Raw genomic sequence first — 72,089 nt, 5'->3', positions numbered from 1 at the left:
ATCAAGGAAGGGAATGAGTATACATACATACATATACACATACATGTGTATACATGTGTATATATGTATACACACTATACATATGTATATACATATAAACAAAAATATATAAAATAATAAAAGTAATTTTGAGGGGCAGTTGTTAGCTGCTGAAGGGGAGGGATTAGGAGAGGCTTAGCTTTGAAGGAAACTAGGGATACAAGTAATATCTACCCAAGCTATGATTTAGATATAATCATAGAGGTAGAGGAGCTGTGAAAGAAAGTCTGTGAAAGAAAGATGAGCATCACAGTCCCCACCTACCATTTAGAAGAACAGAATCAGGTATTTTAGCCACCTTTGCTCCAGCTTCAGAGTTGGAGTTTCCTGGTCAGACTAGGCTTAGTGAATTACTGTGAGGTATAGGACCAAGTGGAGAAACAGAGAAGTAAGGCTCTAAAAAGTTTGACATAGATTGGTTGGAATGTTCTGTTTTCTTTTGCTTTGTCTTGTCTTCTTTAGTATTTCTGTCTATAATCTTTATATTAGGAAGCATGTGGCAGAATGGAAGGACTGAATTTGGAGTCAGAAGATTTATGTTCAAATCCTATTATTTGTTACTTACTAGAAACAAAAATAGGTTGTCTTGTTATAATCACAGAAGGGTCTCTCTCTTAGATCCTTGCCAGAGCCCTATGTAACAGGTTGATCCTTCACTTGGAAGATGGTTATCTACCTAAGAGTAAGTGTGGCTTCATAAAGGGGTAAGGAATGGTTGATGTAGTGTTTACTGCCCAACAACTGCCAGGAAAATTCTAGGAACAGAACAGAGGTTTGTACACAACATTCATCCATCTGAATAGTATCATTCATGAAGGTTTGTGGAAGATCATTGCAAAATTTGGTTGTCTGGAGAAGTTCATCAGTTATTGTATAGTTTTGTGATGGTATGTTTGCATGGATTCATGATAATGGACGATGCTCTCACACTTTCCTATTTACCAGTGGCATGAAACAGGGCTATGTGTTTGCTCTTATGCTTTTTATAATGATGTTTTCAGCAATGTTGTCTGACACCTTCAACAAGGACGAAAGTGGCATTAAGGTCAGCTAATCACACCTGACAGTAAATTGTTTAACTTGAAAAGGCTAGTCAACACTTTTAGTCAAGACTAAAGTGGAGGAAGAGTTGGTGTGTGACTTTTTCTTCACAGATGGTCCTAACACTCAAGGCAGCCTCTGAGGCTGAGATGCAAAAATATGGATAAATTCTCTACTGCTTCTGCTAATTTTGGCCTGACAATTAACACCAAAAGAAACAAACAAAAAAGACAAACCCCAAACTCAGAGGTTCTCTAACAGTCAGCACTGAACTATCCATATGTGGAATCATTAGTTATAGCAAATGGAGAAGTTTTGAATGCTGTGGTTAAGTTCACTTACCTTGGCAGTATAATTTCCAGAGATGTACACATAGGTGAAGGGGTTGTTGCACACATTGCCAGAGCTAGTTCAGTGTTTGAGAGCTTCTGAAGGAGAGTGTGGGAAAGAAGAGGTATTAGGTTGCCTACCAAACTGAAAATTTACAGACCTGTTGTGCTGATTCCATTGTTGTATATCTGTAAAACCTAAACAGTATACCAGTGCCATGCCAGGAAACTGAATCACTTCCATTTGAATTGTCTTAGGAAGATTCTGAGGATCACCTGGCAAGATAAGGTACTGGACACTGAAGTCCTTTCTCAAGTTGAACTACCAAGTATTCAAATTCTACTGCAGAGAGTGCAATTCCGATGGGCTGACCACATTGTTCAAATGTCAAATGTACACTTGCCTAAAAGACAGTTTTATGGAGAACTCACACAAGGCTCACATGGAGGTCAGAAGAAGTGGCACAAGAACATTCTCAAGGTCTCTCTGAAGAACTTTAAAATTGATTGTGAGACATGGGAGATGCTGGTAAAGGACTCCCTAGTGTGATGTGCCCACATCAAAGAAGGCACTGTGCTTCATGAGCAAAGCAGAATTGTGGTAGCTCAAAAGACATGTGAGATGTACAAATTTATGGACATTTCCACTCCAAACGTTCATATGGACTACTTTGTGCCTGGTCTGTGGTAGAACCTTCTGAACTCTTTTTGGTCTGATTATCCATGGTCAGACAAACTGTACCTTGACCCCAACATGGTGATATCATTTTGGTCCAATTTGAGCACAAAGTACAACAACTAATGGACCAACTACTTGTGTGATGTTGGGAAACTCACTTAACTTCCTGCAATTTTAGTTTCTTCATCTGTGAAATGGGAAGTTATAGTATATGGCCTCTGAAGATACTTTCACCTTTAATTCTATGATCTTCTGATCAATATAGTTCAGCAGCTCTCTATCACCTCTAGGATCAAATAATATAAAATATAAATAAAAATTCTGTTTTGAATTCAAAGCCCTTCATAACCTGCCCCCTCTTACCTTTCTAGTCTTCTCACGTCCCACTCTCCCTCTTCCCCATTATACTCTGGGATCTGGTGACACTGGCCTCCTCTCTGTTCCTTGTATAAGACATTTTATCTCCTGACTCTAAGCATTTTCATTGCTTGTGCTCCATGCCTGGAATACTTTCCTTTCTCATTTGTGCCTCCTAGCTTCCCTTGCATCTTTCAAATCCAAATTAAAACCCTATCTATCTTCTATATGAAGGCTTTCCTAATCCCCCTTAATGCTAGTGCTTTCCCTTTGTTGATTATTTTCCTTTTATCCTGTATATAGCTTGTTGATACACGGTTATTTGCCTGTTGTCTCACCCATTAGACTGTCATCTTTTTGAAGGCAAGGACTGTCTGTCCTTTTATTGAATCCCCAGAGTTAGGCAAAGCACCTGGCACATTCAAAATTCAGTGATGTCTGTATCTTCATGACCCCATTCGTGTTTTCTTGGCAGAGATATTGATGTGGTTTGCAATTTCCTTATTCAGCTCATTTTTCAGATGAGGAAACTGAGGCAAACAGAGTTAAGTGTCTTGCCCAGAGTCACATAGCTAGTAAGTGTTTGAGGCCATACTTGAACTCAGGAAGATGAGTCTTCCTGACTCCACACTGGTTATTCTATCGATAGCACTACCTAGCTGTCCCACCTGGTACATAGTACCTGCTTAACCAATGCTTACTGACTTAACTTCATCTACTTCTGGAAGGACAGTAAGTCATGAAATTGTATGTAAAAACTGTTTTCCTTAATGTTCTGTGTGGGCTTTGGGTGGACCCTAAACTGACTGTATGGAGCCAGGACACAGAGTATCATAGAAACATAGCTCTAGAACTGGAAGGAAAACTTTGCAGCTAGCTAGTACAATCCCTTAGTTTTATTGATGAGAGAATTGAGGACCAAAGAAGTCGTGACTTGCTAAAGTTCGTTCATGTAGGAGGGAACACAGGCAGGATTTGAACTCCATTCCCATGCTCCTAATTTTAGCACACTTGCCACTGAACCCTGCTCCTCACACTGAATAGGGCTTCTCACATCTAACAGGGGGATGGATCTGAGCAGTGCTTCTTTGTCCTACAGATTTAACCTCCCAGGGACCTTTCTAAAGTTCTTTCACTCCTGAGCTCAATATTCTATCCCTATCCAAGATTGCCCAGCAGTAGGTACCTGGGACAGACTCTGATGAAAGGCACAAAGGACTGTCCCACAGAGATAAAACTTACCCAGTGGACTTCAGAAAAGGAATAGAAAGGAAAATGAAGGGATTTTTTTTCTTTGCCTATTTTCCCTCCAGTAATAGGTTCAGATTTGCCTGTATTTTTAACTTCCTCAAAAGACAAGAGCACCCTACACATCCCAAGTTTCTCTTACTCTTACTATCACATTGAAGGTGACAGCAAATCAGTAGTGACACTAGGTTATGAGTTTTCCACTAATTCCATCTATCTTGTCATTAAGGCCTCTGTACAAATAAATTGAACAGAGAAAACCAGTTCTGAGAAACAGCTCAGATTGCTGAGTTTTTAAATTCTCTTACTCAGGCCTTATTTCAGACTGCCTACATTTCTTTCCCAAACCTCTCTGTCACCCCCTCAAATAATAGATACCATTTTCAACTTCAACTCCTTTAGAGCACTCCATGCTCAGCTGGAGCAAAAAGTTAATGAGGATAAAGTCCTGGAGCATTTGAAAGGAGTCTGCAGAATACAATATCTTCTTCGATGCTCCCTGCTGCTGCATTCAAGAGGAAGGATCCTGTGGTTTAGTGAATCTGGGAATGACAGAAAGGTTGCAGTGAGATTTATTTACCTGCTGAGTTAGAAGGACTAAGGACATAAATGACTCTGCCTTTAACCCTTCCATTCAAAATAAGCACATCTGTCTCTGAATATATTACTGGGATGGTGTTGGAGAGGGAAGATACTAAGGGGGAACTACAGAGGCTTCTTTAAGATAAAAGTGATGTCTTGCTCCTCTGAATACCTATAACATGTATTTTCTAGCCCATCCTGGGTACTGCCTGGTGTTTAAGTTGTTTTTTCCCTGTTCTGCTGAATTAATTTGCAAGTTCTTGATAGCAGTAATTGGGTTTTATTTTTTTAAAATAATAATGTATTAATGATAACAGCAATGATACCTCACATTTATAAAAAGCAATATTGGTTAGAAGACCCTTTACATATACTATCTGAAGGCTCAGTAGGAATGAAATGACATGTAAACTGTTTCATAAAATATCACCATATAAGAGGCAACATGTCATAGTAGATAGAGAGTCAGACTTAAAACTAGAAAGAACTGGTTCAGGTCCTTCATCTGAAATATAATGGCTGCTATCTCTATACCATGCCCTTAGCAACTGGCTGCTGACTACAAGTCTCTTTGATTTGCAAACCTGGAATTAACTCTATGTTGCTTGGCTTTTATAGGTGAGTTGTGGCCTTATCTTGATTGGGACCAGTCTCCTCCAAGTCACTTCTCTACTATCTCTATACTGAGCTGCAGCATGGTCTTCCTCATATTTCCTTTTCAGCTTCTCCTTATGTGTTATTTCCTACTTTATAAGATTCATAAAGGCAAAAACTCTTGTTTTCTTATATTTGTATACCCATCCTTTCACATAGTGCTCACTAAAGACTCTCTTACTGTCTCTGTCTCTGTCTCTCTCCCCCTTCTCTGTCTCTGTCTCTTGGCTCTAGGCAACTCTCCAAGACTATAAGCTGCAGAAAAAGTGCTGAGCAGCATTGGTAGAGAATTTCCTTATTCAGGACTTCCCTATACAAGGACTGTTTCTTGTCTTTGTCACTACAATGGGCACTATGATTTGCTCATAGTAGGTGCTCAGTCATGATTTCTTGATGTTAATAAACATGATAATGGCAAAGCATTATTGATGGGGTGACAAGAATGTTAGATTGATTCAGGAGATCTGGGTGCAAATCCTACCTCTGATGTTATTAGCTGTGTGACCTTGTGTAGTCAGTTTCATTTTCTACAAATGAAGTTAGTAATTTTTGCAGTATTTCTTGCACAGGGTAGTTTGAGAAAGGAGGCTTGTAAACCTAAAGGTATTAAAGAAATATGAGTTGTGATGGTGGCAATGATGGTGGTGTTGCTGATGTTATTGATGATGATAATGACAACCTTGAGGACAATGAACTTCCAAACCAGGCATAATTTCATCCTAATCATTTGATCTCAAGTGTCTGAAACCTATATTTCAGTTTCAGACCCTGATACAAAAGTCATAGCTAAGTGAAAAAGTAATCTGATCCCTTTTGGCTAGCAAAGGTACTTTCAGGATTAGTAACTTTGGAAACCAAATGGCATCTCTAAGGTCCCCAAATAAATGGATCCAGTGGAAGACAGGAGACCTCTGGTTCCAGCCCTCTACTGAAGTTACAATATAACCGTGACACCTTCCTTCTTCAAGTCTGTTTCCTCCACCGTGAAATGAGAGGGTTAGACTAGATGATCTCTAAGGTTCTTTCTATTTCTCTTTACAATTTCTATGAAATATCAAAAACTTAGGTGATTCTTCAATACAGGTTCAATTGTATGTGAAGTCCAGGGGACAAATAAAGTGCAGCCTCAAAAATGCTCTTTGAAGACTGAAAAGAAAATCAGACAAATGACTTCCTTGTTCAAAAAAGGATCATTAATCAGCATTTCAAAGGAGACTGATAATAGTTTATTTCATTATAATTTACTCTGAATTTCAAGACCCAGTTGATCAAGAGGATAAGTGTGCAATCCAATACTGACAGATTCACTTCCCATTCTACCATGTTCTCTCTTTTTTTCTAAATACCAGGGACTGAGATTATTTACTTGAGACAAGCAAAGAAAGAGCTAGGATCTATCTTTTGATATATTCAAGAATATTTTTGTTACCTCTTGCTTGTCTGGATGGAATCCTACTCTTGCCTTCAGCTTATCCACTCTGACTGACCCTAGTTTAAGATCTCCAACTTCTAACTAGATTTCCTAATGTCATTTCAAAATCAACAGATTAATAATGGAACTTATTATACTCCCTTGTCAAACCAATTCTTATCAATCCGACTTCCTTATCTTCATCCAAAGATGCCTACCTCCCACAGTTACAGATGGGCAGAAAGAAGGACATTAATACTCTCCTCATACAATTAAACAATCATATTGACAGCCATTTATCAAGTTCCTACTATATGCCTTGTATCATGTTGATAGCTGGGGATACAGAGACAAAAAATTGGAGTGACTAAATTCTGCTATTCTATGAGAATAGACACAAGAACAAAAGAACCAAATTGAGGCAAAGGTGCAGTTTTGTTTTTGTTTTTGTTTTGTTTCTTGGCAAGCTTTGACAACTTTGTTTCTTGGACTCATATTGCCTTGATGTCTTCTATTTGCTTCCTTTTCTTTGCTCTCAATAAAAAAAAAATACCACCCTTGTTTTAAATGACTTCAAAACGGGCTGGTCTGAATGAACTCTATCCTTGCGTACTAAAAGACCTGGTAGACATAATAACTGAATTGCTGTTAAGGATCTTTGAAAAATTGTGGTGAATGAGAAGTGCTGCAGGACAAAAGGGAAAATGTCCCAATTTTCCAAAGCAAAAGGAAGGAAGTACATGATTCATTCTTTATGCTGGTGAGTATGACATCCATTCTCAGCAAATGTCTTGAAATAATTATTAAAAGGACAGCTTATGAGCACCTAGAAAAGGAATTGATGATCACTAGAAACTATAATGGGTTCATTAGTAACAAATTATGTATGGCAGGTGAGTCATTTTCTTGCTTTCTTTTTTGACAGTGACTAGATTGATAGACATAATGTGCCTGCATTTCAGCAAGGCATTTGACAAGGTCATTCATGACATCCTTGTAGACAAGATAAAGAAATGTGAAGTGGATGACAGTAGAGTTAGGTGGTTTTAGAAGTGGTTGAGTCACCACAGAAGAAGCGTACTGATGTCAGCCTAAAAGGAGATGTCTAATAGAATGCATAGAATTCTGGCATTGAGTTGTTTTTGTTCAATGTTGTTATAAAAACAACTTGGATGAATTTATAGATGGCATATTTATCAAATTTACAAATGACAGCTAATTTAAAAGATACAAAAATAAACTCAGTACAGTGGGAAAATTTTGCTGAAGTAGCCAAGATGAAATTTCTAGGGATAATTGTAAGGTCCTGTTTGGAAAAAAAAAAGATTGAACAAATAGAGGCTGAAGGAGGTATGATTTGACAGTTCCTATAAAAATGATCTAGGGGCTTTAGTGGACAGGAAGCCTATAACAATCAGCAATGTGATATAGCAGCTGGGGGAAAAAAACTCCAGGGTGATTTTAGGCTGTATTAATATAATTACATTGACTGCAACAGGGAGCTGATAGCCCACTGGTTTCTGCCCCTCATCACACCACATCTAGTGCTTTTGTTAAAGTCTCAGAATCACATTTTAGTAAGGTCATTGGCAAGTTTGAATATATCTTGAGTTTGAGCAAAATAAGGAGGAAACTGGAAATCATGCCATGCAACAATCAGTTGAAGAAACAAGGAGTGTGACATGGAACATGCATACTGTCTATAAATATATGAAATGCTGCCATGTGAAAGAGAGATTTGGCATGTTCTCTTTGGCCCCAGAGGGCAGAATTAGGAACAATGAGAGGAATTTGCAGAGAAGCAGCATTATGTTTAGTATCAAGAAAAATCTTCTATCAATTAAAACTGTCCAAAATGGAATGCATTGTTTTGTAAATAAATATTTCCTATCACTAGAGATCTTCAAGGAGTAGCTTCCAATTCAAAGCAATTCAATCCAATCTAAGCTTTTATGAAGTATCTATTCTATACAAGGCACAGTGCTAGGTGCTGGGGGTTACACATGTTGGGCTATGAGCTACCACACCAAGCCAGGCAGTCAAAACAGAATGACTAGATATGTAGATGGTGGGAGCAGAAATAGGGACATTTGGATGAGGGCTATGTTTGGGGTGGGGGTGTTGAGGTATATTATGGCTATTTTGATCTTGAAATGCCTAGATAATATCCACTTGGAGATATGCAACAGGCATTTGGTGTAAAATTGGAGTTCAGGAAAGAGATTAGGTCTGGATAGATATAGAAATCATCTGTAAAGAGAAAATAATTGAATACATGGCAGCTGATTACCAAGAAATAGGATAATATAGAGAGAGAAGATAAGAGGACCTAACATATATACAGGGGTATACTCACACTTAAGGGATAGGAATTAGATAATGATCTAAAAGATATGACTGAGAAGTCTTTAGATAGGTAGGAACAGAACTAGAAGAATATTTGCCATGAAATCAAAGGGTGAAGAAATTATCCAGATGGAAGTGATGTCAGCAATGTAAAACAAACAAACAAAACTAAAGATGGATAAAGAATGAGAAAAAGGTGATTTCATTTAGCAATTAATAGATCATTTGGTAATCTATGAATCAAAAACCAATTTTTAAAGATTGACCTATCTATCAAGAACTGTTTATCCTTGGAGAAAATAGTTTCATATAAGTCATCATGCTGGAAATTAAATTGTAAGAGTTTGAGATGTTAATAGGAGGAAAAGTAGAGACAAAGATTAGAAGGTCTTTTCTAGTGTCCAGAGACAATGTGGTTTCCATATGGTTTTTATTTCTTCTATTAGGTTTTCATATTTTGAGAACCTTTCATTCAATGTAGCTTGGAAGTTATGGATATTTTGGATTAAATATATTAAAAAATTATTCTTAATTTTATGAGTTATTACTATATCCAGGTATAATATAATATGACAAAAGTGGCTACTATGTGCCAAGAATTGTGCTGTGTTGAAAATACAACTAAGAAAAAGACTGTCTCTCTTCTCATGGAGTTTACAATCTAATGAGGGAAGACAACACACAAAAGAAGGCAAAAAAGTTGGGGTATAAGGGGAAGATGGTACCTCCTAGGAGAGAGTAATGATAGTGGAGTCAAAACCAAATAGTATAAGTGGTGGGAAAGGAAGAACTAACTGAACTTCTGGGCATTCTTTAAAGAGAAGCTTTGGGAGGAGTTTTTTGCTCTGTTTTCTAGTCCTCCAATGAGAAGGACAGAGGTAACTAAAAGTACTAGTGAGATGTGAATACCAAAGCTGAAGCAATTTCTGAAATCCATCAAAATAAAGGATAAGAAGAATGTAATAATGATGACAACAATAATAATTTGCCACCTTCCTTTCACATGTAGGCCTCACTTGAAGAGTAGTAGTGATTCTTCCAAATAAAGACTAATCACATGTTTATATATCTTTTGGAAATTATTGCCACTAGTATCACTATACATGCATGGTTTTATTTATGTTATCATCATTATAAATAATCTTATTTTAAGGACTTCAGATAGAAATAGCACAAGGACAAATTGCTGTATTGCAGTTATTCATTTTTTGTTTCATGTTCTGGAGACTATTGTGTAGGTGGATAAATGATATTGGCATTTAAACTAATTTTCCATAGGTTCACTGAAAGCAACTCTGGGTCAACTCTAGTAGCAGACAGGAAGGTGGGGATGATCTTTCTCTTGTTTTCTATATTTTGAAAGTCATTCATTACATGTAGTTTTGAAGACCGAATAATTGGCATGACTATGTTTATTAAAAACGTTTCTCCTAGATTTTTATGGATAATTATTATGTTAGGAAGATCATGAGCAATAGTTCTCTACCTGTGATAATGGTTCCATATCAGTATAATTTACTTGTTGAATTCTCAAGGTCTATATCTTGAACTCTTTATTTGAAATACAGGAATTTGCCAGCTGGTAGTTTATAAAAGGTGGTGAGCTTCTGATGTATAATTCTACCTACCAGGTTGTGGCTCTCTGCTCACTAAATCTTTGTAGTCTGCAGTGATATGTTGCACTGTTTCCTTCCATAATCAGTGTTGTTCAGTAAGTCCAGGCTCCTTAAGGATAAAGTAACTGTAAATTCAGGTGGTGGTGACATAATTTGGAAATGTCATCATAAAACCCTCCTTTTCTATGAACAAATGTACATAATTCAGTCATTTGTTCTATACTTCCTTATCCATATATTTTCGTCTGAGTTCATGTGGATGTCTTCATGGAGGATGTATTTAATTCTACTCTTGGAGCTTGGCCATTTCAAAAGCACCATCTAGAAATAAACCACTTTTGGTTACATTAAACAAATCCAATGGTGCATACATATATTATTAATCTTTACTATTTCTAGTGAAATGATGTCTGTGTATTCCAACAGCTTTTCTATATGTCTTTGACCTGTTTATCAGGTACTCAAAGAATATCCATCAATTCTCTTTCCCCTTTTTGATGAGTTTTGATGAGTTTTGATTCATTAGGCAATAGTCCCTATGTTTCACTATTGAGCAGGATTTTTGGAAGATACTTTCTAAATCTATTATGGTACATTTTATAGTTCTGAATGTGTGCATTAAGACAGCTTCAACTTGCTTAAACATATTCTTCCCACTCAGCTTTGATTTCAAGATGCTAGTAAGTCTCAACATTTTGCTTACAGTCTTCTCCATGGACATTTTTATGCTTATTGTGTTTATTTCTGTAAGATACCAAGAAATTTAATGGTAGTAAATTCATTCATAGATTCAATGTGACCTGTGGTTTCAAGTTTTTAGCATTGTGTTTATATTTCCTTGGCATATATTAACAATTTGACAGTTATCAAGTTCAAGTAATAATTTGATAGAGGATTACACAAAATAAAAGGACTATGTCTTTTTTTAGGGGAATCATGTAGTTTGATGTTATCCATGTTTTTTTTTTTAATTAGATTCCTTTTTTATTTGCAGGTCATACTTAATTCCATTTAGGAGATATGATAATGGATTTAAGGTAGGGGTTGAACCATAAAAGGATCCCTGAGAGATACCATGTTTTCTGTCAATTATTTTTAATGTTTGTGAGTTTATAGTATGTGTTAGAAAGTATAAAGTTTTCTTTTTTCTTTTTTTTTTTTTTTGCGGGGCAATGAGGGTTAAGTGACTTGCCCAGCTAGTAAGTGTCAAGTGTCTAAGGCTGGATTTGAACTCCTGAATCCAGGGTCAGTGCTTTATCCACTATGCCACCTAGCTGCCCCCAAAGTAAATAGTTTTCCATTTGGACACCAAATATTCTAGTGTCTTTATTATATCTATTTTACATATTTATAATATATAAGCCATCAGTTTTAAATTGAATCAAAGGCTTTCTTATAACCAAAATAGTATAAGTTTTATGATACTTTTAGCCAACTTCTTAAAAAATTACCTAATCATTAATTAATAAGTTTTCATTTATGCCCATAAGACTTTTTTGACATTCCTTCACCCAGTGTATTGTTTTATTATGAATATTTATAGGTTAGTTTCAGTGAGACACATTGTGAATATTTTGTATAGAGTACATAAACAAGTGATCTGTATTTCATGGTGTCACTGGTGTTCTCTTTTAGTAATAGATATTTCATGCATTCTATTAAGAAATGTAGCATCAGACTTACATGTTAGAGGAAACTGGTAAAATGACTTGGTAGGAATATATTGACCACTGTGAAGAGTCAGCCAGTAATTATAGGTCCTATGAGGTACTGGTGCTTTCCATTTTGCAGAGAAGACAGAATTTCAGTGACCTTGCTTGGTGTAACTACTTTGTCATTCTTTTTTTTTTTTTAACAACACATGCCATTTCTTTTTTCTGAATTTGCTCCATCTCTTTCTCTCTCTCTCTGTCTCTGATGTGTGTGTTTGTGTGTGTGCGTGTGTGTGCGTGTTTGTGTGTGTTGGGTTGCTTATGACCGTATCAGGCAACTACGTAGTGTACTGGATAGAATGCTGGGTCTGGAGTCAGGAATATCTGAGTTAAAATCTTTCCTCAGACACTTATTAACTGTATGACACGGGCAAGTCACTTAACCCTACTTGCCTCAGTTTCTTCAACTATAAAATGAGCTGAAGATGGAAATGGCAAACCACTCCAGAATCTTTGCCAAGAAAATGGGGTCATGAAGAGTCAGAAAAGACTAAAATGAGCAAACAACATGTTTTCTATACCTTCCTCCTTCAAAGGTTTTCTTTCACTTCTTATTTTTTGCTTCTCCAGCCTGTGAAGTAAAAGTTTTAATTGATGTTGAATTCTTTGCTTTGTTCTTGGTACTCCTCAGGCTCCTTGTATTGCTTTAAACATTTGGCTATTATTTATAAATTAAGATAATACATAGTTTCTGAAATGCTTTTGTTTTCAATATTTCTTTCTACAGCTCTCTTATTTTGTTGCTTATCACTGAGCAATAATGTACTCAAGTTTTCTATTGTGTGCACAAGTTAGGTATTGATTTAATTTTCCACATTATTTCTGTAAATTTTCAAGGTAGCTCTCCCAAAATATCTTTACTTTGGTATGTTTGATTCTTGCCCTTAGGGTTGTTTCTTAATAATATACTTTTTCTCCTATGGTTCTCACTGTGGCCATGGTCATTGCAAGTACTTCATGTTATGAAATGTATTTGTGCATTCTGTCAAGTACTGTGAAAGACATGTTTGTTCATGCTGGTAATAGCATATATCAACTTTTTTCAATTACTCTGTTTTGGCTCTCTATTTGGACTTATGTCAGCAAACTCAAAAAAGTATTTTTGAAATTCCAGTCTTTGTGCCCTTGTGCTTTTCAAATTACTTGAAACACAAGTGCTATTTTAGTTATCTGTTTCAGTAGGTATAATTTCTGAATGTCATTTCCTTGCTCAAAAATATTTAAGTGGCTTTTCATATCCTACCAGATAAAATACAAACAACTTACTTGGCCTGCTATTCTATTCAGCCTGAAAGATGAAGGAAAATTTGAATCTTCAGTGTTGGCATATGCAAAAGAAATGATTAATGTGAGAATCTGTAATGATGAAACGATATTAATCAAGACCAGGAAGGCTCCTTCATCTGGCTAAATTATCTTACATATGGCAAATATTGTCATGTGGGGCAAGGTCCAGAATTGTTTACATGATCCTCTTTGTGTAGTCAAGAGAGTACTAGAATTGGTCTATAGTAGCAGGTGACATCACCAAAGAAGTTATTTCCTTATATCTTGAATAATATACAGGCAGAATGGGATCATAGAAGCAACCTGCTCTCCTTGCATTTGCCAGATGCCTTCTCATTATTCCCAACTTTCTGGCAAACAATGCTGCCCCAAACTCCACAGATATGACTGCTAAATTAAGAACTTTCCATGGTGAAGCTTGGTTTTGTTAGAACCTTAAGTCTTATATTGTTAAAGAGAAATATTAAGAACACTCATCAATTTTCTTTGTAATTTTATTCTTACATTTCCTATACCAGAAATGTCACAGACACAGACTGGGTTTGTCTGCCAAATCTGTTCAGTGCAAGTGTTCTCTTTACTGTGTAATCTTTTTGAAAATAGTCAATTGGATGCTTGACAGGTTGAAGCAGGGGGATGAGGGTAGGCAGAGTGTGTGTGTGTGTGTGTGTGTGTGTGTGTGTGTGTGTGTGTGTGTGTGTAGAGAGAGAGAGATAGAGAGAGAGGAGGAGGGAGGGAAGGAGGGAGGGAGGGAGGTGAGGGCAGAAAGGGAAATTTAATAAGGACTAGTAAGCCTGTGGATTTGGGGAGAAAATTCTATCTCAATATAAACATACAAATCCATCAAAATTACAAAATTACAAATATAATTCTTTTTTTTTAATTTCTCAGGGCAATGAGGGTTAAGTGACTTGCCCAGGGTGACACAGCTAGTGAGTGTCAAGTGTCTGAGGCCAGATTTGAACCCAGGTCTTCCTGAATCCAGGACTGGTGCTTTATCCACTTCGCCACCTAGCTGCCCTGCAAATATAATTCTTAACAGTAACTCTAAAGATGAAAGACATGCAAACATTCTTGTAAATAAGACAGAATCGGATTACCTCTCCTGGGCCTTACTATAAGGCTGTGCTGACTTTTCAAGTCCTAGCAGAGAGATAAAGATGGATGGGGAAGTGGGGAGAGAGGGAGGAAGAGGAAGAGAGACAGAGATGGAGAAACAGAGACAGAGACAGAGAGACAAAGACATAGAGACACAGAAATAAAGACACAGAGAGTCTGAGATAGAAACATAGAGACAAAAACAGAAGGGGAGAGAAATAGAGATAAAAGTACTACTTGCCCTCTGCTTGTCAGGTAGGACCTAATGGTAAAGTGAAGAGCAATACTTCTCACCTCTAGTTCAAGACTAATTTTTGCTTTAGGGAAAGGGAAGTAAGAGGACCCTGGAACTACATATAGAGGGGAGCTTGGAACCCAATATTCTCATTTTATAAATGAGGAAAATAAGGCCCAGGAAGGTTTTGTCACTTGCTTACAGTCACCCAGGTAGTAATTATTAGAGGTAGGATTTAAATGTAAGTCCTCTGAATACAGAATCAGCATATTTTCCATTGTGCCATAGAGCTCCTTTCATTAATTTATCCATTTGACAAACATTTATTAAGTACTTGATTTGAATATCAAGAAAGTGCAGTTCTCATAACAGAAAGTCAACTCCTCAACACAGTTGCATGATTAATGGAAGATGACTTCTCTGTCACCTGTTGTTCTAGTTGGAGTTGAGTGCAGGACAGGTATGACATAATATTCACCATTCCTATGTGAGATTTAAAATTGGATATAAGATCATTAAACTTCCCCTTTAATCTTTTCCCTTATATATCTCCCAGAACCAGTAAGAAAAGAAGCCTCTGAGCTTTAATCAGAGAGAGATTAGCTTTTATTGTTTGGGAAACAAACAGGTGATACTGATTAGGGAAATAGGAAAGTAGAAATACAAATGAATAGCCTTAGATCTAAGCTTAGTCTATATTCTCTTATAAAACTCACCGAATTCCAAAACTGCCTCTCAGGCTGAGAACCAGAGTCAAAAGCGTGCCGCCACTGAGAACCAGAACCGATCACCAGAATGCGCTGTCAAGCCGAAGAGTGTGCACGAGACTGAGAGCCCACTTCCGTTCTACCCTCCTTTTTAAGTTGGCATCCTGGAAGTACAGCTGTGGTAGGCCATGCTCTCCGGGCAGCAGCCAGCGCATGACTGTTCATCATGGTCTCCTCCCCCAAAGGGGTGGTCCTTTAAAAGTTGCTTTACAACACCTAAAAGCTAGAAGGTAGATCAGTATTAGTCAATATTTATGATATTCCCCAGGATGACTAAATAGTGATACTTCTAACAGCTTAATTCTGAATGCTAAAGTCCAATTGATCTTGACCAAGTTAGAGCAAATTTTAAGTTATAGAATTGGTTTGACATACTTGATAGCTGGCCCTGGAGTCAGGAGGACTTGGGTTCAAGTGCTATCTTTTATATATATTAGCAATACGACCCTGGGTAAGTCATTTAACTTCCCGGGACCCTAGGCACCTTTGTATAAATTAGAGGTATATTGCTATATCTGCACTATTTGAAGTAATTCCACATCAGGCAATCTGTACACCAAGAAAATCATAGATTTAGAGCAGCCTCTCTGCCTCTCAATTTAAAATGGGACCCCTCAGAAAGGGTTCATAGTGGTATGGATGTAAACCTAGCTCCTTGATTCTATATCATCTGAGGGAAAGTGTTAGTATGTCCTATCAAGCTGGAAAGACCTTGACTATATAGATCTTGTGAGGGATTGTGGTCTGAGGACCAGCCTAATCATGTCTAGAGAGGATCTCTATCAGATGGGATGATCATAGGCTTCTGAATTTTACAGCCATAGCTATTCTTAATATTTTTTGTGAACTTAGCAAAAACCATAATGATAATAGCATTTATATAGCAAGGGATTATACTAAGGTTGTAAGCATGGGAGACTAGAAGGATAGTGGTGTCTTCAACCAAAATAGGAAAGTTTGGAAGAGGACTGGGCTTGGGGAAAAGATAATTCTGTTTGGGATGTATCAAGAGACAGAGAAATAGAGATTTGTGTGTCTGAACCAACTATGGTTTTTTAACAAAGCCTGTGATTTCAAATCATTTAAAAGAATTGCCAGAGGCACTGAGAGGTTGACATCCTAGGTTCACAAAGTCAATCAATGTCAGAGGCAAAGGCAGGAAGTATGAACCTGACTCTTAATCCATTACCCCAAAGTTAAGCTGTTATCCTTAACTGTAGCTGCAATGATCATTCTTTGAATGAATGATCTTATTAAATTACACTTAGAAAGTAAAAAGTTTATGAAGATATATTTTACTCTAAAACTAGTGAATGAAGACTGAATGGATTTTTCTTGTTATTTCTGATTAGTTTTAAACTGTACTTTATCTTCCACCTAATGTAGACACATTAAATAAAATAGCATGTAATAAAAAAGTAAAAATCCTTCCATAATCTTGCCCTAACTTACTTTTCCAGTGTTATGTCTTGGTATTTCACTTTGCACACTCCATATTCCTATACTACTAACTATTCTCTTATTTCATTTTTTCTCTTTTTGGTCTTTGTGGATTCTGTTCTTCCATGCCTGGAACAGACCATACCTCATCTCTTCCTAATGATGTCTTTCAAGTTGCTGTCTCCTCCATGAAAACTATGCAATTAATCAACTAACATTATAGATATTTATGAGCATATCTCTTTCTCTTGGCTAGAATGCCACCTCCTTTAGGGTAGAAATGTGCTGGTTTTCATCTTTGTATTCCCAGTGCATTAAGATTGCCTGTAGTGCTTTTTACAATGTAGGCACTTCAATAAATATTTGCTGCCTGTGAGCCAATGTGATCTAAGGGATAGAGAGTTCAGATTAGGACCAGGAAGACCTGGGTTTATGCCCTGCATCTGATACATGCTGGCCAAGTCACAACCTCTCATGCTTTAGGTAACTCTCAACACCAGAGAAGTTGCTATTGTGCATTTGGTATAGGGCGTTTCCTCCTCCTTGGTTTATTAATAACAGTGAAATCACAGGTCTAGTTCCTAACCTTATTGTTGGCTTCCTTTGACTTGAATAATGGAAGGAACATGGAAACTGGAGTCTGAAGAAGTGGTCCTGAAATATGACTCTGGTAATTACTAGCTATGAAATCTTGGGCAAATCATTTTACTTCCTAGGGATTCGGTGTCTATAAAATGAGGAAGTTAAGACCAGATGCCTAAAGTCCTTTTTAAATCTCTAAATCTCATGAATTTTTAGACGAATTTTTAAAGTATAAGAGTATTTACTTACTTTAATTTCTTAATTTTGTTCTATGAATCTTGAGGTGAGTGTTCACTTATACTTTTGTTTAATTTCCCTTTAGATTACATGGATAATCTAAAATAGAAACTTTTTTCTCCATTTGGATTTCATTCAGTCATGTTGTTTTTGAATATGGGTATCTGTGGAATTCTGAGAAGTCACTGAGGACTTCATACAAAATGCACAGCTTCATGAGATCTGACTCTAGAAGAGCTTGAAAACTCTATCTCCTTTTATTCCCAGTGCTCAACTTTCCCTCTGTTGCCTACCCCATGCTGAAAATAGATAGTATTGCCTCTGAGACAGAAGCAAAGCACCAAAGCAGGGGTTGTTTTTCTTTCAAAATTTGCTGACTCTTAACAATCTCTAAGGGGCAGAGAGTTGAGATCAAAATACCTCAGTATTTTACCCTAAAAGATCATCTCTTCAAGATCCTGTTGACTCTGTGAATATAATCAAGAATTATTGCTTGAGGCCTACTATGTGCTGGGCAAAGATTCTGTGAAACAATTGCTTCATTAGTTCTTGACAGCTAGCTTCCAGAATTCACCTGACTAACAATAGAATCAGGTTTGCTATAGGCATTTGATGAGACGGCCTTGTGCTAAATTTATTTTTAAAATGTGACAAAATGGCCCCTAAATTGTTTATAAACAAAAAAATGATTTAACATTATGAATTTCTGACTTATGGAAGCTTCTAAAACCAGGTAACCTCAAACACTACTGCCCAAATGATAGGTTTTTAGTGGTCATTCTGGAAATTGTAAAAAAAAATAAAAATCACCTGTCAGAAAAATCCAAAGATAAAATTATTGCAATTTATAGTAAATATGGGCTAGAGGAGAAAGTAGTGAATTAAGAAAATCATAGACCTGGACTTGAAGTCTGACTCTATCACAGTCTCACTGTATAAAATTTTGGTACTTATTTAACTTGTTTGGGCCTCAATTTCCTCAATAGGAAATTAAGACCCAACACACAATGTGGTCCTAATCGACCATTTCAGCCTCATTTCCTATAACTCCTCTTCTAATTTATTTGCTTCAATCACTGTATTATTCATAAGACTATTGATCCAGAGCTGGAAGGGATCTCAGATGCCTTTTAGTCCAACTCTCTTCTTTTTACTGATAAAGAAACTGAGGTTTAAGGTCACACAATTAATAAGCATCATTGAAAGTATTTGAATTTCATTTTTGTACTCCTTTCCAAAAGAGATTTCTCTCACTTTCTATTATCCATCCTTTCTTTCTGTCTACCCTGGACCCTCATTCTGATTCATGACTCCTATATTTATCTGATCTCTTTTCTCTGTATTATTCCTCATTCAATCAAAGTTTCCAAAGTATCCATTCCAACCTCTCTCTATGCAGTTTCTGTCCTTGACTTGTAGTATTTACCTTGTAGATTTTCCTCTTTAATTGTGCCTCAATCCCATAGCAATGGAAATTGTAGATGTCAGAGAGGACATTTTGTCAGAGAAGACATTTCCCCAGAGAGGACATTTCCCACCACATCCCTGATTATACAGCCCACCACTGATCTATATGCTCCTCGGTTACTTTTTCCTTCCCATTTGCCTCAAAATTCGCTCCCTGGATTTCTTCCACTTCCCCAGGTGCCAGCTGCCCCCAGGAGTCCTAATTCCCCCATTTTGAGATAGGACTTCTGTCTTCACCCCCATCTCCCTGTATCCACTTAGAAAGAATTTTATTAATGGTGTTTCTGTTGTTACTCTGTTGCTGTTGCTGTCCTTGCCTGCTACATTTATTTATTAGTTTTGTTTAGTGGTATTTGACAAACAATAATCTCTTTGGTTTTGGTTTTCTTTCTAAAAATGTTTCAGATGCCTCTTTATTATTGAACATCCATCTTTTTTCTTGTATTGTGAAGCTCAAATTTGCAGACTTGGTCACCCTGGGCTACATACTGAGTATTCCGTTGTTCTTCTTTGTTTCCTGGTGGGTACAGAATAGTCTTGCTTTATTAATTTTGTATTTGAAAGTCTTTCTCCTGATGGCTTGCAGAACTTGTTTTTGAATCAGATGGTCATATTTAAACACTGTGCTGGAGTTTATGTGTTGTTTTTTCTGGAAACAATTTGTAAATTCTTTCAATTGGAATTTCTTTTTTTCTGTGTTGAGAAGTTCTGGGCAATTCTCTTCTATTATTTCTTTCATTATGGTGTTAAGATTTTTTTGTCCTCTTTTGTTCTTCTGGGAGACCTATGATTCTTAGGTCATCTCTCTGCCTCCTGACTTTGAAATCAATATGTTTTGCTTGAATAGTGAATATATTTTCATTTGATGTTGTTATTTTTTGCTTTTCTTCTTCTAGATAGTCTTTCACTTCTGTTTTTGTGCATTCTTAATCTAATTCTCTCTTCTGTTTCTTTGGTGAGCCTTGCCATCACAAATCCCAATTTTTCTATTCTTCTATTCTGTTATTTTTGCTGTGCATGCCATAAATTCTGCTCTCATAATTCTTGTTTCTCCTTTGAACTATTCAGGAACAGGATCCCCAGTCTCACTGAGTATTGGATCATATTCCTTTGTTATGCAGTATTTATTCATAGATGCCTGAACTCATTTACTTGATCTTAAGGCCATATTTCCTTCTGTTGTCAACATTCCCTGTTGATTATCTATTCAAGGTGGGCAGCCAAGTGGCACAGTGGATAAAACACTGGCCCTGGATTCAGGAGGACCTGAGTTCAAATCTAACCTCAGACACTTGATGCTTGCTAGCTGTGTGACCTCAGGCAAGTCACTTAACCCTCATTGCCCTGCCCTCCCCCCAACCCAAAGAAAGATTATCTATTCAAGGTTTTTGAGTTTTCTTTTTCCTGAGATCTTTAGAAATTTCAGTCTCTCTTTAGCCACCCCCCTATTTAGTTTCTGATTCTGTCCCTTTTGGTGGTGTTTTCCTTGGGGGACTGAATCTTAAAGCACCTTAGCCTCCTCTCATTTGGGGGGGGGGTGAGAACTGGATTTAAATGGATGCTAGGCTCTTTCCCTCAGGTTTAGTGGGGTGCTGCAAGTCTCTCCTGCTGCCATGGTATCCTGCCCTATTCTTTGTAGTGGCTGTTTAGAGAGATGCTGCACTAGTGCTATGGAGTTTTCTATCCTGGTACTGGCAGAACTGCTGTGCTGGTACTCCAAGGTTGGCTAGCCCAAGATTGGCAGATTAGAACTTTGCAGTTTTTGTGTCACAGGACTGTGGCCCCCATCAGGCTTTTGCTCCTAAAGGGCCACTGCCTGCTGTGCTGCTGTCATGACCAAAGAATCTTCCACAGCTTGGAGCCAAGGTCTGCACAGAAATAGAAAAATGGAAGAGGATATTTTATTTAAAATTTTTGTATCAATATATTTATTAGGGAAATTGTTCTATAATTTTTTTCTCTGCTTTGGCTCTTTCTGGTTTGGGTATTAGCACCATATTTGTGTCACAAATAGAATTTAATAGGACTCCTCCAAATCTATTTTTCCAAATAGTTTGTATAGTATTGGGATTAATTGTTTTTTTAAATGTTTGTTAAAATTCACCTGTGAATCCATCAAGTCCTGGGGATTTTTTTCTTAGGAAGTTAATTGATGGCTTGTTCAATTTCTTTTTCTAAGATTGGGTTATTTAAGTATTTTATTTCTTTTACTCTTAATCCATGTAATTTGTATTTTTGTAAGTATTCATCCATTTCACTTAGATTGTCAAATTTATTGGCATATAATTGGGCAAAATATCTCCTAATAATTGTCTTAATTTCCTTTTTATTGGTGGTGAGTTCATCCCTTTCAGTTTTGAGACTAGTAATTTGGTTTTCTTCTTTTTAAAAATCAAATTAACCAATGGTTTATTGTTGTTGTTTTTTATAAAACCAGCTTTGATTTTTATTTATTGGTTCAACGGTTTTCTTACTTCCAATTTCATTAATCTCTCCTTTGTTTTTCAGGATTTTTAATTTGGTGTTTAATTGGGGATTTAAAATTTGTTCATTTTCTAGTTTTTTTTTAGTTGCATGCCCAATTCATTGATCTGCTTTTTCTGTATTTTATTGATATAAGCAATTAGTAATAAATTTCCCCCTAAGTACCACTTTTGCTGCATCCCATAAATTTTGATATGTTGTCTAATTATTGTCATTTTCTTTAACAAAATTATTGACTGTTTCTGATTTGTTCTTTGACCCACTTGTTTTTTAGGATTAGATTGTTTAATTTCCAATTAATTTTAATGTCTCTTTCCATTGTCCATTGGATGTAATTTTTATTGCATTATGATTTGAAAGAATGTGTTTACTAGTTCTGCTTTTCTACATTTGGTTGTGAGGTTTTTATGTCCTAATACATGGTCATTTTTTTATGTAGGTGTCATGTACTGCTGAGAAAAAAGTATAATTCTTTCTATTCCCATTCAGTTTTCTCCAGAGATCTATGATATCTAACTTTTCCAGAATTTTTTTAAAACTTCCTTAACTTCTTATTTATTATATTTTTTTTGGTTAGATTTATCTGAGAGGGGAAGGTTAAGGTCCTCTACTAGTATAATTTTATTATCTATTTCCTCTTGTAACTCATTCAACTTCTTCAAAAATTTAGATGCTATACCATTTGGTGCACATATGTTAAGTATTGATATGACTTCATTGTCTATATTACCTTTCAGCAAGATATAGTTTCCTTCTTTATCTCTTTTAATTAGATCTATTTTTGCTTTTGCTTTGTCTAAAATCATGATTGTTCTCCCTACTTTCTTTGCTCCAGTTGAAGCATAATAAATTCTATTACAGCCTCTTACCTTTACCCTGTGTATATCTCTCTGCTCAAAATGTATTTTCTGTAAAAAACATATTGTAAGATTCTAGTTTTTAGTCCATTCTGCTATCAGCTTCAGTTTAATGGGTAAATTCATCTCATTCACATTTATAGTTATATTAACTGTGTATTTCCCTCCATGCCATTTTTTGCTTTCTTTATCTCCTCTCTTATCCCCCACACGTTTCCTCCTCACAAGTGCTTTACTTCTAATTATTACCTTCTTCAATATACCTTCTTTATTCTTCCTTCCTTCCTTCCTTCCTTCCTTCCTTCCTTCCTTCCTTCCTTCCTTCCTTCCTTCCTTCCTTCCTTCCTTCCTTCCTTCTTTCTTTTCTTTTCTTTTCTTTTCTTTTCTTTTCTTTTCTTTTCTTTTCTTTTCTTTTCTTTTCTTTTCTTTTCTTTCTTTCACGGGGCAATGGGGGTTAAATGACTTGCCCGGGGTCACACAGCTAGTAAGTGTCAAGTATCTGAGGCTGGATTTGAACTCAGGTACTTCTGAATCCAGGGCCGGTGCTTTATCCACTGCGCCACCTAGCCACCCCAATACCTTCTTTATTAAAATCAATCTTCTTCCCCTTCCATTATATCCATCCCTTTTCTACGTCCTCATAGGTTAATATAGATTTTTATGTCCAAATGAGTGTATGTTATTCCTTCTTTGAGCCAATTTGGTGAGAGTAAGGTTTCAACTTTGCCTGCTACCACAACCCCCATCTTCCCCTCCTTTTTTTGTGCCTCTTTTATGTGGGATAATTTATCCCATTCAATTTCTCCCCTCCTTCCAGTACAATTTCTTTCTTACCCCTTTATTTTGTCCCTTGGGGTATTATCCCTTCAATATCCATACCCTCTATTTACATAAACTCCCTCCAATTGCTCTTATAAGTAACAAAGTTGTTAAGAGTTACAAATATCATCTTGCTATATGGAAATATAAACAGTTTAACTTTAGTGACTTTATGCTTTTTTCTTTTTTGTTTCTTTTTTACTTTTTTATGTTTCCCTTGAGTCTTGTATTTGGAGGTCAAATTTTTAATTCAGCTCTGGTCTTTCAATTAGAAATGCTTGAAAGTCCTCTATTTTGTTAATTGTCCATTATCCCCCCTGAAAAATTATATTCATCTTTGCTGGGTAGGTTCTTGGTTGTAAACCTAACTTCTTTGCCTTCTGGTATATCATATTCCAAGCCTTCCAGTTTTTTAATGTGGAAATTGCCAAAGGCAGTGCGATCCTGATTTTAGCTCCATGACACTTGTATTATTACTTTTTGGGTGCTTGCAATACTTTCTCCTTGATTTGTGAGCTCTGGAATCTGGTTATGCTGTTCCTGGGAGTTTTCATTTTGGGATCTTTTTCAGGTAGTGATTAGTGGATTCTTTCCATTTCCATTCTGCCTTCTGGTTCTAATATATCAGGGCTGTTCTTTGATAATTTCTTAAAAGAGATTGTCCAGGGTTGTTTGTTGTTGCTGTTTGTTTGTTTGTTTTATCATAGCTTTTGGGTAGTCCAATAATTCTTATATTATCTCTCCTGGATCTATTTTCTAGGTTAGTTGTTTTTTTTCAATGAGAAATTTCAAATTTTCTTCTATTTTTTTTACTTTTTAAATTTTGTTTTATCATATTTTGATATATCATAGAATCACTAGTTTTGACCTGTTCTATTCTAATGTTTAAGGAATTATTTTCTTCAATGACCCTTTGTACTTCCTTTTTTCCATTTGGATAATTCTGTGGGTTTTTTAAAAATGGAATTATTTTCCTCAGTAAATTTTTGCATATTTTTTCCATGCTATTGACTCTCTTTTCATGTTCTCTTGCATTACTCTCATTTCTTTTCCAAATTTTTCTTCAACTTCTCCAATTTGCTTTTTAGACCTTTTTGAAGCTGTTCCAGGAATTCTTTTTGGGCCTGAGACCAAATAATAATTTTATTTGAAATTCACCTGTAACTATTTTGATGCTATTGTACTCCTCTAAGTTTATGCCTTGATCTTTCCTATCACCATAGTAACTTCCTAAAGTCAAGCTTCATCTTGTTTTCTTGCTCATTTTTATGCTTTTTTTGTGACTTGGTTGAAGGTTGAATTCCCCTGCTGCTGGGTTGTTATGGAAACAGAGTCTCTTTGCTGGTAGGTCCTAGGGGTGGGATTTCATTGTAGGCACTCAGGATGGGACTTGGCTACTGGGTGGCAGTAGGGTCAAGGCCTCTACTCCTCACCTCCAATGGCTTATGCTAGGGGTAGGGTTTCTGGCATGGGGCCTTGCTATGCAGGCCCAGACTGCTCACTTGCCTAGGAGGCTTCTGGTTTGCAGGAGGGTATCACTGGTGGATTGACCCAGGCTTAGAGCCCTGTAGCAGGTGTCCTGTTCTAAGGACTGCTGCAGGTGCTGCTGGTACTGCTGCTGCCACTGTCACCACCGCTGCCTCTGGCCACTGTTATTATGCTGCTTCAGCCTTTGGACTTCACTCCCCTTCTACCTAGGTAAGACAGACAGACCTTTCCTGCCAGCCTGGTAAGCTGCTTCCCTGCTCCTGGAACAATTCAGAGGCAATTATCTAGTTGTTTGGAGGGGAAATCTGGGAGGGCTTTAGGGGGTTCCTTTCTTACTCTGCCATCTTGGCACCAGAAGTACATTCGCGGCAGCTTTAATTCTCAGCTTCCATGTAAAAAAAATTCTCATACTTTTTTTAAATCTTCACCAGCCAATCAAACCACTCCTTTCTTTCTCTGCAGTCATCCAATCATCTCTATTGGGTATGTTAGGGAAAATTTTTGACTTTTTATTTTCAGCAGCATTTGTTACTGTGTTCTTAGAGGTCTTTTGTTTAGATTGGGGGGCATTATTTCTAGGCCCAGAGTTATTTGGGGAAACTGAAGGTCCTGAAAAACCTGAAGTTCATATAGTCAAGTGTGGTTTAGAAGAAATTCTGTTTTGGGGGCGGGGGAATTGTCATCTTTCTGATGACAATTCCTCCTGTTACTTCTGCCCTATAAAGTCTATGGAATTTATTCCCCCATAATGGGGATCTACTTTCCTTAGAACCTTTTAGTTTAGAAGTTTCTAGTCTTAGGAGCAGCTAGATGGCCCAGTGGATAAAGCACCAGCACTGGATTCAGGAGTACCTGAGTTTACAGATGGCCTCAGACACTTGACACTTACTAGGTATGTGACCCTGGGCAAGTCACTTAATCCTCATTGCCCCACCAAAAAAAAAAAAAAAAGAAGTTTCTAGTCCCAAATTAATGTTAGCTTTTTTACTGTGACAACAAAGGGGTCCACCATCAAAGGTGGGAAACCAATCAGATGTATATAAGTGGCATCCTATCCCTCCCTATAAAAAATGGCTTTCCTACTTGTGTATGGGAAACTGTCCTGATTTCTGAGCTGTTCTGATATTTTGTACCCACTGGTATCACCTTATGTTTTCTTCAGTGAATCTTAATTTATTTTTATTTTAAAAAATACATTTTTTATTTATTTTTATCATTCTTTAAAAAAATTTTGAGTTCCAAAATTTCCTTCTACCTCCCATTCCCCAACCCACTAAGAGGGCAAGCAATTATACTTGTGAAATTATGCAAAAACATATTTCCATATTAGCCATGTTGCAAAAAAGTAAGAAAAATAAAATGAAAAAAATACTGCAATCTTTATTTAGAGTTCATCAGTTTTCTCTCTGGAGGTGGAGAGCATTATTCATCATGGGTCCTTATGAATTGTCTTGGATCACTGCATTGATCAGAGTAGCTAAGTCTTTCACAGTTGATCATCATTATAATATTGCAGTTACAGTGTACAATATTCTCTTGGTTCTGCTCACTTCCTTCATTGATTTAAAAAATGCTTTACTGTTAATAGTTCTTTTTCACCTTACTTCCATCACTCCTCACTAATTTGTTCCTCCCATCCTACTGCTATTTACTCCCTTGTAACAAATATGGGGAAATTCTGACTGCATCAAAAATTTCAAAGTAGGAAGGAACTTCAGTAACCATATAGTTTCTCCCATATCTAAAAGGAATCACTAACATTTCTGAAAAGTGTTTATCTAGCTCACACTTCAAGATCTCTGATGAAAACAAATCCTCTACCTCTTGAGGCAGTATACTTTTGTACAGATCTTATTGTTAGGAAGTTCTTCCTGATATTAAGCCTATATTCTCCATAGCCCAGGATGTAATTTCTACCCTGAAAAGTAACTCTGGGATCACAGAGACCTTAGTTCAGTACTGGTAGCATGATCATAAAGGGCTTGTTTCTGCCTGGCTCTTCTTATTTCGTTTTTTGTTTTTTTTAGGGAGGCAATTGGGGTTAAGTGACTTGCCCAGGGTCACACAGATAGTAAGTGTTAAGTGTCTGAGGCTGGATTTGAACTCAGGTACCCCTGACTCCAGGGCCAGTGCTCTATCTACTGCACCACCTAGCTGCCCTGCTCTTCTTATTTCAAAGTACAACTTAAGAGAATCTTCTAAAATTAAGCTTAGATATGGCTCATATCTAGGGTTTTCCCCCAAATGGATAACAAATACCCTCATCATAATGGTATTCTTTGTATTATATCAGTACTAGTGATATGGAACATTTAAGAAATTTCCTCTTCGACATAAATTGTAAAAGAAACAAAAGACTCATACATCCCATGACCCAAAGGTAGGAAACAAAAAACTCAGATAACCTATTACATTGATCATACTCCTCACAGAAGGTAAAGACCCTCAACTGGACTGATTTACAGATAATTTGCCTTCACCTTGGGCCAACACTTTGAGCAACTCATATCAATTATCATGGAGATTTGTCAAGGACCAAATATTCTGACCCCTTATCTTTGAGGTAACCCTGTTGATCATCATTTTCTCCAAGAAGCATATTGCTAATGAAGCTGCTTCCTTAGGGTAGCAGCTACTCAATTTTGAAATATAGGAACTTTCAAACTGAGGATTATCCATTGAGATAGATCTAAAGCTAGAGAATGTTTCTGCCCACTAATCATTGCACTCTACTCAGAAAATGAAATTGGGAACTTGAAATACAAGAAATTCTAACCTCTGGTTTACCTGAGCAAACTCACGTATTCCATTGCTTCTTACTTCTGCTGTGAGTCACCATTCTTTCCCCGTCCCATGTTGGAATCTGAGAGTGAGAAAATGATTCTAAAAAGTTCCAACATATGAATGACTTATAGACTATAGTGGGGGAAGCTCATATGAACAAGAATCTAAATACTTTTGTGTCCCAATCACTAATCATCATTTACACAGCCATAATCACTGAAGAACAATTAGAAGATTCCTATATCATCACAAGAAGGAGCTAATTTATGTGTCTAGCTCCAAGGAAGATAGCAACATTTGTGTGGATAAAAGTCCATACTTTGTAATGTCATCATATAGATTATAGGAGTGGGACAACTCAGGTTGATCTGAGGCTCTTTGGATCAACTTCAATTTTACAGCTAAATTTGCCTCTTTGCAACTTCTACTGATTCATTTCTCCTGATTCAGGACTTCAGACAAAATAGAACAAGTCCATTTACTTTTTTTTTTTTTTTGGTGAGGCAATTGGGGTTAAGTGACTTGCCCAGGGTCACACAGCTAGTAAGTGTTAAGTGTCTGAGGCTGGATTTGAACTCAGGTCCTCCTGACTCCAGGGCTGGTGCTCTGTCTACTGCACCAAATCCATTTACTTTTACAAAAAATAAATGTGAGAAATTAATGTTTCTTTAATAACTAATTCTTGTATTAGGACCCAGGTTTTTACCCTTTTCTACTTTCTCATCCAGAAACCAACCAGTGTGGGAAAATTCTCTTTAAGATTTATCCAGGGACAGCTAGGTAGCGCAGTGGATCAAGCACCGGCCTGGATTCAGGAGTACCTGAGTTCAAATCCATCCTCAGACACTTACTAGCTGTGTGACCCTGGGCAAGTCACTTAACCCCCACTGTCCAGGAAAAAAAAAATTTATCCAGGCCAAGATCTAATCAGACAGTAAAAGAGATCCTAAGTTTAGGCTAATGGGTATATTCTGGCTTATTGTGTTTGCTCAGACAGGTCCTGGGAAAATGTTGATTCTCTCTGTTATCAAGACAAGTGATATGGAAATTGATATCTCTTTGACTGACTCAAGTCACATATCCCAAGATAGCCTACCTCCCATTTGATGAACAAATCAGAGGTGATTAGGTACCCCTGAAGAATACCTCCTCTTTGAAGGGCATATAAACTGTGACCTACCCTCATTAGGGGTTTTTGGTCTAAGAGAAATGGCCAAATAATTATCCTTTTATTAATAACATGCCGGTCTCATTAATAACATTATTAAATTACCCAGAAACTCCATGTCTTGATTTTTTTTATTATCACATAATCCTTTAAGTCCTTGACCATGGCTATTACATCCCCTCTGAGTTTTCATTTCTTCAACCTAAGCATATCTTATTCCTTATACCAACTGTAATATCACATAGACTAAAGACCCCTCAAAACCCACATTGTTCTTCTTTGGATTTCCTCTAGTTTACTGATTTACTTCTTAACACAATACTTCAGATGAGGTCTGACTAAGGATGAGTGTAGAAAGCCTATTATCTTCTTATCCCTGAAATGTATATGTTTCTAAATGCAGCCAAAGATCACGTTAACTTTTTTTTTGGTTCAAAATTACACTTATGATTTATATGGAGTTTGGAGTCTACTGTAACCCCTGGATAATTTTTAGATAGAAACTTTTATCTCACCATACTTTTCTCATCTTGAATATTTTTAGAATGATATGCTATGGAAATAAACAGAAATTTGAAAAGCAAAATGACTTATTCTACTTGACCCCAGTTAACAGAAATAGGGACAGTGTGTGGAAAATGTCATGAGGCAGATTTTAACTTAGTGTAAAGAAAAATATTTCTAGTAATTAAAAATTAGAATATCACAGTTTTCCAGTCACTAAAGATTTTCAAGTAGATTTTCGATGACCAATTTTATGTGTGTGTGTGTGTGTGTGTGTGTGTGTGTGTGTGTGTGCATGCACGTGTACATGTGTGGGTAGGTGTTTATGTGGAGATAGGATTATGTGACCATTGAGGCCTATTCTGATGCTAAGGATCTGTGATTCTGTAGAAAGTAGTCCTATTTGAGAATTGGGGCCTCACTTATTTAGGTAATTGTCAAACTCTTTGTTATAAACCAGTCAGCCAACTGTCTGCAATTACTGATGTTAGGAAGCTTTCAGACCAGTCAAGCCTACTTAGGGTTGGTTCTCATAAGGAAAGAAAGAGCACAAATAGATGGTTGACACTTCAGGGAGGAAGAATGGGGGGAGGTAAGGAGGAATAAAATTTGGAAATCAAAACTATAAATAAAAATGTTTATTATTTAAAAAAACCAACACACTCAAATAGATGGTAGAGGTAGATGAGGGTGGGACAACAAGTTATCTCAGTCTAAAAGTTCTTCCTTTGTGGAGGCAGGGTGTGTGGTAGGGTAGGGTGCCGTGTATCTGTTTTCTCGTTCATCTTGCCTCTGCTCTACCCAGTGCTTGTGATCTTTTCTGTTACCTCATTATCTTATGAAGCCTTTTAAAGGAGGTTTTTATGAGTGTTCCTTATCCCCATATGCTTTTTCACTTTAAAAATGGTTTTAGCTTTCATTTTTAACATTTATTTTCCCCAATTATAAGTAAAAACAAATTTAACCTTTTTTATTTACAGTTTTGAGTTCCAAATTCTCTTTTCTTCTCTTTTCCCTCCTTCTCCTCCCCCATCATTGAGAAGGCAAGCACTTTGATAAAGGTTATAAATGTGCAGTCATGAAAAACATATTTCCATATTGGTCATATTGTGAAAGAAAACAGACCAAAAACTTCCCCCCTACCATAATAAAGTAAAACAATGGTATGCTTCGATCTGCATTCAGATTCTATTGGTTCTTTCTCTGTCACAGATACCTTCACTTTTGTTTTTAATCAAACTAAATCTCCTTTCATCATTGAAAAAGATTAAAGGATTTTTTATTCTCTTCTTTTTCCTTCTTAAATTAATCTCAGTTTAAGCAACCTTTCAAGCTTGCTGCTCATTAAATATCAAATAATGTTACTCATTAAAAATGAAAATGACTTTCATTTAGAGTCCATCAGCAAGTCATCCAAGTAAGAATACAGAGGAAAAATGAATATGGCAAGAGGAAGGAATAAGTCAAGGAGGAATAAAAGGTAATTGTCCTGGCTATAGGCAAGGGGCAAGTGAACAATGCCTCAAAATCGCAACTTTATTACTCTAAGATCATGAAAGCATTCAATTATGCCATCCTAGACTCTAAAGATACAGAACACTAAGAAACTCAAAAGTAATAAAAACAATTAGATTGTCCCTTTGAGAGCACATGCTGCTAGCATAAATAAATAAAATTACCTCCTGCCTTGGTTGACAATTTCTTAACCTCTAATAGTATCTGTACTCTTTCATAAGTCCTGTGTTATGCTTTTCTCTGGTATGTTGAAATACCAAAATTTTTGCCCTCCTGGGTACTTCCTTCATCAATACAGAATGTAAATCTTCGATGTCTTAGAACAATGATGTCCACACTTTTTGATCATATACCCTTATCAGTAAAAAAACAAAATTGGAGCATTCAAGTCTAATATATATAAATTTACCTATTTATAAATTTATGAAGGTATTGATGACTGTGCACATTGTAAAACTTACACAAAAATTGAAAATAAAAGGATCAAATAAAGATGAAATAATTTGATCCCTTGAATCGATAGAGAGCTATTAGTGTTTTAATAAATGAGTGATATGGTCAGTCTTGACCTTTAGGAAAATCACTCTGGCAGATGGATTGGAGTCAGAAGATACTTGAGACAGGAAAACCAATTAGGAGTCTATTTCAATACTCCATACGAGAGATGATGAGGATTTTAAATAAGGTATTGATTGTGTGAATATTCAGAAGAGGATGGATAGGAGAGATGTTGTCAAAACAGGAACTGCAATATTTGGCAACCGATTGGCTAAGAGGCAGTGAAAGACAAGGAGGATTCAAAGATAATGCTGAAGTTGGGAACCTGGGAGACTGGAAGGATGGTGATACCTTTGATAGTGTTAGGGAAGTTTGGAAGGGGGTGGATTTTGGGGGAAAGATAATGTAATAAGAACTGTAATGAAGATCACAATCCATCCATGTGTACTTAATTGTTCTTTCCCACCCAAATCCCCAAAGTGTCTATATGTGTTATTTTTTCCTCCCATTTCTAAAGTCTTACTCCCACTAACAACAACCCCAGAATGTGCCCACTGAGAGATACCTATGGCAACCACAATGTGATTCAGGAGTAGGAGGTACTAGAAGGCAGGAAATTCTGCCAGCACAGCTGCTACAGGTACTTTGGTACTTGAGTCAATATTAGGTTGTAGCCTCCCTGAGGACCTATTGCCCAAAGTAGCACCAGAAGTTCAGTGGTGGGACAGGGAGCAGTGTAGGGGAATACTGAGCTATAACAGGTGCACTTGTGTTGGGAACAAGTCCATGGTTGGCTTTAAGGATTGCAAAGCATTTTGCAGATATAATTGCATTTGATACAAAAATCCTATGAAAGAGTTACTATTATTATTTTTATTCACAGATGAAAAATTGAAACTATAAAAGGAGAAGTAATTTCCCCAGTGTTTGCTGATAAGTGTCTGAGAGAGGATTTGAATTTGGATATTTCTGATTCCAAGTTTATGGTTTTATCCATTGTGTCACAGAGCTGCAAGTTCTACAGTGTCTACCTTTCTGATGATATAATTGTTTCTCCTAAGTAATTCTTCATTGGTAATATATTATACCCTATTCACAAACACCCTGTACCTCTCCTTTGCCCTTTAGATTACTACAACTTAATTCTTTGGAGTTTATGGCATTCCATTTGTGGAAATATTTTAAATGACTAGCGTAATTTGGGGGGCCTAATCTGACTGGGGTACTTAATCTGGGACTTTTGACTCACTGGCTATCTGACTGCTATTAACTTAGTATAGGCTGTTTAAAAAGTTCCACCACACTGCTCCACTCCCAAAATTGATAAGCAAAAGATTAAGAAGCCTCTTAACTAAATAATTGAAGCAGAGTTTATTTATGAGATACAATTTAGAATTAAGAATACAGGGAAATAAAATGTACAACCTGACTGCATTGCAGCTTCTCTTTCCACCTGCTGACCCTGGAATTTTTTTAATACAATAAGGGCCGAGGGGCAGCTAGGTGGTGCAGTGGATAGAACACCAGCCCTGGATTCAGAAGGACATGAATTCAAATCTGGCCTCAGACACTTAACACTTACTAGCTGTGTGGCCCTGGGCAAGTCACTTAACCCCAGTTGCCTCACCAAAAAAAAAAAAGGTAATACAATAAGTGCCATTGTGGCCTCTTTCCTTAGGGTATGTACTACTTTCCCTGCTCAGCTACTTTCTAACTCCATGCCCCTTTCACTTTGTAAATCCCCCTGCTTCTAACTTTCCTCTCCTTACTGTCACCGCTGAACCCCTGTGTTTCTCTCTCACCAATCTCTCCTCTGTTCTCCTAGTGCTCCAGTGTCCTTCTGTTCTCTTAATCTTAGCTTTCTCCAACCTGTACCCTGTGCTGACCACTTCTGTGCTCTCTGATGTTTCCTGTTCTGTCTGTCTGTCTGTCTGTCTGATCCATCAGTCTGCCCTCTGCTGCCTTTGCTGCCCCTTTCATTCTCCGTTCTTCAAATCTTGTCAGCCTCCTTTAATCTTGTCTGCCAGCCCCCTTCTCCTAATCTTGTCAGTCCCCCTTAATTTTGTTCTTCTCATCTTGTCAATCCCCTTGAGTCTAGTCCTTTGGCCTCCCCCGCCATCTAACTCCTAGGTCTATATATATCTTTCTTCTCTCCACTCAAATCTCAGGGCTTTTCGTGCCCCCACACCCACCAAGCTAATCCACCAGCCAGTGCTGTGGCTGGCAGCACGTGCTCAAGCATCACATGACTCAGCACAGGCTACGCCAGAGACCAGCCTAGACAAGCCTGGGATTTCTTGGATAGATCCGCTCAGGGTGGAGGGAGCTGCGGCTCCCTCCCCCCAGCTGTCTGACCTGGCATCTTGTACAGCCCAGGGGGCTTTTTTGGCTCAGCTGAAGGGGGGAAGGGGGAGGGTCACCAGCAACTCTCACACAGAAGAGATCTTGAGGGCCTAAGGCTTTCTAATCTCAGCCCAAAGGTAGGGTCCCCAAATCAAAATAAATTTCCACACATTAGTAGAGACCATACATCACTGAAATAATTTTTACTAGTAAAAAGATGGGTCTTTTTTTTCAGGAAGAGGATGTAATAATAAGTATAGCTTTGCTGGCCTTAAGATAATTAAAAATAAAGGTGGGGGCAGCTAGGTGGCACAGTGGATAAAGCACTGACTCTGGATTTAGAAGTATCTGAGTTCAAACCTGGCCTCAGACACTTGACACTTGCTAACTGTGCGACCCTGGGCAAGTCACTTAACCCTCATTGCCCTGCAAAATAAATAAGTAAATAATTAAATAAAAAATAAATAAAGTGAACCTTAAAATAGGGAGACTTATTCTTGCTGAATGACAAGGGTATTTGCCAATGCGATGGAAGACATTAAGTGCAGAGTCCAAATTGAAGAGAGATTCTCCATTGGTGGTCGAGTTCTTCAGATGCTCTTATTTGCAGATGACATTGTGATATTTGCATAAAGTCTCAGTTTCCTAAATAAAATCCATAATTAATCAAAAGAGTTCTACTCAACTCCCCTAATAAAAAATTCCAAATGGATAATATCTATTGCCTAGACTCTACTGTACAATAAGATGGACCATTTATAGAAGTGGTTTGCTCAGATCATATGTCTTAAACAGATGCTATGGATTGACAATGATCTGGGCCCATTATTGAACAGGGAGAGGAGAATAAGGTGGGTTGTATCTGGTTAGAAGGATGTGTGGAGTCAATCAATCAATAAATACTTATTAAGTGCCTACTATATGCTCAGCACTGTGCCAAGTGCTGGGGATAAAAAAAGAGACAAAAGAGAGTCCTTGTTCTCAAGGAGTTAACTATCTAATGGGAAAGACAACATTCAAACAAATACATACAAAGCAAGCTATATACAGGAAAATAGGAAATAATTAACAGATGGACAGTGCTTGTGTTTTGAGAGGTTGGGAAAGGATTCCTTTAGAAGATGGGATTTTAGTTATAACTTAAAGGAAGCTTGGGAAACTAGTAGGGAGGGATGAGGAAGGAGAGCATTTCAAGCAATTAGGGAAAGTCAGAGGAAATGCCCAGAGTGGAGAGATGAATTGTGTTGTTTGAGGAATGGTTGGGAGGCCAGGGTCAGTGTCATTGGGTAAGAAGGTTGTGTTTTGAATAGCAGTGGGATATCAGTTAAGTTCAAATGTCACCAACTCCTCATAAGTCGGTACCTCATACCTCGTAGGTAACTGGGAAGCTTTATGAACAGGTTGAGCCCTACTTCCTTGGACTCACCAAGTCTCAGAGACACATTTCCTGTAATTTAGGGTAAAACTAGCCCAACTTCATGGCAGAGAACCTAATAGATGGTGTTTCTACCACACAAACAATAGATTCCCCTCTCTGGCCAAAAACCCTTTGGGATTCTTTCAAATGTAAAATAGAGACAGGGCTGGCTAAACCCTATAGCATAGAGGCCATTTTGCTCAAGAGGAAGAAAGGATGTATTTGTTGAAGACTTGCAAACATTATGGTCTTTATAAATTTTTTAAAAATATATTTTTATTTTGATAAATATTTCCTAATTACCTTAATTTTTTTTGGTAGGGCAATGAGGGTTAAGGGACTTGCCCAGGGTCACACAGCTAGTAAGTGTCAAGTGTCTGAGGCTGGATTTGAACTCAGGTCCTCCTAAATCCAGGGCCAGTGCTTTATCCATTGGGCCACCTAGCTGCCCCTACCTCAAAATTTTTAACTGTAGATAATACAAAATAAATTGTAGACAATATAAAATAAAGTATAAACTATACAAATTCTTGAGAGCCTATACTTGGGAGTCTATGTGCCAAGACAAACCCAAGAACTACATGAACACAATTACAGAACACTTTTCACACAAACAAAGTCAGATCTAAATAATTAGAAAAATATCTATTGCTCACAGGCAGTCCAAGCCAATAAAAATGATAATACTACCTAAATTAATTTACTTATTCAGTGCTATACCAATCAAACTACCAAAAACCTATTTTTTATATCTAAAAAATAACAAAATTCATCTAGAAGAAGAGAAGGTCAATAACATTAAGGTTACAAATGAAAAAAATTGCAGAGGAAGGTGGCCTACCTGTACCAGATCTCAAATTATATTATAAAGTGGTAATCATCAAAACTACCTGCTACTGCCTAAGAAATAGAGTGGTGAATCAATGGAATAGATTAGGTACATAAGATATAGTTGGAAATGACCATAGTAATATAGTATTTGACAAACCCAAAGACTCCAGCTTCTGGTATAAGAACTCATTATTTGACAAAAACTGCTGGGAAAACTGGAAAACAGTATGGCAGAAACTAGGTATAGAACAACATCTTATACAATATACCAAGATATGGTCAAAATAGGTACGTTATTTAGACTTAAAGAATGATACCAGAAGCAAATTAGGAGAGCAAGGAATAGTTTATCTGTCATAGCTATGGGGAACAAAAGAATTTTTGACTAAACAAGGGAGAGAGAGCATTAAAATGGATATTTTTTATTATATTAAATCTAATTTTTTTTATACCAGCAAAACCAATGCAACCAAGTTTAGAAGGAAAAGAGAAAGATGGGAAACATTTTTTTTTTCAGGGCAATGGGGGTTAAGTGACTTGCCCCCAGTCACACAGCTAATAAGTGTCAAGTGTCTGAGGTCAGATTTGAACTCAGGTCCTCCTGATTCCAGGGCCAGTGCTTTATCCACTGCACCACTTAGTTGCCCCCCAAATTTTTCTAACAAGTATCTCTGAAAAAGGTCTTATTTCTCAAATATATAGACAACTGAGTCCAATTTATAAGAATTTCCCAATTCAGAAATGGTCAAAGGACATGAACAGATGTTTTTCAGGCAAAGAAATCAAAGATATCTATAGTCATATAAAAAGATGCTTTAAATCACTATTGATTAGAGAAATGAAATGAAAACAACTCTGAGATATCACCTCACACCTATCAGATTGGCTAATATGACAGAAAACGAAAAGGATAAATGTTGGAGAAGATGTGGGAAAATTGGGACAGTAATGTACTGTTGTTGGGGTTGTGAATTGATCCAACCATTCTGGAGAGCAATTTGTAATTATGCACAAAAGGTAATCAAATTGTGCATACCTTTTGATCCAATAATACCACTACTAAGTCTATATGCCAAAGAGATAATTAAAAAGGGCAAAGGACCTATGTATACAAAAACTTTTATAGAAGCTTTTGTGTGTGTATGTGTGTGGTGGCAAAGAATTGGAAATTGAAGGAATGGCTAAACAAGTTGGCATATGCTGAGCAGGTAGAATTTAGAAAAAGACTTGCAGAACCAGAAGAGCATCATACATAGTAACAGGAACATTGTACAATGATCAGCTATGAATAATTTAACTCTTCTCAGCAATATAATGATCCAAGACAATACCAAAGGACTTATGATGGAAACTCCTATCCACTTTCAGAGAAATAACTGATGGAGTCTGAATGTAGATCAAAGCATACTATTTTCATTTTCTTTATCTTTTTTGTGTTGTTTTCCTTTTGGCTTGTTTCTTTTTCAATATGACTAATAAAGAAATGTTTTACATAATTGCACATAAATAACCTATTCAAAATTATTACCTTTCTACAAAGGTAAGAGAAGAGGGGGAGAGGAGGGAGGTCAGGGAGGAAAGGAAAGGGGGTAGTAGAGACACTGTCCTATGCTTCAAGCTTTTTTTTTCACTGCTATTTTCAGAGCTATTTCTGGGGATATGGAATTTTTTGGTGCTTCCAAAATGGTGTGATCTAGGGAGAGGTGTGGTCACTGGTCTCCTGTTCTAGTCTATGGTCTTTACCTGGGAAAGGCCCCTGATTCATTGGGATTGCAATTGATACTGCTCCTTTGGGTCCTTGCTCCCATGAGACGAGAAGCAATACTCTTTCTTAGGGGCACTGTTCCCTTGGGACCAGAAGTGACATTGTTCCTCATCGTCCCTGATCCCTTGTGACTGAAAGTGCTCCTTTCCACCTTTGAACTGTGACTAAGAAGTGGATAAATGCCATGATGTTTCCTACTTTTCAGTGACTAATGCTAGCATAGTGGTTCCTTGTAATAGCTTTCCAACCAGTGTCTAGATCCCCTTAGTATCTCTAGCTTGATAGCCCATGAAACTGCTGTTACTTCTGTCACTAATTTCAAGTCTCACCAATGGTGCTGTATCCATGGATTCCACACCTATATCAGAGGTCTCTCCTTCTGACTTCCCAAGTTGTATTCGACTGGAATAATGTCTTACCCTGACCTTTTGTTAGTGCTGCCACTCCAGAATTCAATTTGAGACATTATTAAAGTTGTTTGGAGGATTTAGCTGAGTGCTTCTTCTACTCTGCCATCTGTACTACACCAAAACTTATAGTCTTTCAAGAGTATTTCAGGTTCAAACAAATATGCAAACCTATCAAAATTGTTCTATAAATTTTCATCATCTTTACTTCAAAATTGGAGAATTTATCTTTCAATTTTGGAAAGTTTGTATTTCATAGGCAGCTACAAATTTGACATGTATATTATCGATGTCTTTAGCTAGATCACTGATAAAAATGCTGAGTAGCACAAGACCAAGGACAGAGTCATATAGCATTCCACTACTCATGTTCCTCCAGGTTGATACCATTTCATTAATGATTCTACTTTCAGTTTAGTCATTCAGCAAGTGCCAAATGAACCCAGCAATTATATTATCCTGCACCTATGTCTTTCACTTGTCTATGTGGACAAAATCTTGGAACATGAGACAAAGGACAAAAAAAGGCATGAGGTTTTATTGAATGTTTTGCCCAAATCCTGATATATTCTCTCTACAAAAGTCCCATGAACTACCACTGCAGTAATGAATTCAATACCTTAAGGATACATGTGTTCAGTAGCGTGGGCACTCTTTTTTTGCTGATGGGTAGCATATTACCTTAATAGATAATTTTATGATTTGCTGTGGGAAGGAAAACACATCACATGGAGCTTTCTGCTGATGAGTATGTTTGAACTTAGACAAGCCCATTTTCTAAGTTCCTCATTAATAAGAGCACCATGTTGGTGGTATTTGATAAGAGTTTTCACTACTGTGGTAAAATCCATCAAGAACATAAAGTTACCTCTATACAATGGTTAGACATTGCAATAGGACTTTGGTCTAGTAATTCTTTCAAAAAAAAGGAGAGAAATACTATTAGTTTGGTATAACTTGTTCCTGATGAACCCATATTAGTTCTTGATCTGTTTTCATTTCTAAGAATACACTAAGAATTCCTTTAATGTTATCTTGAATTTTGGTAGGAAGCTCATTTATATCTATTTGAAATAAATCTACTTTCTTCCTGTTTTAAAAACTCTAGACATTTGACTGTCTCCAACCCTGTGCATTCCTTTTTCAGATTTTTTTCAAAGACAGTAGGTGAGCAATTATCTCCACTTGTAAACACTCTAGTTTTCTAGTTTACATTTTTATTACTAAGTATGATATTGTGAAAAAGAGTGCTAGATTTGGTGTCAGAGATACTAGGTTAAGTTTTGACGCAGACAACTTGTATGACCTTGAAAAAGTCATTTACATTCTTTTGTTCTCAGTTTCCCAGAAGACTTCTAACATTTTTCAAACTGTGGTCTTTGATATTCTTCTTATCTCTGATATTCTAGCATTCTGTGAATCTGTGAACAATTGATCCCTAAGGGCAGTTTTATTTCTGACATTCAATGTTCATCCATTAGTCTGCTTTGGACTTCCTTGCACAGCTGAAATCAGTGAATGGTTGGCTGCTTTTTTAACCAACGTATAACATATACATATGTGTATATATACACACATGTGTGTATCTATAAATGTATTAAATATATCTCATATGTATACATGTGTGTATGTAGCATCTATTATGTGAGAAATACAATGCTAATTGCTAGGTAGAATGGATATAAGCTAAGACACAGTCTTCCTACAGTTTATAATCCAATGGAACGATTCAAAACTAATTTAGCTAACTATGATACAAAATAAAAATGATCAGATCATAATAGAGATTTGAACCATGCATTGTAAATGGTCTAAGGGCAGAAGGTTCTTAATTTAGCTGGAGAATATAGGACAATATCATGGCAAATGTGGCATCTAGGATGAGCCTTAAAAATAGCATGATTTTAAGAGGAAGAGAAGAGGGATGAAGGGGAAAGTAAAAGGAAATGATGATGATAATGATGATTAAAAACTACTTTACATCATGCTTTAAGGTTTGCAAAGCTCTCCCTTCTCAACACCCTTGTGAGGTAGGTAGAATTTAATACTTCCATTTGACAGTGAGGAAATTGAGTTTCTGAGAGCCTAAGTGGCATAGCTACTAAGTATCTGAGGCAGGATTTAACCCCAGGTTCATCGGAATCTTTTTATGTTTTGTAATGTACTTAATATTATCTCCTCTGATGATCCTCACAACCCTGCTAGGTACTATTATTATCTCCATTCTATAAGTGAGGAAACTAAGGTGAATTGAAATTAAGTAACTTGCCCAGGGCCACATAGCTGATAATTATCTGAGGCAGGATTAAGATAGGAGGTAAAGTGTTCTATTCACTAAAGCACACAACTGCCTTCAGTGTACTGGGAGAAGTGAATAGAGTAGAATAGTATGAAATACATCTCAAAAGGTAGAGTGGAACCATACTGTGTAAGGACTTGCATAACAGGAGTTTGTTTAATATTTGGTAGGCAATAGGGAGCCACTGAGGAGTTCTGAGGACAGATGTAATATGACCATATCTGTGCATTATTCCCTAAATTTGACTGTAAAGACAATGGTACTACTATGATATTTATATAACACTTTCAAATTTGCAAAGTCACTTACAAACATTACTTCCTTTGATCTTCAGATAATCCTGGTCACTTCATAGACTGTTATTCCTATTTTACAAGTTTAATTAAATCCAAAAAATATATAAAGGTACAATTTAATTCTAAAATGGGAAAGTGTCCATATCCAAGCCTCTCCTTAGGTTTGTTCCATTAGGGGAAACACCCTAAGAATTTTACATTAGTTTTGACTCAGAGTATCTTCTCTAGGAGGATCTCAAAGGACATCACACGGGCTGGCAGCAGAATTCCCATAATATAGTAAAGAAGCCAGTAGTGGAGATGGGGTGAGTGTACTTGAGGTAGAGAGTGAACTGATATCCCAAAAGAACCAAATATAAATGAGGTTTTCAAATGTAAAACTCCATTAGTTTGTCTTAAAAGCTAAAACCAAAAGCTAGATTTGAGGAATTCAGGCAATTATCATATTCTGCCTTCTTAATGATGTTTCACAGCCCTTCATCTGAGTAAGACAAGGCTTAGAATAACATCACTCTGAAATCCCTAAATAATATGACAATTCTGTTTCCAAGATCACATTATCACAGGGAGAATTTATAATTGTTTCTCTAGATGAGGTTAACAAAAAGATTTAATTTAATCTCTATGTTTGATGAGAGTAATATTTGAATACTAGCTTATCTCCTGCAACTATTACCATATTATTTGAGGTTAACTACATAGAGTGTATCATCCATGCTGCTTCTAATGATTGATCTGTGTAATAAAAAATGTCTTTATACACCATTCCTTGGAAGAAATGAAAGAATTTGGCCAGCATCAGTTCAAAACCTCACAAATCAACATCTGAAGCTCTCAATGCAGTGAGCTATTAATACTCATAAGAACACAAAGTTTTGTTTTGTTTATTTATTAAAAAAAACATTTATTAAGCACCTACTACATGCTGGCAGAAGCAGTATGTCATAGTGAATAGGGTCAGTACTGTAATATCTAGTGCTCTGTGTCCTATGATGCACTGAACAAGAAGTACAGGATTCAGAACAGGGAAGGTGATAGCACCACAATCCTTATGGAGTATTGTATTTATTTCCAACACCACATTTTAGGAAACACATCAGCAAGCTGGAGAGCGTCCAGGTCTTATTCCCTACCACCTTGTAGTATAACTACAGGGCTAGTGCCACTACTCAGCATAGCCTCTGGGCTTCCAGATTTACAGTCTCAAGTTTTCATCACTATCACCCCCCCGCCAGATCCCTGGCATTAAAAGAGTACCACACCAATACTACAAGCTATCATCATGGGTTTCTAAAAGGCAGAGGTCCCAACCTACTGCTATCTATGGCTAGGAGATTTGTATCTCCTGGTTCCCTAATCCAAGGGATTCAGAGTAATTACCTCTTTGGCCAAAACACACTCTCTCTCTCTCTCTCTCTCTCTCTCTCTCTCTCTCTCTCTCTCTCTCTCTCTCTCTCTCTCTCTCTCCTACTTTGCCCCCTTACCCTCATTCCCCTATCTAGGTTAGTTCAACCCTACTTCTTTTCCTCCTATGTCATGGATTTTCATTTTCCTCTCTGGATTTTTTCCATATCCTTCTCTTACCAATTTGATCCTTAAGAAACTTCTCTTCCTCTTTAATCCTGTTTTTACTCCATGTTATCTTGTTCTTGTGGAAACCTGACTCTCTTCAGGAGACAATGCATCTTAGGTTTCCTTCTCTGGTTTTGATTGTTCCTCCTCTACTGTTCCCTGACACTCCACCCCAGGAGAAAGGGTAGGAATCCTCCTGGCTCCCCATCAGCATTTCCAGATCTTCCCTCAGTCTCCATCACTCAACAGCCTTTGCTCCCTTCTGTTCACTCCATCATTTTATATCATCTTTCTTACTGAAATCTACTGGTCTCCAGGTCACTTGTGCTTCTTCTAAAGGAGATTACAGTTTTCTCTCCACCCCAAACTTTGTTCTTGTACTTAGACACTTCAATATATGTTGACATGATTTCAAACAGCCTGTTCTCCAAGTTCAACAAGCTTCTGATGCTTGTGGTAAAAAGTACGCCAGTTTTTGAAGGACCACCCTTTCGGGGAGGAGACCGACGGCCGTGCATGGGCTATGCATGCCAGTCTGGCTGCTAAGCACTCCACTTCCAGGGTGAGAGCTTAAAAGGCAAGGAGAAAACAGAAGTAGGATCTCTTTCCTGCTCTCCTGGTCCGAGGACTGGCGCGACACACAGACAGATGCTGACTGGAGTTGGACGCGGCCCGGCTCGCCATTAGCAGCACATGGCTCTCTCCCCCCAAAGGTGGCCTTGGGCTTTTGGTGAGTTTCATACGGAATATAGACTAAGCTTAGACTTAAGACTATTTGTTTTGTATTTCTACATTCCTATCCCGCTAATCAACATCACCTTGTAACTACCAAACAATAAAAGCTCTAACTAAAGACCAGAGGTTTCTTCCATTTACTAGTCTGGGAGATAAATTAAGGGAAAGGTTAAAGAGGGGAGATTAATGCTCTAGTATCCAATTTTAAATCTCACATACTCTAATGCTTTTCATGCTCTATAGCTTCATTCTATTTCTATCACTCACAAACACTTATAATCGACCATAATAGTGCTGTCTGAAATTCCCCTCTCTGAGCACTACCTTATGTCCTTTCATCTATCTTTCTACCGAATTTCTCCTAAATCTATTCCTTAACCTCACTACAATATGCAGTTGGTTGCTCCATTCCTCTCAGTTATCCCATTTCATTATCCCTGCTCTAGCCTAACTTTCCTCTTTTCGTTGTCTTGAACTTATAATATTTCTGTTTAACTACATACCCTCTTGCAACCTTCACACTCTTGGCCTTCTATCTTATTAACATTCTTGCCAATCCTCAACTCCATATCACCCTCACCATATGTGTTTCCTAATCATATTGCAAAGATGCAGTATGCCACTGGAGGAAGTCACATTATTGGTGTCAACTTGGTCCGCAAATCAAATGTTTCTAATCCCTTGATGCTTCATGGCAAAGTTTTTATTCTTCATTGATTGCTTCTCTAGACCAATCACCTTTTCTTCTCTTACCACATTCCCAATGCCTTCTCTTCATCCCCAATAGTCCTGTCTTTATTGAGAAAATAGCAATAATCTGCCATGATGACCTCTTTCCCATATTCTAGTCCACATCATTCTATACTACATGCAATACCCCCTCCTTTCCTCTGTTTCTGAGGAAAAGATGTCTCTTTTTCTTGCCAAAGACATTTTTTTTTACCCTATTACCTCAGTCTCAACCCTCACCATCTCTTCTTCTTCTTTTTTTTTTTCAGGGCAATGAGGGTTAAGTGACTTGCCCAGGGTCACACAGCTAATAAGTATCAAGTGTCTGAGGCCATATTTGAACTCAGATCCTCCTGAACCCAGGGCTGGTGTTTTATCCACTGCACCACCCAGCTGCCCCCTCACCATCTCCTCTGACAGCACTGACAGTATCTCTTGTCTTGTCTCTGTCTCCTTCCCCAATGCTTACAAGTATCTTCAGATCTATCCCTGACTGAAAAGAACTTCATTTGATTGTGTTATCACAAGTGATCACCAAATATCTTGACTCATGTTTACTTTCAAATTCCTTTGTTTGTTTATTTATTTATTTATTTTAAGTGAGGCAGTTGGGGTTAAGTGACTTGCCCAGGGTCACACAGCTAGTAAGTGTTAAGTGTCTGAGGCCGGATTTGAACTCAGGTACTCCTGACTCCAGGGCCAGTGCTCTATCCACTGCGCCACCTAGCTGCCCCTTACTTTCAAATTCCTTAAAAGAAAGTTCTATACTTATTTGCTTCAATTCGCTTCCCACTTACTTCTTAATTCCTTCTAATTTGATTTCTAACCCCAACCATTTAACTGAAACTGCTCTGTAGAATTTGCTCCTGACTTTTTAGATGCTAAATGCAATTAAATGAAACTTTCTAAGTTCTCTTTCTACTTGACTTCTACACAGCTTTTGACACTGACTATACTCTTCTCATGGACATTCTTTATTTGCCTTTTTTTTTGCAGGCCAATGAGGGTTAAGTGACTTGCTCAGGGTCACACAGCTAGCGAGTGTCAAGTGTCTGAGGCTGGATTTGAACTCAGGTTCTCCTGAACTCAGGGCCAGTGTTTTATCCAGTGCACCACCTAGCTGCCCCTTTCGTTGATCTTCATGACATTGCTCCTTCCTGGCTTTCTTTGCAATTTTTTTTAGTTTTCTTTTTACAAGTTAATGGGAGTACATGGGTATTCCCCAATACTGACTAGGAACATCTAATCTCTCTCTAAAATCTCTTCAATATTTCATTAGATCCATGGATTCAAGTATCATTTCTATGCAGATGACTGCCAAGTCTATATATTTTTATATTTTTTTTTGAGAATTCTTATCACAGCTTGCCAACAGACTGCTAGTTATTTCCATCTGGGTGTCCCCAGAAGAATCTCAAACTCAACAGTTCCCAAACTGAATTTATAATCTCCCACTCTAATGCTACCTCTCTTCCAACTCATTTATTTCTATCTACAGGGCTATTACCCTTTTTTATAATCTTGGAGTCAATTTTGACATTTCCATCTCCCTTACTCTCCCTAATCTAATCAGTTGCAAGTTTTTTTTCTTCTTCTTCCATAAAGTCTCTTACATTCACTCTCTCTTTTCCCCTAACACAAGCACCATCATTCAGACCATCATTCTTCTTGCCTGTGTAACCATAACATCTTCCCCATTGTTCTTCCTGCTTCCTTCCAGTCTTCCCTCTCTGTAATCCATCCTCTCCTCAGTTCCTGAAACAACCTTCCTAAAGCACAGATCTGAGCACATCATGCCTCGGGTCCAAAGCAGCTCTCATTGGGTCCTTGTTGCCTCTAGGATAAAACTCAACTTCATTAGTTGATATTTAAGGGCTTTTAAAAGCTGGCTTTCATTCTTCTCTCCTTTATTGTACTCTTCTTCATGACTATACTCAAGTCAGATTGGACTATTAGCTCTTCTCCTAACTTGATATTCTATTTAGCAAATACTATCCCCCATGGCTGGAATACATTCCTTCCTTATCTCTGGCTCCGATATCCAGCTAGGTGGTACAATGAATGGAACACTGGGCTTGGAGTTAGGAAGACTCATCTTCCTGAAATGGAATCTATCTTTAGACTCTTGCTAGCTATGTGACCTTGGGCAAGTCACTTAAACTCTGTTTGCCTCAGTTTTCTCATCTGCAAAATGGGGATGATAATAGTACTTGCCTCCCAGGGTTATTGTAGAGATCAAATGAGATCATAATTAAAAAGCAGTTAGCACAGTGCCTGACACATAGTAGGTACTGTATAAATATTAGCTATTATTATTATTACTCTCACCTTCACCACCACCATCATTCTTCTTATGTTTCAAGTATCAGCCTCTCCTCCATATAGCCCTCCTTGATTCTCTCAGTTCTTAGCACTCTTTCTCTTCTGTTTTTTTCTTGTGCTTTAACCATTTGCTTATTGACTTTTCCTCTCTCCCCCAGTAGAATGCAAGCAATTGGAAGATAGGGACTCCTTTATTTCTTTCTTTCTCTCTCAAATTCCTTGCATAAAGCTTTATAGCATGGATGCTGAATAAACATTTGTTGGGTTCAATTGGCTCCAGAGAGCATAACAAAGAATAAAAGTTCTAGAGTTAGATTTAGATTAAATTTAATAGAAAACACTTTTTAATAGAATTATACAAAAGCCAAGTGGTATTCCCTGGGTGGTAAACAGTTCCTCCTCACTAGAGATGTTCAAGCAGATGTCAGATGGCCACTTATTACTTACCAATTATGTTGAAGGGATTCTTGGTCAAATAAGTCTTAGACTAAATGACCTCTGAGGTCACTTACATCTTAGAGATTCTGTGATTTTCTCTTTGGTGTTCTTCCACTGTGCCATCCAGTGTTCTACTCTTTACTGTAGGCGCTTCTCTATCTTGAGGCTCAAAGGCTTTGTACTGACCCTTTGGTGTCTATATTCTGGTACCATATCCAGGCCTGTTCCCTCTAAAGTTCTCCATGATCCAGACATTCCTTTCCTAGATTCCCTATTTATACTCACCTTGCCATATCCACTTCCTGCTGAGCTAGTTGTCACATTGGAAAGCATTTGTTAACATGCGAATAAGTCACTGTCGAGCAGAAGGTAATAAGAAAAGCAAAAAGGAAAGGAGTAATTGAAAGAAATATTATCACAGGAAGAGTTTATATTGTTGCACCAAATGAAGATGCTGACAGTTAGAAATTATCAACAAGGGAGCTCTAAAATCATAGAATTGCTTGTGAGACAGAGTTGAATTATTGGAAAGAACCTCAGAGGTCATCTTCCTTCACTAACATATTCCTGAAGTTTTATTCAATCTCTTTAAAAAAAAACCACAGGTGGTTATCTAGCCTTTTCCCTAATGACTTCCAGTTATAGGGAATTCATTACCACTTGAGTCACCCTATTCCATTTAGAAAGATTTCCTAATGTGAAGGCAAAATTTGTCTTCTAGAAGCTTGCAATCATCATTCATATTTCCATCCCCTGGGTTAAGCAAATAAAGTTTCATCATTCTTTTATAATCGAAACTCTAAAATATTTTGAAATAGAGGTCATGTATTTCCCTCTCCTCCCTCCCTCTTCCCACCCAAGTCTTGTGTTCTTCAAATTAAATACCTTTGTGTTTTTTTCAGCTGTTCATAGCACAGCATCCTGAACACCATGGTCAGAATGTGTTCCAGCATATCAATGTCCTCCCTAAAATATAGCATCCAGAACTGAACACAGACTACATAGCTGAGCATATCTAGTACACTCTCAACACCCCTCCCCTGTATTATTAATGCAAAACAAGAATAAATTAGCTATCTTTGGCTGCCACATTATAGTACTGATTGATATTAAACTTGCAATGTATTAAAGCCCTCATCTTTTTTTCCCATAGGACTTGCATGGAGTTTAGCTATATTTCTCCCTTCCCTGATCCCAATCAGCCCTGCACTTATGCAATTGATTTTTGGAGCCCAAGTGGAGGAGCTTCTGTCTGGGTTTGCCTTTGGCACATTATCCTTCTGCCTGTGTCAGCAGAGGCATGTGTTTCTACTACTACTCCTTGTTTAGGAGGCCATCAGAGTCATGGAGGATGGCTTCAGGAGAGCTGGGGAACAGAAGGCTGTGCAGAGCAGGGCAGACATCATCTCTCATTAACTTCTCGACATTACAGCCTGTAGCCATGGAAGAAAAGTGGTGGCAATTTGCAAAGTGCTGTCTCTGCTTCTTTCTGATAATCATTAACCCCAAACAGCACTTTCTGAGCAGAATTAGGAGAGAAAGTTCCTGGTCTGCAATAATATGAAAAAAGATCTGTTTAATTCGTTTGACTTGAAGAACAGCACCACATTCCTGAGTTCCAATGATCTTTATTTTCTCTCCTGACAGATAACCAGTATTGACGTTTCAGATTAAATTGTTTTTTCACTTTCCTTCAGTGGATATTTTCTTATTTCGAAAAGGTTTCAAATACTTTCCCTTAAACTTGTCCTAGTTTAATGTGCTTGGCAACAGCAGACTTGTTTTCATCAGTAGGGAGAAAGAATTATCTTGAAGTCATAAGACCTGGGCTTGTCTTAGTTCTATCATTTACCTGCTGGGTAAATTTGAAGAAATCCCCTGATCTCAGTTTCCTACAAAATGAAGAGGTTGTACTCAATCTCAGATCCTTCTAGATCTTTTTTGTTTTTGTTTTTTCAGGGCAGTGAGGGTTAAGTGACTTGCCCAGGGTCACACAGCTAGTAAGTGTTAAGTGTCTGAGACCAGATTTGAACTCAGGTCCTCCTGAATCCAGGGCTCGTGCTTTATCCACTGCACCACCTAGCTGCCCTGATCCTTCTGGATCTAAAACTATAATCCTATGAACCTGTCATCTATAAAATGGGCTTAGTGATAACTGGTTTTATGACCTCACAGGTCTGCTGGTCTCTATAGAAATGGGACTGTCACATACAAAATTTCATGTGACTTTTCTAAATTTATACATGTTGCTTATGAATAGCATGTCTAGATATGATCCAAAATACCTGTCTGGTGCATCTATAGGGTCTATACATTCATCACATTAGCTATGGTAAAAGATAGGTAAGGATTGGGAGGGAGTATCTCTCCCACTCTAAAATAGGTATTAGGCTAGAATTATCTCTTGTTTAGTCATTCATTCATGTCTGACTCTTTGTGATGCCATGGACTTGTCTATAGGATTTTCTTGTCAAAGATAGAATGGTTTGCGTTTCCTTCTCTAGTGTGTCTCCATTTACAGATGAGCAATGGAGGCAAATAGGAGTTAAGTGACTTGCCCAGGGTCAAACAGCTACTAAGTATCTGAGGGCAGATTGGACCCTAGATATTCCTGACTCCACTTCCTGACTCACTGCTCTATCCATTGTATCACCTAACTGTCAGCAGAATTTTCAGAATTATTCCCTAAATATGTCTGGTCTAGGGGTATGATAAGCTTAGAAAAGTCACTTCTCTAATCAACATTTATTTACTTATTTATTCATTCATTTATTCAATTATTTATTTAGGTGAGGCAATGGGGGTTAAATGACTTGCCCAGGGTCACACAGCTAGTAAGTGCCAAGTGTCTGAGGCCGGGTTTGAACTCAGGTCCTTTTGAATCCAGGGCGGGTACTTTATCCACTGCACCACCTAGCTGCCCTCCTCTAATCAGTCTTAAAGTATAGGGTATTTCTTGCTTTATACACTCCAGCTTAGCCCCTTGCCCCAATACTGGTTACACAAAAGATCATAAATAGTAAATAGTAAATGTCATTGTTCTTTCTCTCACTAATTAGTATAATTTCTGATATCTTCTAATATGAAAAAAATATCAATTTCTGTTTGTTGGGAGTGTATAAAGCAAGAAATACCCTATACTTTAAGACTTATTAGAGCGGGGCAGCTAGGTGGTGCAGTGGATAAAGTACCAGCCCTGGATTCAGAATAGAAACAGTAGGGTTCAATCTGCATTCAGATTCCACAGTTCTTTTTTTCTGGATGTGGAGAGCATTTTCCATCACGAGTCCTTTGGAATTGTCTTGGATCATTGTATTGCTGAGAAAAGCAAAGTCTATCACAGTCGATCATTGCAAAATGTTGTTGTTACTGTGTACAATGTTTTCCTGAAGACAACTGTTAAAGAAGCAAAGTTCAGCAGTAAAGGGCTTGCTGCCTACCTCGTTGGAGAAAGTGCTGAAATTTTGATTTGAGTATGAAAAAATAACATAAGCTCTTAATAAATGAAAAAAGCAGTGAGAAAATGTCGATTGTTATTTATTAATATGATTATTAATTTGTGAACATTTTTTCTGATGCTTCTTTGTGATGTGAAGATAACTGTCTGTCTAAAACTATGTCAGTAGAATACAAACTCTTGAGGATCCTATGGAACTGGAAAGACTGTAAGTAAAGAGCCAAGAATGGATTCAACGAAACATTTAGGGATCACCTTCATATTTGTTGTCTGAGGACTAGTCCAATTAAGTTCAGTGATTGTCATCACTGCATTGACCCCAGTGTGATATATTTTTTTCAGCCACTGCAAGTCATCAAATATCTGGAGTTGTAATCTGAAGTGGTAATGGTAATAGTCATGGGAAATCTGTATAAATCATGGATCCTTAAAATATTGAATTATTATTGTTCCTTTTGTTGTTGTTGTTAATCGTGGGATGTTGTCATGTAATCTACTTTGGAATCTTGTGAGGAAAGTTCTTTGTAAACCATGAAATGTGTCTATTATTTTTTTTTCCTGAAGGAATGAATTAAAAAGGCTTTATTAAGTACTTGCTATGTGCAAAGCATTATGCTGAAAGCTGGAGATATAAATATAAAAGTAAGATGCCTCTGCTCTCAAGGATGTCATATTTTAATAGGAAAAACTACAATATAACTATTGTTATACATACTCTGAAATCAGTATTTCTAATTAATATCAGCTAATTCATTATTTGTTTCATATATTTTAAAACATTGAAATAATTTAAAATTATTTAGAGCTAGAAAGTGTCTTATAGAATGTCTAGTCCCTACCACTAATTTTATAAATTGGAAAATGGAAGGAGTTAACATGGTGTCTGGCACAGAGTAGGCATTTAATGTTTATTAATTTATTGATTGGAGGCTCAGAGAAGTTCAACTTGCTCAGAGTCATACTGTACTATAGAACTAGGAATAGAAACTATGTCTCTTGACTTTTAGTTCCACATATTCTTTATAGGTATCTGACTATCAAAGAATAGTACTATATGGGAGATCGGGTATATAAAATTAGTTTCAAGAAGGCTAAAGTTCTAGAATAAGTTAAGACTTGTGAAAAAATGTAATTTCCAGTTTAAAAAGACTTTTCAAAACTATGTTCAGTGCAAGAATACTGATGGGCAGCTAGGTGGTTCAGTGGATAGAGTGCTGAACCTGGAATCAGGAAGACACTTACTAGCTATGTTACCCTGGGCAAGTCACTTAACTGTGCTTCAGTTCCTCATCTATAAAATGAGCTGGAGAGGGAAATGGCAAACTACTCTCAGTATCTTTGCCAAGAAAACCCCAAAAAGGGTCATTAATAGTCATATATGACTGAAAATGACTGACCACAACAATAATCAGTGTAAGAAGATAAATAAGGAAAGGATAGATTAATGATGGATGCAGATAATGTTAACAGGTGATAGAATGTGTAACTACTCAACTGATATCTTGCTATCATTTTCTCTTTCAAGGCGAATGATCTTGGGACTGACAACTTTGAGTAAAAATATATTTAAGGAGAATCAGAAGACAGAGATAGGGGAAGAGATATAACAAAAAAATCATATTTGCCTAAATAAATTAAAATCACCTGATTTGGATGAATTTAATTTCACTTGTGTTGTAAATTTTGTTCCCATTAATAAAACCTGATTTGTTTGTGGAAAAGAGGCTGTTAATCTCCTTTCCTATCAGTCTAGGAGAAATAAGTAAAGGCAGTTTGGAAGAGAAGAAACTCTGGACCTAGAGGTATCCCATTATTTCCTCAACATAGAATTTGTCTAAGGAGGAACTGACATTCTTGCCCAGAATAGGTTAAGGCCTAGTATCATAGTTAGTAAAATCTGATTGGTTGACTGGTACCACCTGACTAATTTCTAGTGCTGTGATTGGTCCACTTGGTACAATCTGATTGGTTGTTATTGTTATGCCATAGTTTGATAGGGGGAAAGTATGTAAATAAGGAATTATAAAATGCTGTAATGTGATGCTTGGTCAGAGGGGACCCCTTGAGGGGTATAAATAAAGGTGAGGTACCTCACTTCAGTGCACTCTCCAGCACATTCAGAAGAGTGCCCATCTTTGCAAACACAACACTATTTGAGGGGTTAGCTGGATTTCTAACAATAGCATTGGAATGAGCAGGGGGAAGTAGGATACAAGGGTGGGTTTTTTATATATGCTGTATTATGTCCTTGGGTCTGTTAGTGTGACCTTGCCATTAGGTAGTATGGGAAGTGGGAGAGGGGTACTGAGTGAGCTCAAGGTTAATGAGTATCAGTTCCTGGATTTGGGAAGCTTTTTTTTTTTAACCTTCTTTTGGATGCTGGGTGTCTTAGATCATGGAAACTGCTGAAATTGTTTTATTTGTAACATTTAATTTCTGTTTTGGAGAGGCTTGAGAGGTTATGGGGAATAGAGAAATATCTAGTTTGTGATCTTGTTGCTCCCATGACCTGAAACAATAAGTAGATTTTGCTTTAATGAAGCAGACAAATCTAAACAAATATAGAAACCAACCACCTACAGAGTATTTCCCCTGAAAACAGTTATAAACAACAAAATAAAAGAGGGCTTTCTATTACTGGTAGCATATGTAACTCAACTTACACTTTTGTAATTAATTGTTTTTTTGTTTGTTTTGTTTTGTTTTGGGTGAGGCAATTGGGGTTAAGTGACTTGCCCAGGGTCACACAGCTAGTAAGTATTAAGTGTCTGAGGTCGGATTTGAACTCAGGTCCTCCTGAATACAGGGCTGGTGCTCTATCCACTGTGCCACCTAGCTGCCCCCAATTAATTGCTTTTTAAAAGAAAAGTAGAGTTTGTGCTATAAGTTTAATGCCAGTAATCTCCATCAAAATTCACAATTCACATAACTTATAAACTGGAAGGAACCTTAGTGACAATTTGGTTCAAGCCATAACATACTGTGTGAGTGATGAACCAGCCTCTGTTTGATGAATTCAAGAAAGAGCCAACTCACTACCACTTCCAAATTATGATGATGCCGATGCCGATGCCGATGATGGTGATAGCTAACATTTATATAGCACTTACAATGTGCCAGGCACTGTGCTAAGTACTTTACAATTTTTACCTCATTTGAACCTTGCTAGGTAGGTGCTATTATTATCCCTATTTAACAGATAAGAAAAATGAGGCAGACAAAAGTTAATTGACTTTCCCAGGGTCATCCAACTATAATAATAATTATAACCACCACCACTGCTACAATAACAATAATAATCGCTAACATTTATATGGCACTTTAAGGTTTTCAAAATACATTACAAATATGATCTCATTTTATACACACAACAACCATGGGGATTAGGTGTCATAATTCCCCAATTAACAGATGAGGAAATTGAGAAGAAGTTTAAGTGACTTACTTGCCCAGGGTAACACAACTACTAAGTGTCTGAGGCAGGATTTGAACTCAGGTCTTTCCTTGACTCTAGGGTCAGTGCAGTAATTCAGTGTGCCATTTAGCTACCTCCTGAGATAAATCTTTCCACTTTTGGATAGATATAATTAATTGTTTGTCCTACATTCTTTTTTTTTGTTTTTGTTTTGGTTTTTGTTTTGCGGGGCAGTGAGGGTTAAGTGACTTGCCCAGGGTCACATAGCTAGTAAGTGTCAAGTGTCTGAGGTGGGCTTTGAACTCAGGTCCTCCTGAATCCAGGGCCAGTGGTCCATCCACTGATTTGTCCTACATTCTTGAAGAGGACCATAACAGATGACATGATTTGCAGTGAATTAGATTTAAGTGAGGAAGGGCTATGTAGTTACTAGCCTCACTTTCTCCTCTGGAGTCCAGTGGCAAGCTATAATATCAGGACAATTGGAGATGGCCCCAGATGTTTAAGGCAATTGGGGTTAAGTGACTTGCCTAGGGTCACACAGCTAGTAAGTGTCTAAGGTGAGATTTGAGCTCAGGACCTCCCAACTTCAGGGCCAGTGTGCCATCTGGCTGTCCTTTTTTACTTAATTAGTATGATTTTTTTCCTGTGATGTCAGGCCTAATTTTGTCTCTCTAACTTCCTCTCTTTTCTTGAAGTCCTGCCCTTTGGGACTAAGCATATCATGTTTAATCTGTCTTCTACATCAGTGATGTCAAATTAAATAGAAACAAATGCTTGTGAGCTATATATTGACTTAGAAAAACCACAAATTAACATTATCTATTTTGTAGGGTATTTTTAGTTATTTTAAAAAAATTTCTCAGTTACATTTTAATCTGGTTCTGGGGGCCTATTTAGGAGTTTTGCTGGGTTCAGGGCCTGTGGCACAAGAGTTCTGTTCTACATGCTAGACTTTCAAATAAACAGCCACTATATTATTCCTCCTAGTCTTTCCTTCTCCTTGCTAAACATTCTTTGTTCATTAAATAGATGTTTCTATGGCCTAGACTCAGGGTTCTTCACCATTCTAGTTGTCTTTTTTCTGAATGTTCTTTAGTTTATCAATAGCCTTCCTAAGTTCTTGTATTCAGAATTGAAGGTGTGGCATTAAAAAAACTTGAGAGCCACAGTTTCTGGGTAATTTAATCATTTTACTAATAATGTTAGCATTTTTATTAATGAAAAGAGGTCAATGACACTCTCAAATGCCAAAGACAATTCATGGTAACAGGCTCACAGTTTATAGGCCCTTGGAAGAGCAGGTATTCCTGAGGGTACCAATCAACTCAGAATGGTTAACAATTAAAGAGAGAATGAATATTACAATGAGGAGCTAGTCAATATTACAATGAGGGTGTTGGAGACATATGAGTTGGATCACCCAAAAGAAACATCAATTTCCACATCACCTGTCTGACAAGAGGGAGGATCCACATTTTCCCAGAACTTAGTAAATACAATTAGCAGGAATCCTCCCACTAGTTGAAATTTAGGATTTCTTTTAGGGTCTGATTAGATCTTGTCCTGGATAAGTCTTTGAGAAAGACTTTCCCACACTGGTTGATTTATGGATGAGGATTTAGGAAAGGGGAAAAACTTTGGTTCTGATTCAATACTTAGCTATTAATATGAGAGAAATAATAATTTCTCTCAAATACAATAACCAAGTTATAATATGACTAAAGTATAGCATGACTATTATCTCCATATAGTCCTGAACACTATACCCCTTTTAACTCAGCTTAAGATTGTACTAGGGCAGTTAGGTGGTGAAGTGGATGGAGTGCTAAGCCTGGAGTCAGGAAGACCTGAGTTCAAATCTAGCCTCAGATACTTACTAGTTGTGTGACCCTGGACAAGTCACTTAACCTCGTTGGCCTCAATTTCCTTCTGTAAAATGAGCTGAATAAGGAAGTAACAAACTACTACAGTATCTTTGCCAAGAAAACCCCAAATGGGATCACAAAGAGTCAGACACAACTGAAATGACTCAACAAGACTGCACTAGCTTTTTAAGCTGGCATATCACATTGTTGAAATGTATTGCATGTGTAGCCCACTAAACCCTTCAGATCTTTTCCAAACCATTTACTATGATATCTCCCCATTTATTCTTATAAATACAACTTTTTTGAACCCATATTAAATTTCATCTTATTAATTTCAGCCCAGTGTTTTAGACAATAATACCTTTTTAATATGAATTTCATTGCTGTTAAATACTATTTTTATTCATATATTCGTAGTCATTGTATTGTTCTTTTGGCTGTGTTCTCTTGCTCTCTTCACTCATCACTTCCCATATGTCTTTTTTTCTTTTTTTGCAGGGCAATGAGGGTTAAGTGATTTGCCCACGGACACACAGCTAGAGTCAAGTGTCTGATGCTGGCTTTGAACTCAGGTCCTCCTGAATTCAGGGCCAGTGCTTTATCCACTGTGCTATCCAGCTTCCCCCCACCCCCATATGTCTTTTGGATTCTTTATATTTGGTATTATTTATGGCATAATATTCCATAACATTTACATATCACAATTTTCAATCATTCTCCACTAGATCTCAAGAGTCTATGATTATTTTAGCTCTAAAATTCGGATTCCTTCACCTTCTCTTTCCCCTCCACCCTCAAAGACATACCATGGAATAATAGTGAGCTTTTCCCAGGGAACTGAATTTTCTCTTTAAGAATATTCCTTTAATTCAGATAAGAGAGAACACACCAGATAGATCTTCTCAGGCCCGTGTGACCAAGAGCCTGGCACTGAATATCATTAAATACACATTCTCATTGTGATTTGACCAATCCCCCTCATGTTCCTGGTTTACTCCTAAAACTTTGTTCCTTAGGCAGTGAGTCTTATAAGTGATACTAACCAGAGGGAAGATAATGTCTTGTATTGGAGAATTGTAATGATTATATATGGGCCACTGTAAGTGCTTTATGTCTTCATCTTCCTGGGGTGGAACAAAGGATAAAAACTCTTCCCTCTTATAAACTTCCCTATTTTGGTCAAACTCAGGTGCCTTCAGGTGCCTCAGGTTGGTATCCTGGGCTCCACCCTCTCTTTTACAATGTTTCTACCTCAACAGTATCTCTTATCTGAACCTTTCTCTCTAATCACACAGCTGCCACCTTTTTTCAGGCCTTCATTTCTTGTCTACTTTGTTACAACAGCCTCCTAAATCTTGTCTTAAGTTTCTCACTGCTCCAATCCAATCCACACACAATTGTCCAGGTAGTTTTCTTTAAGAGAAGATTTGAGCATGGGACTCTACAACTCAGTCCACTCCAAAGGCTTTCTATTGCCTTCAGGATAAAATAGAAATTTCTCTGTTTAGCTTTTAGAATTCTAAAAAACAGGCCTCAACATATCTTTCCAGACTCTTTTTTTCTTTGTTTGTTTGTTTTTGTTTTTGTCGAGGGGCAATGGGGGTTAAGTGACTTACTTGCCCAGGGTCACACAGCTAGTAAGTGTCAAGTGTCTGGGGCCAGATTTGAACTCAGGTACTCCTGAATACAGGACCAGTGCTTTATCCACTGCACCACTTAGTTGCCCCCCAATTTTTTGTTTGTTTGTTTTGCAGGGTAGTGAGGGTTAAGTGACTTGCCCAGGGTCACACAGCTAGTCAGTGTCAAGTGTCTGAGGCCAGATTTGAATTCAGGTCCTCTTGAATCCAGGGCTAGTGCTTTATCCACTGTACCACCTAGCTTCCCCTTTCAGACTCTTTAGGTACTGCCTTTCAAGTCAGCAAAATGGTTTTCTATGTTTCTCATTTATGACACTCCAGCTCCCATCTCTGTGCCTTTGTAATAAACATCTTTTATACTTGGAATCTGCCTACTCCTTCCTTTTGCCTCACAGAGGTCCTCTCTTTAAGATGCAGCTCAGGTGTCATCTTCTGTATGAAGTCTGTCCTGATCCTCTCAATTCCATTACACACGCAAATACAGACTTTATGTTTATGCCAGATATATGTTCATTTATACTTGTCTCCCTCATTGTAATGTAGGTTCATTGCAGGTAGGGATTGTTTCTTTTTTCCTGTATCCCAGCAAATAAGGTACCTTGCACATAAGTACACAATAAATGATTTTTTTTCCCTTTATCTTAGTCACTACTAATGATACTATCCCTCTCCAGTAGTCCTTCTTCTTCTGGAACCTGAATTTTATAGAGTATATAATAAGAATAGTGGAAGGTCAGGGATACTTTCCCCCTCCCTGGATAATGCTCTTCTGCCACACCACCAGAGTAATCTGCTTATCCTCACACCCCTTGCTCTTTCATTCCATTATTTTCTGAATGCAGTACCCCTCTCCTTTTTTTCTCCTGCTCTAGAGTTTGAATACAACTGCCTATCTGGAAATAAATGTTCTTTGTCTCCCATCCTCCCCTAGAGGTATTTTCTTACTGCTATTTTTCTTTCTGCACATGTGGTTTTATTACCAGCTACTTTCTACTTTCTGAAACCCATCATCTCCTTTATTTCCCCACCTTTACCTAAAGATCTCTCTCAGGGTCAGATAGGTGGTGCAGTGGATAGAGCACTGGCCCTGGATTCAGTAGAGCCTGAGTTCAAATCCGGCTTCAGACACTTAACACTTAGTAGCTGTGTGATCCTGGGCAAGTCACTTAACCCCAATTGCCTCACTAAAAAAAAAAGAAAAAGAAAAAAGATCTCTCTCTCTCTCTCTCTCTCTCTCTCTCTCTCTCTCTCTCTCTCTCTCTCTCTCTCTCTCTCTCTCTCTCTCCTCTCTGCCTACAGCAGAAAATTTCAGAAATGGTTGCTTTTTTTGCAGTTCAGTGGGTTTTTATTGTTGCTATTTTTGCAGTAGGACATTAGTAGGAGATGACTACTAGCTGGTAGTTTCTACCCGGACAGGTGGCATTAGAAGGAGATGAGTAGGGGTCAATATGGAGCTACTCAGAACCCCCTCATGAGTACAGAGACTGAGGCACTGAAAACAGTTTGAACATGGAAGTCAGCAGCAGGAGTAGTTGGGAGGGTGAGAAGTGTACAAAAGAGGGGAAGATTTTGTTCTTAGCTAATTTGTAAGGACAAGAGATCAGTTCCAGGAGCCAAAGGGATTATACTCCATTTAGTTTTCCTTCAAAGGAGAGCCAACAACTTGGCATGCATTAAATATTGACTGGTCTCTTTGTTAGAAGAGAAAGTAGCAAAACTGGAGTAACACAATTCTATCCACTTGATAGCCAATCAGAGAAGATGGAATAATCCTTGAAAAGGTGGAAGGACAGCTCTTCAGAAATAAAAAAGTGATGGTGTCTTGAACCTATATCTTCTCCTATTTTGGGCAGCTGACTGTATGGGGAAGAGGCATAGTACATTAATAATAACTTAAATAAGTGAATATTTACAAAAATATAATATTAAAATCAACACAATAAGTAATAGATATTTTAAACAGTTCAGTTCAAGAGGAACTGAACATGTCAAAAATCAACTTCTAAAGAAAAAAATGTTCACAACTAGATGGATTCACAAGTGAATTCTTTCAAATATTCAAACAAAAGCATTGTGACAGGGACAGGTGAAAAGTGGCAGTTTCATTACTCACTACCCACTTCTGGATCATAGACCTAGGGTGGATTGAAAAGAGGACCTGCAAAATAAGTTCAGAAACCAGCAGCAGCAGCTGTGTAGCTCAGAAATCAGATCCAGAGTAGGATCTCATTTCTAGCATCTAGCCCAGTCTGCAGAGAAATCACAAAGGTAATTTATAAATATATCCTTTTCAGATCATAATGCAATAAAAATTACATTCAATAATGGACAATTGAAAGTTAGATTAAAAACCAATTGGAAATTAAATAATCTGATCCAAAAATCCCCAAGTGAGTCAAAGAACAAATCATAGACACTGTTGATGATTTCATTAAAGAAAATGACAATGATGAGACAACATATCAAAATTTATGGGATGCAGCCAAAGTAATTCTTAGGGCAAAATTTATATCCCTAACTGTTTATATCAACAAAATATAGAAAAAGCAGATCAATGATTTGGCCATGCAACTAAAAAAACTAGAAAATGAACAAATTCAAAATCCCAAACTAAACACCAAATTGGAAATCCTGAAAATCAAAGGAGAGATTAATAAAATTGAAAGTAAGAAAACATTGAATCAATAAATAAAACTAGAACTTGGTTTTATGAAAAAAAACCAATAAAATAGATAAACTTTTGGTTAATTTGATCACAAAAAGAAAAGAAAACCAAATTAATAGTATCAAAAATTAAAAGAGTGAACTCACCACCAATGAAGAGAATATTAAGGTAATTATTAGGAATTATTTTGCCCAATTATATGCCAGTAAATTTGACAATCTAAATGAAATGGATGAATTTCTACAAAAATATAAATTACTCAGACTAGCAGAAGAAGAAATAAAATATTTAAATAACCCAATTTTAGAAAAAGAAATTGACCAATTTATCAATGAACTTTCCAAGAAAAAAAATCCCCAGGACCAGATTAATAGAATATATACATATCCATACATATATGTATATGTATGGGTATTCTTCCCTCTTTGAACCAATTCTAATAAGAGTAAGATTGAAGTGTTACCCACCACTACCACCCCATTTTCTCCTCAATTATATGCCTCTTTAATATGAGAAAAATCCCCCTCTCTACTTCTCCCTTTCCCCTTTTCCTAGTGCATTCCTTTCTCATCCATCAAAGTTTAACCTTATTGAGTCCCTTGCGATTTCTATTTCATGTTTACGTTTTTCTGCTTCTTTTGAGTCTTGTGTTTGAATGTCATATTTTATATTCAGCTCTGATATTTTTATCAGGAGTGCTTGGAAGCCCTTTATTTCATTAAATATTCATTTTCCTCTGAAGGATTCCACTCAGTTTTGCTGGGTAAGTTATTCTTGGTTGTAATCCTAGTTCTGTTGCCTACTAGAATATCATATTCTAAGCCCTCTACTTTTTTTTAATGTGGAAGCTGCCAAATCTTGTGTAATCCTGACTATGGCTCCATGATAATTGAATTGTTGCTTTCTAAATTTTCTAAATTTAAAATTAAATTAAAAGAGCTAAATCAGGAGCTAAAAGGAGAAGGAAGTAATACCAAATTTTTTTACAGTGCTTCTCTGATAAAAGCCTTCTTTCTCAAATATATGCTAAATATAGTACTAAGTGAAATTAATAAAAACAACATACATTCCCAAAATGATAAATGGTCAAAGGATATGAACAGGCAGTTTTCAGAAGAAGAAATCAAAGCTATCTATAGTTATATAAAAATGTTCCAAATTACCATTGATTAGAGAAAAGCAAATTAAAACATCTCTGAGGTACCTCCTCCCACATGTCAGAAATTACAAATGCTGGAGGGGATGGAGTAAAAGAGGTATACTAATGAACTGTTTTTTGAGTTGTGAACTGGTTCAACTATTCTAAATAATAATTTGGAACTATGGCCAAAGAGCCATAAAACTGTGCATATTCTTTGACTCAGCAATATCACTACTAGGTTTATACCCCCAAAGAGATTAAAGAAAAAAGAAAAGTGCCTATATAGACAAAAAATATTTATAGCAGCTCTTTTTTGTAGTAGCAAAGAATTAGAAATTGAGGGGATGCTCATGGATTGGGGGATGACTGATTGTGATGGAGTACTATTGTGCTATAAGAAATGACAAAGGAGGTGGTTTCAGAATAACATAGTCAGAACTATATGTACTGATGTAACGTGAAGTGAGAACTAGGACATCATTGTGCACAGGAACAGTAATATTGTAATGATGAATTGTAAAATGCTTGGCTAGCTTGATCAATACAATAATCCAAGACAATTTTTTCCTTTCTTTCTTTCTGTCTGTCTGTCTGTCTTTCTGTCTTCCTTCCTTCCTTCCTTCCTTCCTTCCTTCCTTCCTTCCTTCCTTCCTTCCTTCCTTCCTTCCTTTCTTTCTTTCTTTCTGTCTTTCTGTCTGTCTGTCTGTCTTTCTGTCTTCCTTCCTTTCTTTCTTTCTTTCTTTCTTTTTCTTTCTTTCTTTCTTTCTTTCTTTCTTTCTTTCTTTCTTTCTTTCTTTCTTTCTTTCTTTCTTTCTTTCTTTCTTTCTTTCTTTCTTTCTTTCTTTCTTTCTTTCTTTCTTTCTTTCTTTCTTTCTTTCTTTCTTTCTTTCTTTCTTTCTTTCTTTCTTTCTGGGAGTCAATTGGAGTTAAGTGACTTGCCCAGGATCACACAGTTAGTAAGTGTTAAGTATCTGAGGCTGGATTTGAACTCAGGTCCTCCTGACTCCAGGGCTGATACTCTATCCACTGTGCCACCTAGCTGCCCAATCCAAGACAATTTCAAAGGACTCAGAATGAAAAAAATGTTAACTACCTCCATAGAGAGAACTGATAAACTCCTAGTGCAAATTGTAGTATAATTTTCTCACTTTATTTTTCTTGCTTTTTTTTGGAAATATGGCTAATATGGAAATGTTTTATATGTCTTCACATGTATAATTGCTATCATATTGCTTGCCTTCTCAGTGGTTGTGGGCAGAGGTGGTGAGGAGGTAGAGAATTGGGAACTCAAAGTTTAAAAAGAAAAGAAAAGATAAACAAATATTTTGAAAATAAAGAGGTTGGAGAGGTGTTATGATTGTGTTTTATATATTTTCAGATGAGGTGACTATATTGTTAAGTTTTTGCTAAATTGTTTTACTTTGTTATAAATGCCCTCTTATGGAGTAGGGGCAATATGTAAATGTTTGTAATATAAGAACAAACATATTAATAACATTTTTAAAAGTCATGTCTTAATGGATCTAGAACTGGTAGGGATACTAGACATCAGCTACTTTGATGCCTTTGTTTTATAGATGAGGAAACTGAGTTCCAAAGAGCTTACATGGACTAGCTTAAGGTCACAGAGCTAGTAAATAGTGGAAATAGCAATAAAATTCAGATTCTCATGACTAACTCTTTCCATGGTACCACCCAACTTTCTGTCTTCCACATAATAATAAAAAAAGGTCACCAGTATTGAGAGCATTTATTACTAACCATAGGAAGGAAAGATAGGCCCTATTGGTTAATGTCCTCTTGATAGGACCAACGAGGAGGTGATAGTTTTCAAACCTTTGTCAAACTTAGCACCATGAAGTCCTTCTGGTGATTTCTGTGGCAATGAGTGATTGGAGCAGCAGGTGGAACCTTGCAAACATCCCTGATATTTTAGGTCTCCACAACTTCATGATTTTATTAGCATATGTTCTCCTTCCAAGACACACATCACAATGACTTAGTAAAATATTTTCCTGAATTGCTCTAGCCTAAAAAAAAAATCATAACTCTGTGGTCAACCTGGTGATATTTCTTTAAATTTATCTAGGTTGGGTCTTGGGTTATAAACATAACATATTCCTGCAGTCTTTCCATCCTTTCCATTCTGGGATGGGAACCCTGGGTGACTTCCACAACATTATGAGGAATTGGAAAAGGACTTTGGTAGAGGCAAAATATTTCCAAGGATTATAAAACTCTACATAGGAAACAGAAGGAGAAATCATCAAAGGAAGGGTTTTTTTCTGTCTGTTGAAGTCAAAGTTGTTAAATAAATAGGAATCTATGAAGAGTGAACTAAGCTCTCAGAGAATGAGATTTGTTTTTTGAGGCTGTGGTTGAAAGTAAAGAAGTGAGAGGCCTTTGACTTGTCTAGTAAAAATGTTCAACCATGGCCTCTGGGTGGCATAGTGTATAGAGCAGGGGCTTTGGAGTGAGGGATAGCTGAATCTGAATCTTGTCAGATCATTGGTTTTCTTTCTTTTATTTTCTTTTGTTTGTGTGTGAGGCAATTGGGGTTAAGTGACTTGCCCAGGAACATACAGCTAGTAAGTGTCAAGTGTCTGATACCAGATTTGAACTCAGGTCTTCCTGACTCCAGGACCAGTGCTCTATACACTGCACCACCTAGCTGCCCCAGCTCATTGGTTTTCAATTATCTCTGAGACCCTTTCAGGAAATCTGCAAAATCATAACTACTCTCATAAGAATACTAATGTTTTGATTTGTAATGTGGTAAATATCAATAGAGATAATTCACATACATGAAGCTCTTTGGGGAGCTTTTTGGAGGAGATCTTTAATAATTTTTAAGAGTGAAAAGGGATCCTATGACTAAGAAGCATCTTAGACAGCTGTTTGATGCTATTCTGTGCCTCAGTTTCTTCATTTGTAAAGCAAATGTAAAATGGGGGTAATAGCACCAACCACATAGGGTTGTTTTATAGATAAAATGAGTTAACATATGTAAAACTCCTTCAAACCTTAAAGAACTATGTAAGTGCTAGCAATTGTTTTTATAAAGACTGGAATTACTATATTTTCCTGAAAACTTGTTGATTTTTCATCTGATTTTAAACTAAAAAGGAAGGTAGATGAAGAAAGCTGCCCTGATATGCTTACACAACCAGATACAGAAGAGAATAACAGCTAAGATACATATATAAGTACATATATGTGTATATATTATATATATAATTATGCATGCACATACATACAAATGTATTATATACATATACACACATGTATATCACTGTTTTTATCTCTATCTCTATAAACAGTGAAGGGGATGGTTCTGTACAGAGACCTAGGAAGAGAGAGGAGAACAATACTTATACTTTTATATGTCTTATAAAGCTGTGATGAGTATGGGTAATAAATGAGACACAAATCTTAATATAAATAGGTGAATGTAATTATAGGCATCACTGAAACATGGAGGAAGATACTTGAGACAGGAGAGATGTATAATAAAAAGATTCATTTGAGGAAATCTGTGAATCTAAGGGAAGACATATAGATACTGTATGGGTAAGAGTAAAAGGAGATAGGAACAGAAGAGATATTTTGGTGGGACTATACTATAGACCACTTGGACAAGAGGTTCTATTCTCCTGTTGAGTTCCTGTTGAAGAATGCAATTTTAGCATGAGTTGGAATTAACTTATCTGGATACCTGCTGGAATTCTCTTGCCACAAAGAGCAGCTTATGGATCTTTGATTTGATTTTCAGATGATTTTATCTTTCAGAAGGTAGAGAAAGTAATGAAAGAAATGCTGGATATAGTCTGATACGAGCCCTTGACTTTGGGAGAGCAAATTACAAGGAACTCCAAGAAAAGGCAGTTTGGATGCCATGGCCTGAGACTTTAAAAAGTTGTCTTATAGAATGTGTCTTGAGTCATCAGTAAATCGTTAGGCATTTAAGTGCCAACTATGTGCCAGGCAATGTGCTAAGCACTGGAGATAAAATCCTTTGCTTTCAAGAAGTTCAGGCTAATGGGGAAGATTCTTCTACTAGACTATGAGCCCTACTTGAACAAGGACCAAAGTGGGCCATGGTGCTATGGAAAAACAAGAGTACCTGGGTTTGTAACCTAATAATGTAATTTACTAGTTGTGTACTTTAATTAACTCACTTAGCTGTTCTAGGACTTAGTTTTCTCATTTGTAATATAGGGATTGAAAGAGGTGGCCTTGAAGTTTCATTTCACAGTAAGACTGTTTACTTTAATGGATTTTGCTCTTTTGTTTATTGTATTTTCTGAAAATATAAGAAAATTAAAATGACTTAATCAAATTCTATATCTTCAGTCCCATGTCTTATTTAAACTTTGTGTCTTCCCCCAGTGCCTAATATAATACTTGGCACATGTAGATGCTTAATAAATGTTTTTATCTGTTAATAAGAAATGTTTGTGTGTGTGCAACCTTCTCATTTTACAGATGAAGAAAACATGGCTCATCTTTAAATTTTAAGGAGGTTGAATTTAGCTTGAACATTATGATGAAAATTTCAGCACTGAGCAGTGGTTGGCTTAGATAAGCAGTTTTTAAAATAAGCAGTTTTTAAAGGTCATTGTGTTAAAAAATTAATACAATATTAGCCTGTTTTCAATGCCATTTTCTTGAATCAATCTGACAAACAATGCCTTTGAAATGTACAATAATAGAGATGTAATAAGAAAACTATGAAATTCAGGAAAAAAAAAACCCTGGTATTTATGGGTTTTTATGTGTTACTGAGGAGAACCTTCTATTGGCTGGAATGTGATGTTGTTTTATTGATTCATTTATTAGCTAGGCAGCAAGTGCCACATTGTAAATTCACAGCCAGTTACAAATTACCCCTCTCATAGTTGGGAGAGAGAAGTTGCTGCTAGAAATACATAAATATAAAAGCTAGGGATTCTGTGTTTTGCTTTCAAACTGGGACTTTTTTTTTTAAATAGACAAGAACTCAATGCTTCTCTTCATTCTGCCAGAGTAGGTTATCTTTAAGGTTTCTTTCAGTTCTAATATTTTATGGTTCATTTCTAGTGCCCACTTTTTATTTGGGATTACTGAGTGTTAGAACTGAAAAATAGAGAATTTTAAAGGAAAAAGAAAGTTTAGAAATAGTCATTTTGAAGTAATTTTTTTTCAGTACATAAAAATCTGACTTCTTCACCTCCCTCCCTTCCCCTGAAATGAGAAAGAAAAACAAAATCCCTATTACAAACAGATATATTAAAGCAAAACAAATTCCCACATTGGCCACATCCAAAAGAAATATTACTCCTTTTGTAAATTGTTTGTCTTTACAATATTGTTGTCATTATATACATTTTACTTTTGGTTTTGTTCATTTTACTCTGCCTCTATTTAAGTCTTTTTAATTTTCCCTAAAACTATTCCATCATTATTAAAACATAATAATATTTCATCACATTCATATATCATGACTTGTTCATTCATTTCCCAAGTGATGGGCCATCTTACATATTTCAACTCTTTGCCACCACAAAAATAAAGAATTGCCAAAAATATTGTTGTACATCCTTATAGAGTTTGTTTTGCTTGGGACTAAATGTATCCCTTAATCAACCCTCCCTCTTGTTTCTCTTTCTCCACTCCCCCCTTTCTCTCCTGTTTCCCTATTTAGTGAAATATATTTCTGTACCCATCTTATGTGTGTCTTTACTCTTTCAGATGAGAATGAAGTTCAAATATCATCCACTCCAGCAACTATTCCTCCTAGTTTGTATAGATTTCTACTTGTATGACTTGTTTATATGAGATATTTCCCCTAACTCCCCCCTACCCCCCACCTTTCCTCATCTAGTAAATTCCACTTCCCCTCCCTTTCAATTTTTCTTTTTAAGATCCTTGGGACCTAATAGAAAAACTCCAGACCCTTTGTCTAATTAGACCCTTTATGCCCCCTGATGAGGATAGAGTTCAGAGAGAACGCATGTATCATCTTCCCATATTAGAATAAAAAGAGTTTATTCTTGTTTAGTCCCTTATGATTCTTTATTCATATTTATCTTTTATGTTTCTATTTACTACTGTGCTTTCACCTCAAAAAAAAATTTTTTTTAAGTTCTGGTCTTTTCATCAGTAATGTGTGGAAGTCCTTTCTATCATTAAAGGCCCACTTTGTCTACTACAGGGTCATATTCAGGTTTTTCTGGGCAAGTTATTCTTGGCTGTAAGCCCATATCTTTGGACTTATGGAAAATTGGATGGCAAGGTTTCACCTTGGTGGCTGCTAAATCATATGTGATCTTGACTATGGCTCATTGGTACTTAGGTCTTCCTGGCTGCTCACAATATTTCTCTTTTGACCTGGAAACTAGATTTTTGTTATAATCTTCCTAGGAAATTTTATTTGGGGGCTTCTTTCAGAAGGTGTCTGGTGTATTATTCCTATTTCCAATTTAGCCTCCAGTTTGAAAAGATCTTGGAGGGGCAGCTACATGGTACAGTGGATAAAGCACTGGCCCTGGAGTCAAGAGGACCTAAGTTCAAATCTGGTCTCAGACACTTGACATTTACTAGCTGTGTGACCCTGGGCAAGTCACTTAACCCCAATTGCCTCACAAATAAAAATTTCAAAAGAAAAGAAAAGATCTGGGAAGTTTTATTTTATGATTCATGAAATATAATGTTTAAGTTCTTTTTTGTTGTTGTTATGGCTGTCAGGCATTCCAGTTATTCTTCATTTTTTTTTCTCCTTGACATGTTTTTAAATTAGTTGTTTTTGCTATGAGATACCATACATTTTTCTAGCCTTTTGATTTTTTGTTTGTTTGTTTGTTTGGCTTGGTTTTTTTTTTGGTGAGGCAGTTGGGGTTAAATGACTTGCCCAGAGTCACACAGCTAATAAGTCAAGTGTCTGAGGTTGGATCTGAACACAGGTCCTCCTGAATCCAGAGCCAGTGCTCTATCCACTGCGCTGCCTAGCTGCCCCTGATTTTGTTTTAATATTTCTTGAAGTCTCATGAAGTCATCATCCTTTATTAGATCTAGTCTAATTTTCAGGAAATTTGTTGATTAGGTAAGATTTTGTATCTTTCATTCCAAGCTGTTAATTTCTTTTCCATTTTTTTCTTACATGGCTCTCATTTATTTTATATTTTCCCCTCAAGCATGTTAATTTAATAAAAATAATTTTTAAAATTTAGTATTTTACTTTCCCTTTATTATATGTAAAAACAATTTTAACATTCATTTAAATTTTTTTTAGGTTCTAAATTATCTCTGTTCCTCCCCCTATATTGAGAAGGCAAAAAGGCAAATCTTTAAAAAAAATTGCCTTAGTCTCTTTTAGAAATTCTAGTTGAACTTGTACCCAAGTTTTTTCATCATAATAGTTTTATATGGTGGGATTCCATTTTTGTTGTTTATTTATTTATTTGTTTGTTTTGTTTTGTTTTGTTTTGTTTTTTGTAGGCAATGGGGGTTAAGTGACTTGCCCAGGGTCACACAGCTAGTAAGTGTCAAGTGTCTGAGGCCGGATTTGAACTCAGGTACTCCTGAATTCAGGGCCAGTGCTTTAACCACTGTGCCATCTAGCTGCCCCTGTTGTTTATTTTAATGATATTTAATTTTAACATTTATTTAAACATTTTAAGCTCCAAATTCTTTTTCTCCCTTGAGCCAATTTATCACCTATTAAGAAGACAAACAATATGATACCTATTATAAATGTAAAGTTATGCAAAATATATTTCCATATTAATCATGTTGCAAAAAAGCAAGAAAAGTAGGTAAAGTGAAAAAAAATCTCCAGAAGAAGATAGCATTTTTCATTACGAGTCCTTTGGAATTGTAATGGATCATTTTATTGATCAGAGTAGGTAAGTTTTTCCACGGTTGATTATAATTATAATAGTGCTATTGTAGTCTATAATGTTGTCATGGTTCTGCTCACTCCACATTGCATCAGTTCCTATAAGTCTTCTTAGTTTTTTTTTTTCTGAATCCAATCTCTTCAACATTTCTTCCTTCTTTCTTTCCTTCATTTCTTTCTTTCTTTTTTTTTTTGTGGGGCAATGGGGGTTAAGTGACTTGTCTAGGGTCACATAGCTAGTAAGTGTCAAGTTTCTGAGGCCGGATTTGAACTCAGGTCATCCTGAATCCAGGGCTGGTGCTTTATCCACTGTGCCACCTAGTTGCCCCCTTCAACATTTCTTATAGCACAATAGTATTCCATCACAATCATATACCACAACTTGTTTAGCCATTTCCCTTTTGATAGGCATTCCCTCAAAGTCCAATTCATTGCCACCACAAAAATCGGTGCTATAAATATTTTTGTTCATGTGGATCCTTTTCTTTTTTTCTTTGATCTTTTTCAGATCTAGACCTGTTAGTGGTATTGCTGGGTCAAAGGGTATACACTGTTTTATAAATGTTTCCAAATTGTTCTATAAAATGGTTAGACTAGTTCACAACTCCACCAACATGTGCTGTTGTACCCATTTTTCCACATTTCCTCCAGCATTCATCATTTACCTTCTCTATCATGTTAGCCAATCTGATAAGTATAAGGTAGTACCTCAAAGTTGTTTTAATTTGTATTTCTCCAATTATTGGTGATTTTGAACTTTTTTTTCAGATCACTATTGGTAGCTTTGATTTCTTCTTCCTACAACTGCCTATTCATATCCTATAATATTTGTTAATTGGGGAATTGCTCTTTATAAATTTGTGTCAATTCCCTATATATTTGAGAAATGACACATTTATCAGAGAAACATTATAAAATTTTTTCCCCCAGTTTCCAGCTTTTCAGCTAGTTTTGGCTGCATTAGTTTTGTTTGTGCAAAATATAACTTGCAATATTGCATTTTTGTCAAATTCATTTATCCATTTTGACCTTATTTTGGTACACAGTATGAGATATTGGTCTATAACTAGTTTCTTACAAACTGCTTACCAATTTTCACAGTAATTTTTGTCAAGCAGTGAGTTCTTGCCCCAAAAGCTTGGATCATATTTTTTCATTTTTCATTTTTTTTTTGTTGAGGCAGTTGGGGTTAAGTGACTTGCCCAAGGTCACACAGCTAGTAAGTGTCAAGTGTTTGAGGTCAGATTTGAACTCAGGTCTTCCTGACTCCAGGGCCAGTGCTCTATCCACTGTGCCACCTAGCTGCCCCCATTGTGTTTATTAAATGATAAATAACTATGGTTACTTACTACTGTATATTGTATACCTAAGATATTCTACTGATCCACCCCTCTATTTCTTTTTTTTTTAATTTACAACCTCTTTTTAGGTCATACATTATAATCATGTTAAACTTATTTCCACATTAAGCAGAACAAAAGGAAAAAAATGTAAGAAAGAATAAACAAGAACATTGACAAAAAATCAACAACAAAAGTGAAAATAGTATGATTCAGTCTGCATTCAGACTCCATAGTTCTGTTTCTGGAGAGCATTTTCCACCATAAGTCTTTTGGCATTGTCTTGGATCATCGTATTGTTAAGAAGAGTTAAGTCTATCACAGCTGATCATCACAAAATGTAGATACTGTGTACAATGTTCTCTTGGTTCTGCTCATTTCACTCAGCATCAATTCATGTAAGTCTTCTCAGATTTTTCTGAAATCCATCTACCTATCATTTCTTACAGCACAATAGTGTTCCATTACATTCATACACCACAACTTATTTAGCCATTCCCCAATTGATGGGCATCCTCTCAATTTCCAATTCTTTGTTACCACAAAAAGTGCAGCTATAAATATTTTTGTATATGTGAGGACTTTCCTCTTTTTTATGATCTCTTTGGTATATAGACCTAGTAGTGGTATCCACCACTCTATTTCTTAACCATTACCAGATTCTTTTCATGATTACCACTTCATAATATAGTATGAAATCAAGAAGAACTAGGCTATCTTCTTTCATGTTTTTTTCATTGATTCTCTTGCTATTCTTGGCCACTTATTCTTCCAAATGGATTTTGTTATTTTTTTCTATCTCTGCAAAGTAATTCTTGGGTAGTTAGACTGGTATGACACTGAATAAGTAAATTAACTTAGGGAAAGTTGTCATTTTTATTATATTGGCTTGACCTACCCATGAACATTTAATGTTTCTCCAATTGTTTAGATCTCTTTATTTGTGTGAAAAGTGTTTTGTAATTGTGTTCATGTAGCCTCTGCATTTGTCTTGGCAGTTAGACTTCCAAATATTTTGTGTTATCAGTGGTTATTTTAAATGGATTTTGTCTTTCTATGTCCTCATCTTGGATTTTATTGGTAACACATAGAAATGATAATGATTTATGTGGGTCTGTTTTATATCCTATAACTTTGCTAAAGTTTTTTAATGGTTTCAACTAGTTTTTAGTTGATTCTCTAGGGTTCTCTAAGTATGCCATCATATTGTATGCAAAGAGTGATGGTTTTCTTTCCTCATTGCCCATTCTTATTCCTTCCATTTCTTTTTCTTGTAATATTACTATAGCTAGCATTTCCAATACAATATTGAATAATAGGGATAATGGACACCTTGCTTCTCCTCTGATTTTATTGGGAAATCTTTTAACTTATTCCTGTTACAAATGATGCTCATTCTTAATTTTTAAATAGATACTACTTCCCAGTTTTAGAAAGGCTACAGTTATTCACATGCTTTCTAGAAAGATTTTTCCCCACATGCTTTTCCTCTGCCATCTTGGCTCTGTCCCTTCACTTTTATTTGATTGAGAAAATAATTTTTAGTTCTTCCAGGAATTCTTCTTATGCTTGTATCCAATTTAATTTTTCAATGCAACAAACATTTATTTTATTTTTTCCAGTTATATGTAAGGGTAGTTGTCAACATTCATTTTCATAAGATTTAGAGTTCCAAATTTGTCTCCCTCCCTCCCTTTCCTCCCCCCTTCATAAGACAGCAACCAATCTGATATAGATTATATATGTACAATCCACAAGTGTTCTTTTTTTATCAGTTCTTTCTACAGGAGTGGATAGTATGCTTCATCATTAGTCCCTTGGGATTGTCTTTGATCATTGTATTGCTAAGAGTAGTTAAGTCATTCACAATTGCTCATCTAACAATACTGCTGTCACTATGCACAATGTCCTCCCAGTTCTGCTCAATTCATTATACATCAGTTCCTATGAGTCTTTCCAGGTTTTTCTGGGATCATCCAGCTTGTCATTTCCTATAGCATGATAGCATTCCATTACGATTATATACCACAGCTTCTTCAGTCATTCGCCAATTGATGGACAATCCCTTGATTCCCAATTCTTAGCCAATACAAAGAGTTGCTATAAATTTTTTTTGTACAATTTTACACCTTTTCTCTTTTTCATGATTACTATTGTTAACTGTTTCCCTCTATCCTATTCCCTTCCCCATGATATTTACTCCATTATCTATCTTCTTTCACCCTATCCCTCTTCAAAAGGGATTTTCTTCTGTCTGTCCCCTCCCCTAATCTGCCCTCCCTTCTTTTG

Source organism: Dromiciops gliroides, chromosome 2 (assembly GCF_019393635.1).
Source record: "Dromiciops gliroides isolate mDroGli1 chromosome 2, mDroGli1.pri, whole genome shotgun sequence".
Taxonomy (NCBI): Eukaryota; Metazoa; Chordata; class Mammalia; order Microbiotheria; family Microbiotheriidae; genus Dromiciops; species Dromiciops gliroides.
Note: the sequence above shows the minus strand (reverse complement) of the source record.